Here is a 72,089-nt window from a genome sequence, read left to right on the forward strand (position 1 = left end):
TATATGTTAATTTTTAATTGTGTGCTAAGACTTTTACAATAACGCAACACAAATGAGGACTCCATTATTAATTTTTTTAATAGAAATGTAGACCTAACTAATTGTTTATGTAATTTTATTGTGTTAATTACTTTTATTACATCAAATAACCTTAATGAAAGATTTAAATCCTTAAATGGTAAACCTTGAGGAATTGGTTGAGGGAAGCAAGACAAAGTTTTGCATATAATAGGTCGCAGTTCCGAATATTCCATTTGTCTTCTTGAGATTAGATAAATGTAAGTACATATGTAATGCATTCTTTGAACCCAAAGATTCTCCTGCCTTCAACTGGGTGACCATCCTCTACCGTTAATTTTATTTTTTATATATGCTTGTAAAAAAAAAAAAAAACTTTTCTTATATGAATTGTACAAAATATTTTTAATGTATAAGTATTTATTTTGTCATAAAAACTTATAATCACATGATTAAGAAAACTGTAAGTTGCTGTAAACAAAAAGAAAGAAAGAAAGAAATTGTACCTTAATATTCAAAGTTATAGAAAGAGCCAAACCAAATCTTATATACTATTGAGCTTTTTTATTTGTTGAAATTGGAAATACCATTAAGAATATATCTTGTTGAATTTAAGAGATACGGAAAGCAAAATTTTGGTTTCAAAAAGCAATTTTTTATTTTATAATGAGAAATACAAATTTCAGCTCTTACTTGATATGATAGAATCAAAAGTGATAACACTTTACGAATAATGGTTGACACAAGTGATAGCGAATTGTGTCCCTTAACCAAGTGGTAAGTTTTGAGTCCTGGTTGACCCTTGAGTATGAAATTAAATCGTGTTGGGTGGAGAATACCCACCATAACGCCCCTGATTGTCGACTTTTTGATGCTTCTCACATTACGACACTTCAGACGGTGACACTTCACTCAACATCCTTGTTGGTCAGAACCCTCCTTAGGTAGCACTTTCTAAGACCTCGACAACTAACTCTGACACTATTCGGCTGCTCTCAAGATCATTGATTGCCCCCACAAACCAACACAATACTTTTCAGTGTGTTTTGTCCTCATTCATACGCTTTATCAGAAACTTCTAATACCATTTTTAACACCATTGATTATTGACTTCTTGATGGCCCTCATAGTATGACACTTCACACGGTAACACTTCACTCAATATCCTTATTGGTCAGAACTCTCCACAAGTGAAAATCCTCCGTAGGTAGCTCTTTCCGAGGCCTCGATAACCAACTTTGATATCGTTTGACTGCTCTCAAGATCATTTACTCTCCCCACAAATCAACATGAGACACTTTTCAACGTGTTTTGTCTTCACTCACACGCTCTCCTGGAAACTTCCCAAAAGGTCACCCATCACATAACTACTCCAAGTCACACACGCTTAACCATGGAGTTCTTAACTGATAGACTACTAAAAAGTAGATATATCTTGTTGGTATAGATAGTATCAATTAATTCCTTTAAGTTATCCTCAATTGTACAATCTCATACCAGTACAGCCTCAGGATGCCTCTCATTCTGATGTGACTCATTCGGGGTGATACACCTACCTTGTGTGCGCTCATGGCAGGGGCTATTTCATACTAATACCATGCTCAACAAAAAAAAAAAGATAACACTTTTTTATTTATTTACAATGTTTGGAACTAAATTACAACAAAATTGATCCTGTTATAAGGCTTTGTAGGAAAAGGGAAATCAATCAAATACCTTTTTTCTTATTGCATTTATGTCTATCATTGATTTTATGTATTATCATTTGCACTGGTCTTCCTAAAATTTTTGTTAAATCTTTTTTATTACCCAAAAAATGTAATCCAAAGGGCATATATATGAAATATATAAATACAATATCCAAAAAGCAACAACTAATGACACACTTAGCATAAAATTTAGATCTATGCAAGATTCTATTTACATTTTTTTAAACATTCATATAAATAACACAATTTTTTTCTCCACCTCTTTATTTTCCCTCTACTCCACAATCCCCTTCTCTTAGACTTCATCATGAAAGATTCAAAATTAACTTAAAAGTAAGCTGAAATCCATGGGAAAGGGTTATCATACCATATTAGAGGAGAAAGGGATAAGAGAGACCACCAAAGGGGGAAGAGAGCGTAGGGTATGAAGAATACTAGAATTTCTCAAATTTACTTGAAAAATTTTAGCAGTATGATCTATGGAAAGTGTTGGGGGAAAGGCTTGGGATGTCTTCATTCATCCTAGGAAAAATAAGGTAGGTAAAAATTTTGGCTTTGTAAAATTCAGGGAAGTAGTAGATCCAAAGAGACTACAAAGGCAATTAGACAATATATTTATCATAGACATGAAATTGTATTTAAACATACCAAGATTCAAGAGAAGGGGTACGATGGTGGTTGAAAAGGATGAGAAGTGGTTCAAGATAGATACATAAAAGGGCCAAATACATGTACAATAGGGTCCAAAAGTCAAGGGAAACAAGTAGGAAAAGTTCCATGCACAATCACTCATGTATTAGAGGCAAGTGGTTACAGGAAGATGGCAGAAAAAGCCTAATCAAGGAGGTACATCTACAACTTGTGGTTGGTCTGGAAGAATTATCAAGGTGGGCGAGTGTAATAGGGAGTGGCTCAGGCAGAGTAAGGTAGCAATACTAAAGAACATCCAAGACCTTTAGAATTTGTTTTAACTCTTGAAAGTGGAAGGCCTCCAATCTATTAGGGTAAGGCACTTGGGAGACAACCTTGTTCTTTTAATGATGGAGGAAGGAAAAAATATAGACAAGTTCCTAAAAAAGTCCATTTGGGTCCCTGAGCTGTTTGAATCCATGATGCAATAGTCCTCAAATGTGTGTTCTAGCCATATAATTATGTGGCTCATGATATATGGTATACCTCTTAATGTGTGGAGAAAGGAATGCTACAATAAACTCATGGTTTCTTTTAGGAATATTGTTGACATAAACAAAGCAACTTCCTCCTGCTCGAGATTGGAATATACTAGGGTTCGTGTTCGCACCTCAAGTGCAGAGTTCATCTCTATTAATCAAAAGGTGAACATCAATGGCAAGATATGCAATATTAGGTGTCGTAACCTAACCTTCGACGGGAGGGCGAGGTGAAAAGAAAAAGTGTGTTTTCTCATGAAGAAAACACGTGGAGTCGCCACCAACGTTTATTCGAGGAAAATGCTAGAAAAACCAAAAAGATGAAGGTCTGTGGATTTTGAAAATAAGGGTTCAAAATTTGTTTACGCGTGGGGAAGGTATTAGCATCCCACACGCCCGTCACAAGGGAAGGTAGCCTTTAATCGAGTGTGTGCAACATGACTTCAAAATTATTTATTTTCCCTTTTTATATTTTTTTTGGGTCAACAAGGGTATTACCCTTGCTCCTACCTAACCTCAGGTGTGACGAGAAATTCAGACCTACGTAGTTCTTTAAGTCTGTGTGTTAAAATGATTTTATGTTTTTGAAAGATTGATTTTAATTGCGAACAAAAAAAGTCATTTAAGGCGTTGGACCTTGAAACAATGTTTTAAATTTTTAAAAGCAAAGAGAATCGTTAAGGCATTGGACCTTGAAACGATCTTTTAAATTTGAAAAACGGAGAGAAATCGTTAAGGCGTTGGACCTTGAAACGATCTCGAGTGATATTTGATAAAAAAAAAAAAAAAAAGATGTTAGTTGTGTGTTGGTTTTCTCTTGGTTTCGTTTATTAACTTTCAACCTCTTTAAAGATAACTTTACAACATTAGTGATCAGTTAAGATTGAATTTTACAAAGAAAAACGAGATCGCTAATGATAGATGGAGAAGATGAATGTTCAATATAACAAGGGGGACCCCTAAGGGTACATAGATCACATTCAAAACTAAAAAATAAACTAACCGACGATCGCACGAAGAACACAAAACAAGAAACGAAGTAAGGAATGATCGTGGTTGCGATTCGGTAGCGCTTCAGCCTCATTTTCTTTTCTTCCTTCTTCTTATTTCCTTCTTCTCTCAATATCCTTCAATGCTGAACTTTGGAACCTCTTCCTCATCCCTCCTTCACACCTATTTATAGCCAAAATTGGCATTTGGTGGACCTGCAGCTCGCCCATGCGAGCTGGTTACTTAACATGGAAGTCTTTTGGTGGACCTGGAGAGCCAGAGGCTAGCCTGGGCGAGCTAGGGTCCAAGAAACTCAATAAAAGACCCTTTTGCCCCTCCTTTTTGGTATTTTTTGCATTCTTGATCAAAACACTGAATGATCATCTATTTTGCACTATAACTGGCATTTAACACCGTAAGTTGACTAGCAAGGATCAAAAGATCAATGAATGATAGTCCCCGGACGAAATTAAGGTATGACATTAGGATAACGAAAGAATTAGAAGGATTTAAAACTTATTGTGGTTACACAAAGGAAAAGCGATTGGAGTCAGATATAGGATCTTCCATGTTGGGGTGAGACATCGACATCCATTCAAGCTTCTCAAATTGCTTTGAGGGAGATGGTGATTGGGAAGGTGAGTTTGGACATGATGTGACACCCTCTACCTCACAAATAACGAATAGAAGGAAATAAAATCATGCAAAAAAAAATTTAAAACACATTGACTTTAAATTAATTTCAAAAGATAAAGGGTTCACATTCACTTAGTGAAAACATAGTAGAAATTGTTCGAATAAAAAAAATTATCTTGGTTCAAAACAAGGTCGTCCATTCTGAATAAAAAAAACTAAAATAGAAAATATAACGCAATCATATCATTCACGGAAATTATCACATGCGAAGTACAATCCTATGCCTCAATGTCACGCTTATCAGAGCATATCCCTATCACGAACTAAGTCTCTCCATCTCTAGCATGGAACTCATCATATGATGGCTCACCTGAAATAAATGGAAATCAACCCAAACACAAACACACACCGGGAATGAGTTATCACATTCATATATAATAAAACATTAGAGTATGTAAAACATATAATACTTAAAGTTGAATTTATATAAATAACACCACTTCACAAAATCACACACCTTGTTCACATCCATTCAAGTTCACAAACTCCAGAAAATAATATCAAACCATAATTAACTCAATGAAAGTCAAACACATGTGTTATGCAACAAATACTCTAGACTCAAGCCTACATGCAATGTGGTACCATTTTCCAGTGAAAAACCTCGTCGGACACCTAAGAGTACATGACAAGACACACCACACAATGAGTATGTCAGGTCACTCTTAGTAAGTAAAATCATAGAGAGACCAATCAGGGTCACGCTGTTTTGCGAGAATGCTCCAACCATATGGGATCGACACAGGCTTAAAGGAGCACTCAAACCAGGTGACCCCCAAGGCCTACACTCCGAAGAGTCCGTCAGGGCCTCTCCCTCCTGATTCAGGTCCAACCCAAAAAAAACATTTGAATACACAGACTCTACCTATGAATTATGCAATGCACACAACTACTCAATTGTTTTCAAAATCCCAATTTTTTTTTTTCAAAATTGTTTTAACTCATTGCGCCTCAAGTGATTAAACTCGTCGGGTTTCCATCATGGAACCCATCACTACTCATCGCGCATTAACTCGTCGCCCTTAAAGGGTCTTACAGTTGTGTGATTACATAATTTACAGCTCACAACTCAATACATACAACATCTCAACACTCATGTAATTCACAATTCATTACATATCAAATGATTATCACTTACACTCAATCTCAATTACAACTTCATAACACCAATAAAATAATTTATCGCATCCCATGTATCCTGCACATATCATTTAATAGTAATATTTACAAGACACAACCCAATATATACACATCGACTTGAATAATTTCCAAAATCATATCAAAGCAACACTATAACATCTTCACTGTCATTTATTTAATAAAAAGAATTCTAAGTAGTATCTACGCAGTAACCAAATCAATAATTAACTGCTAAAAAAATATTTAATTAATAGGTAAGCATATATTATAATAATGAAATATATCTAACTTTAATAAAAAGAATTCTAGGTAGTATCTACGCAGTAACCAAATCAATAATTAACTGCTAAAAAAATATTTAATTAATAGGTAAGCATATATTATAATAATGAAATATATCTAACTTTAAAGCGTATAAATATATTTATATGTGGTAAAATATGTAACACGTCACAATACAATTACATGAAATAACATATATATATATATATATATATATATATATATATATATATATATATATATATATATATATATATATGAAAAGCAAGAACCTGGACCACAAGCATGTACAGCAAATCAATTAAATTGGATATATACTTTTTCTTTGTAATTCACAAGCATGTACATACAGGAAATCAACTTTTAGAACCTAGTATAAATATATACAAATAAAAGCAAGAACCACGTGTACAAATAAAAGCAAGAACCACGTGTATGAATATTGCCAGTGCTGCACTTACAAATATAATGTCTTGAATGATTAACATATTGAGCATATATTATTGCACCTTGAAAATAATATTTTACTGCTACAATCCATTTACCAATTAAATATGCAAAATCATTAACGAATTAAACATATGTAATGCACCTTCAAAGGAAGCATCTAAGTATCAACATTTTACAAATTCACTCCAAGAAAACCTTTAACATCAATAGAATATTTTGTTTTTGCTCGTGAATAACATAAAAGGTAACATCAACAAACCATAGGTTTATTGTTAGAATTAATCCACTCCGCACAAGTCAAATTGGAACCTCACTTCCAGTTATATACATATGATTATTATTATTATATAATTCATATTGAAATCAAACATTGAAATAGGCAACAATTCACGTGAAATTAAAACTTGCAGCATATGTAAATAAATCATTTTTTTTTTTGCACAAGTGAATTTCAATCACAATGACAAACAAAAATTTAGGAAAAATAGAGTTTAATTTAAGAAAAGAAACAACCCAAAATAACCCAGAATTGATCCTCTAGGGATTCCTATACATGTTAATTCTAATCCCCAAGCGTGAGTAACTCATCTCTCACCTCGATGTAGTCGCTCAAGCGTTCTGCATTAGTAATTGTGGCGTTTATGGTGCTCTCTAGAGCTCCTCCTCTGGTTGCTCTGTTAGGGTTCTTGTGCATCAGAAGAAGAAAAAAGGAACATAAGTGTTTTGTAAAAGCTGCTCTAGGTTAAAATTTGGTTTATATAGTGGAAAATTATGACCTAATTAATTTTATTTATTTATTTAATTATTTAATTTATTTATTTATAGGAAAACTTAAAAGGCACGGTTGTTACACATGACAGGGTGATGGTCCTGACAATGGCCATTGGTGAATTAAAATTTCCAAATTCAAATTCAAAATCAGGGGAAAAAGTACTAGGAAATTACGACCCTCATTAATTGTTGTCAGGGCTAATGTGGGTCTGACAGTACCTTTTGAGGAAAGTGCGGGAAGGTCAAGAGGCTTTATAGGAGGAACAAAGGGTTCCTTGCATGAAAGAAGAAGCATATGTAATGCAAGTTAGGGAAGAGGTGCACATAGCTTGGAGGAAATAGTGAAAAGCCATGGGTCTTTCGAAAGAGATAACGACTATGATTTGGGTCAAAGGAATAGGGAATCATTGGAAAAAGGTGTAATCCTAGCTGAGGATGGTGAAGCACTTTTCAAGAATGAAAGATATGGGAAAAATGTGTTACTGATGAGGTTATCGAGTCTGGTGGATGGCAGTAGTGTGGGCCTTTTAGTCAAGCCCAGGTATTTCTTTCATATGAGAAAGAATACAAAAAGAAGTAGGTAGCATGAAAATCTTGTTGATTGGGCCCCAAGAGGAGAGGATCAATCTGGTGGCAAGCCCAAAGGGAAGTAAAAACATGGCAACCATACATGATGCTTTTAACAGAGAACCCAACAAAGTTTGTGATAAGTTGATTTTCAAAGACCCTCAAGGAATTGTTCCCTTGAGGATGCTGAGTTTGAACTTGGTGTAAATGAGGGCTGTCAAGAGTTGAGGAAATTAGAGGCAGTGGGGGAGAAAGCCAACGAATAAAAGAAAAAAAGGAATGGAGTTTGCGGACAAATGGGGATAATGGATAATTAGGGAAAAGAAGATCGTAGAAGATGGAATTCAGGGCAATGGAAAAGATAGGAAAATGCCAACTATCTTTTTCTCCAAGTAAAAAAACTCTTTTAGGGTGTGCTTGTGTAAGGTGCCTTATATTGGATAAAGCCATGGTTGCAACTTTTGAATCTTGCAGGATCTTTTCATATTTATGATATTCTAATAATGGTTGGTGTAGTATTGTATGTTGGGATATGGGATTTCTATGGTTAGTTTTAAAATATTTTATGCAAGGTATCTTTTGTTTGTTGAGTTTCAATGCCTCATTAGTGTGGCAATGTCGTACAAGTAGAGGGGGAATTATGTAGGGATCATGTGGTAGTCCAACACTGGTTTTTTGGTATATTACAACATACTATCTATACTACACTAGACACTAAGTACCTAGTCAGTCCCATCAGAGACTAAAGTGACATGCTAGATAGGTATTAGGCCACAATAGTCAAATACCCATTCGGACCCACGTGAAGCCATAATTGTAGTTACTAGTAATTGCGAGATTATACCACTTAATCTTGCATAGAGGACGAATTACCTAGATGGTAATTAGTATACACAAGCCTAAGGTCCAGGGTCCAACAAGGTTGGTATAAAAAAGGGTAGACCCCTAGGTAAAAACTATTGTTCATTGAATGCACATTTATTATCCATATTTACTACTCTAGGTCAAACATTTACTTAAGCGTTGGAGTACCTTTTGCAGGCACCCCCCCTTGGACAAAGAAGCACTCCAAATTGAGTGAATCAGCAAAGAGATCACAACCACCAAAATTGAGGACCTTTTTGTAATTTTGTAATTGGCAATTTACTTACATTCTTTCAAATTTTGTAACAAAAAGGCCTTTCATTGGAAGTGTGTTGGGAGCCTCCAATAGGTTACCAAACTTCCATTTGTGTGTAATAATTTTAGGCAATTTTCCCCTTAGGATAGTGAGTTTTTTGTTGGAAACCTTAAATGTGGTCATCCAAACAATCTTAGAATTCGCTTAGTTTACATTTCTTGCACTTTAATTTCTTGCTTACTTTCATAGCTTATTTTCCTTGCTAGTCACACCTAGTTTATCTTGTAATTACATAATACTTTCTTCTTGCTTATCATACTTATCTTGAGTTCTTTTGAACCCTAGCTTTTACCTTTTACAAACCCCCAACAAGAAAGAACCACAGCTTAGGAACCAACATGAGTTATCATTCATCTAATGTTAATGGTGAGGGTACTAGTCATAAGGACCCTCTAGCTAGAATCTTAGATGAGTTGAGTTCCCTCAAGTTATGGAAATAAAAACTAGAAAGAAAAGAAAAAGGAAAAGAGAGGGTAGAAATAAATCAAGATGAGAGAGAACAAATAAGAGAGGAAGAAAAAAGAAAAATAATGAAAGAAATTAAAAGAGAAAAACATGCCTCCTATAGTAGTCATGACTCTTGCAAGAGTTTAAGTGAAGAACTTAGCGACTATTATAGAGGGTGCCATAGTTCACATACTAAACATTCTTCCCAAAGAAGAGAAAAAGGATAAAAGGCCTCAAGAGGTTAACATTAGCCTCCCATATTTCCATGGAAAAGATAATGTTGAGGCCTACTTAGATTGAGAAATAAAGGTTGAACAACTCTTTGTTTGTCATCATATTAGCGAAGAGAGAAAAGTTCCATTGGCTACCCTTAGCTTTCAAGGGTATGCCCTCTATTGGTGGACTTCCCTTGTTAGGGAACAAAGGATTCATGGTCATCCTCCAGTAGAGTATTGGAATGATCTTAAGAGTGCCCTTAGGAAGAGGCACATTTCCTCCTACTATGAAAGAGAGCTTATGGACAAGCTCCAAAGGCTTAGACAAGGGAGTATGAGTGTTGAAGAATATAGGCAACAAATGGAAAGCTAGGTTCCTTAGTAGGCTTAATATGGAAGTGAGGGACAAGGTTGAACTCCTTCTATATAGGGACCTAGATGAGCTAGTCCAACTTTGTATAAGAGCGGAACAACAACTTAAAAGAAAGCTTTCTTCAAAATCTTATGGCTTTCACTCTTATCCAAGGAAGGACCAAGCCCAAGGAATTTTGGGGTTTGCACCTTCAAAACCAAAGGAAAATAAGGGTAAAATCATAGAGAAACTCACCCCTAAGACTAGTTCCCAAGCAAGGACTAACAACATTAAATGTTTCAAATGTCTTGGGAGAGATCACATTGCCTCTCAATGCCCCACAAAGAAAACCATGATTATGAGGGGTCAAGACATTTATAGTGGTCAAGAAACTACTTCTTCCCCTTCCTCTAGTGGAAGTGAAGAGTCTAGTAAGGATGTCTACCCTCATGAAGAAGGTGACCTCCTAATGGTTAGAAGGCTCCTTGGAGGTCAATCTTGTGATCTATCCTAATCCCAAAGTGAGAACATCTTTCATACAAGATGCAAAGTTTTAGATAAAACTTGTTCTCTCATTGTGGATAGTGGATCTTGTTGCAATTGTTGTAGCACAAGATTAGTTTCCAAATTGAACCTCACTATCATTCCTCACCCAAAACCTTATAAACTTCAATGGCTCAATGAGCAAGGGGAAATGATAGTTAACCAACAAATGAAGGTACCTTTCTCCATTGGGACATATAAGGATGAAGTTAATTGTGATATAGTTCCCATGGAGGCATAGCATATTGTCTTAGGAAGGCCATGGCAATTTGATAGGAAGATCATTTAAAATGGCCTAACTAATGAGATTACCCTCACCCATCTTGGCACTAAATTTGTGTTGCATCCTCAAACACCTTCACAAGTAGCTAAGGATCAAGTACAAATAAAACTCAAATAGGATGAGGAAAATAATAGAAAAAGAAAAGAAGAACAACCTTTAATGGTTAAGGAGGAGTGTAAGGAGGTAAGTGCCTCCTCCAAGAGGTTAGCTAAGAAGGAAAGTCATTTTGCGATAAAGACAAACATTAAAGAAACTTCCCTCCTTAGACAACCTCCACATCTTCTCCTTTGTAAAAAGACACTTGTTAGTACTGCCACATCTCTTGGGCTTGAGGTTATTCCTCAAATAAAGGAGTTGTTGGATGAGGGTTTATTTCATAAGAGCTTAAATCCTTGTGCTTTATTGGTGCCCAAAATAGGTATTATTAGGCACCAAATTCCTAAAATAGGTGATATGATGAATGTGTTGAGTGGTGCAACCCTCTTTTGTAAAATCACCCATGCATCCAGCATCTTCATGATTCACATACATAGGGACTCATTAGGTAGGTTTGTTCTTATTTTTAGTTTCAATACAAACTTAGGTGCTCATATGGGACACCTTAGGTTTGTCGTACTTTTTGATAGGAATAATCAGCATGAAAATACAGAAAAATGTATGTTTTATTGGATTACTTTCCTTAATTTTTTAAATAAAGATCAAGGGGTTCTCACGGACCCTAAGAGAATAAAGGTCATTCCTGACTGGCCCACTCCACCAAGTATAAGGAAAATTTGGGGCTTCCATGACTTATCAAACTTTTACAAAAGGTTTGTCCCATATTTTTCTATACTTGTAGCAACACTCATTGAGTTGGTGAGGAACCATGTTCCCTCATGGGAAGATGCCCAGGAAAAGGGTTTTCAGACCTTACCATACTCCAACATACCAAACACCACTAATATATATGTTTTTATTCTTTTTACCGGTGTTGAGGGAAGAAGCCTAGAGCTTCAAAAACCTCAGGATTTGAGGTCAAATCCTTTTCAAGGGGGAAGGAATGATGCAATCCTACCCTTAAGGGAATTGGATAGAAGACTCTAAGAAGATTGGGCCAGAGATGCAAAAGAAGGCCCTAGGATTCTCATGAGACTTAGGGTAGATTTTGGGCCCATGGGCTAAGTATGAGCCCACTTATCTTTTTACATAGTAGACTAAGGTTTCATTATTTTTGGGCCTTGTATTCAGGGTTCCATAGTGTAGGGAGGGTACTCTAGTAATGTAGGATTTTTCAGCCCTTGTATTTTAGGGCACCTAGACTAGTTTTTGTATTAGGGGTAGTTTTGTAATTTCACATGCATTAAATGCACTATTTGATGTGTGTGTTAGGAGATAATGATGCAATCCTACCCCGCAAGGGAATTGGATAGAAGACTCCAAGAAGATTGGGATAGAGATGCAAGAGAAGGCCTTAGGGTTCTCATGAGCCTTAGGGTAGATTTTGGGCCCAGAGGCTAAGTATGAGCCCGCTTATCTTTGTACATATTAGATTAAGGTTTCATTATTTTTGGGCCTTGTATTTAGGACTCCATAATATAGGTTAGGTACCCTAGAAATGTAGGATTTTTCAACCCTTGTATTTTAGGGCACCTAGATTAGTTTTTGTATTAGGGGTAGTTTTGTAATTTCACATGCATTAAGTGAATATTTGGTGTGTGTGGTTGGAAATAAATTTAATTGAATTGGGAGAAGCCCAATCCAATTAAATTTTAGAGGGGGAGGTGAGCATTTGCTTGCTACACCCCATTGCCACATCATATAGTCACATTTTGTGCATGTCTTTCATGCTTTACATACCTTATGATACCTAAGCACACTTAGTGGATAATCTTGGACTTGATCTTGGATTAGTGGGCTGAACCATAGCTAAAATTTACTAATCATAATTAGTGAAATTTTGGCTCCAAAATTTGGCTCCACAAATTCAATTTCAAATTCAAGTGAAATTTGAATAGAAATTCAAATTTCCCTCCAATTTTGTGTGACACTTAGGCTATAAATAGAGGCCATGTGTGCATTTTTTTCAACTTTGATCATTTGAATATTAAATTTCAAATTTCAGAGCTCTTTTAGAGCACAAAATTTCGTGCTCCTCTCTTCCTCTCCCTTCATTCATCTCCTTCTTCCTCCAAGCTCTTATCCATGGCCTCCTATGGTGGTGAGCTTCTTCTAGACTCATCTTCTAGACTCATCTTCTCCTTGAAGTGGCGTCTCCTCTCTCTCTTCCTTCTTCATTCCGCTGCCATTCATCTTCCAAGAAGCAAAGGAATCCATTGATGAAGAAGATCCTAGGTCTACAAGCTCAAATGGAGCTTACATCAGATAAATTTAATTGAATTGGGAGAAGCCCAATCCAATTAAATTTTGGACCATCTTAAGGGGGAGGTGAACATTTATTGCTACACCCCATTGCCACATCATATAGTCACACTTTGTGCATGTCCTTCATGCTTTATATTCCTCATGACATCTAAGCACACTTAGTGGAGAATCTTGAACTTGATCTTGGATTAGTGGGCTAAACCATAGCTAAAATTCACTAATAATAATTAGTTAAATTTTGACTCCAAAATTTGGCTCCACAAATTGAATTTCAAATTCAAGTGAAATTTGAATAGAAATTCAAATTTCCCTCCAATTTTGTGTGACACTTAGGCTATAAAGAGAGGCCATGTGTGTGTATTTTTTCAACTTTGATCATTTGAGAATTACACTTCAAAGTTCAGACTTCATTTAAGACACAAAATTTTGTGCTCCTTCTCCCTCCTCTCATCTTTTTCTACCTTCAAGCTCTTGTCCATGGCTTCCTATGGTGGTGAGCTTGTTCTTGACTCATCTTCTCCTTGAAGTGGTGTCTCCAATCATCTTTCTTCCTTCTCCATACCGCTGCCATTCATCTTCAAGAAACAAAGGAATCCATTGATGAAGAAGATCTAAGGCCTACAAGCTCCACATGGAGCTACATCATCTCAGGCATGAACTATATATATGTATGTATGTATGTGTGGAATGTGATTTACTAATGATATTGTTTATTGATGATATTAATTGATATGAGGTGACGTTGATGTTTATGATAATGTTGATAGAGAATGATGTTGCTATTGAAGATGATATTGATAATAATTGATACAAGACGATGTTGGTGTTTATGATAATATCGATATGAGATGATGTTGTTATTGATGATTATGTTGGTATCAGATGATGTTGTTGTTGTTGAAAATGTCATTGAGATGAAATGATGATAATGTTGAGAATGACATTGAAATGAGATGATGTTGATGTTGATAAATGTTGTTGCTGGTGAAAATGTCATTGTGATGATGCATGTTGTGTATGTACATGGGGGGTGCAATGACCATGATGGATATCCCTGGTGGAGGAAATAAAGTGGTTAAAGAGTTTTAAACATCTTTGGAGGGAGGTGGCTTAGAATCTTTAATTATCCATAGTCAGTGCATTGATGGTGCCCATGTTTCATACTTCATATTGCATGGAAATAATATACACTTTGTCAGTAAGAACTTTTAGTTTCTCATGAGGGAAAATACTTGTACTTGGGGACATGTCACTCGGTTTGGAACTCCCTTGAGACTCAAGTTGATCACCATGGGGGGGTGGGGGGAGTTGCCTGTGCATGACAGGGTGACCCCGATACTTGCTGCCTAGTTTTCCTAAGTGAGAGTGTCGTGTGGACACACTTAGGCTATTTCCTGACGAATGGTATCACATTACATTTGAGAGTTGAGGTCTGGTGCATGCATCATACTGAGCATGATTGATTGAAATTATGGAATGCTGACGACTACTTGTTGAGTGTATTATGGAAGGCTAATACACTAACAACTTGGTTTAAAACCCGATTCGCAACTAGCTGACCTCATCACTTGATCTCGGTAGCTTTGGTCAACATACGATAGGAGAAGAAAGAACCACTTTAGACTTTCATGGAACATTTTGGAAAGATAGCTTTGAATATCCAAAACCTAGACCTAGTAGTTGCCACACATTACTTGATAATGACACTTAGGCCAAGACCCTCTGTGAACAACCTATGTAAGAAGCCTGCTTTTGATATGGACGAGTTGCGACATAGAGCAACCAAGTATATGCAGATGGAAGAACTGGTTTAATACATGAACCAAATTCAAGTCGAGGCTACATCAACCAAGTAAGAGATCGACAAACCCAACTTCAACAAGACTAAGGAAGAGGGGCGAAGGGATCGACTACTCGAGAACCTCGTTACACCTATTAGCCCCCCTCAGCATAACCAGATCTTATATCTTGGATCAAGCCTTGGCTACCAAAATCCTAATCATGCCAAAAAGAGCCAACACTCCACCCAAGGTCAATTTCTCCAAACGTTGCTAGTATCCTGCAAACTGAGGACATTCAATGGAAGAGTGCATCATTCTGAAGGATAAAATAGAAAACCTCATCAAGTTGGGACACCTGAATAGGTGTATTTTTGAGAATTTGTACATTATAGTTTGCTAACTTTAAGAATTGTTATACATATTTATTAATATACATCCACTTGTTTTATAGTGGCAAGTTACATATTTGATATATTTTGTGAAATTTGTAGTCATAAATTACTAATTATTCTTCCTAAAAAATAAGTAGGTATAAGTTAACAAATCTCAATATATATATATATATTGATGATTATTCACTTTATGTATATAGGGGGAGAGAGACATACATATTTTAAATAAAAATTAAAGAAAAAAGATAAAATATTTATAAGATAAAAAATAAAAAAATAAAATTAATAAGAAATAACTAACAACATGAGAGTACCTAGTGGATAGTTATTAAAAGAGAATAGTAAAAATTTAAAAATTAAAAATGATAAAATTGTCTAAAATGTGTGGACACAAAAATATTTTTTTAGACAAATATTAACTAGTGCTCTAAGAAAATTAATTAAGAAACTTAAATAGAAATATTTTTATGAAAAAATTAAAAAATTACACTATCCATAATTTTTTATATTTTTCTATAATTTATATAATATTTTTTAATTGCTTAACCAATATTTTATGAAAAATGATCGATTAACAAGATCCTTTTCTTTATTAATAGAATTAGATGTTATCTACTTATTATTGTCCTCTGTCCTCTGTTGAAAGTAGATGCAAACCCACACCACGGAGGACGGCACACGACGACGCATCGCCAATTCTGAACGCCAAGAAGTAGGTCACGTAACCCATTTTTTATTTTTTTAAGTAAACAAATTTTAGTCAACATCAACGGATGAAATTATATTATATTCTGTGCATATACTGTTGGTGGCAGTGCAACCTGAAGTTAAGCATCCCAGGAAAGCCTATGGATGGGCAGCTAGGAATATATCTGTTGTTCTCTCTCCCTTTTTGTTCTCTAGAAGCTATGCCAAACCCATGGAAGAGAAATTATGAGAATCTATAGCTTGAAAAGCCTATCCCATTCCTATTGAATTCTGCTCCAACAAAATAAGGGGGGAATCCCACCAGCAGAACTCAGAAGAATCTCTAGCACAAGAGGCAAGTTTGTTTGCACAAGAATTGTCTTCTACATATGTGTGTGTAACCAAATGATAATTCTGAGAGGCTTGAATAGTTAACAGAGAATCGCACTCGGGCCATAAATACCTCCAACCCTTATGTTCTACCAGCTCAATAGCTAAAATAGCACCCATGATTTCTTCATAGAGAGAGTTTCTAACTCCCAAGTTGGCTGTAAAACAAGCAAGATAGGCAGCAAATTTGTTCTGAAAAAGTCCACCACAATCTGTAGCCCCGGGGTCACCTCTAGCAGATCCGTCCTGTTGCATTTGACCCATCCCCTTTTAGGCGGATACTAGATAACTAGCTCTATAGAAACATATCTCCTTGGATGACCATTGATGCCCAAGGATTTAAAGGGTTGGAATTTAGAAATAGAGGAATTCATGACATCATTGGTGTAGTTACCTGAGATTCTAGTTTTACTGATAACCAAAGAAATAGCATGCTGCAAAGAGATTATGTGATTATGAAAACGCAATTGGTTCCTGTTGTGCCAAATAGTCCAGACCATAAAGGTTGTTACAGACAAGAAGGATATCCTTCATTTGAGAGGACCAGGAAGATCTATAATAGGATAAGATTCCATGGAGGGAGAAGATCAATCAGGGAGGTGAGCCACTGCCAAAGAGAGATGGCGAAAGAGCAATTTAAAAACAAGTGCTTCGTGGTTTCGTAATGCTTACCGCACAGGTTGAAAATTGAAACATTGTTACAACCTCTTTTTCCATAAATAAATTATCGTCAGTGGGGAGCTTCCCATGTAAAATCCTCCAAACTAGGAAAAAGGACGAGGGAGTGATATGGGAATTCCAAACCCTTTGAAAGACACTACTAGTGGCTGAAGGAGGTCAAACAAAGACATAGGCTTGTTTGAGAGAGAGATGTCCTGTAACAGAATGCTCCCAAATGAGATAATCAGTGCGGGGAGTGGAGGGGATAGTGATAAGACTCATTTGATGAGAAACTTGAGGGCGATTTCTGGGATACTCCAACTGTTATCACTAATAAACAGGATGACATTAGCTTGCAAAGAAGATGGGATGCCTGTAGGGGTGCTGTCAAGTTCCCCAATGGCTTGGGCAAACCATCTATCCCGCCAGAAATTAATAGAATTGCCATTGTCCAACTCCCTTAATACTCGTCTAGATGGATGAAGAAATATATGTGCGAACTTTCCCATGTCTAAAAACTCTAGCTCTTAAAAGTTGAGCCCATTGCTCTTGGCAGGAAATAAATTCAAAAGCAAGTTTGATCATTGTTGCTCTATTGAGAGTTACCATAGAGCGGATTCCAAGGCCACCGTCCGCTTTTGGGCAACAGATTTTATGCCAAGCTACAATTATGATTTTCCTTTGCATTGCGTCCCTAGACCAAACAAAGTTTCTAATCCAAGAATCCAATTGTTTCAAGATAGAAGCTGGCCAAGCGTAGACAAAGAAGTTGTACATTAACATCCCTTGTATAACTGAGTTGACAAGCTGAACACGTCCCATGATGGATAAAATAACCCCTTTCCAAGAAGCTGTAGGGAAAACTCGGACTTTCTCGCTTCGTGAAGTTAAGATAGGCACTTAGTAATTAAAGTTAGTAATGGGATCACACGATTATAATTCTCAAATATGAAGATTCTTCCACTATACAAAATGATAGTAGGGTTACAAGGATGTGTTTACAAAATTGACTCACTCTATGGTGGTTCACTCAAGCTTGAGGATAGAGACTTCCCAAGCTATTTATCTTATCTCTCAAAGAGGCTTTTTCTCACTCTAAGAAGTGGATTTACTCTTTGTCTTGAATGGTTAGGAATGAAGACTCCTACCCTTATTTATATTACTCCACCTCCACAATGAATGGTGGAGATTACTTGTATCCTAGGGTGGATATTAATTCTCTAGAATGCTGCACACATTCTAGGAGTCTCTACACTCTTCTACTCCCTTCCATACTCTTTCATAAGGTTCCAGAAGGTTCCACACATCTCCAGAATATTTCAGAGGTTTCCACATTCTTCCACAAGCTTCTAGAGAGTTCTACACTACTCTAGAGTTCTCCAGGACGTTTTAGAAAATTCTACACTTTTCTAGAAAGCTCTAGAATTTTCTAGAACCTCTCCAATTAAGGAAGGATCCCAACAAATCTCCCCCTCCCGACTTAATTGGGGGGTAGTAGCAAACCGGCACCTTGAGAACAATCTTCAAACTTCTTTGTCGGTAGTACTTTGGTCATCATGTCTGACCAGTTCTCGTCTATGTGAATCTTGTCAAGATGTACTTTCTTTTCCTCGAGGACATCTCGGATCCAATGATACCTTATGTCAATGTGCTTTGTGCGGGAATGAAATGTTGAGTTCCTTCCCAAGTAAATTGCACTTTGATTATCACACTTCAACACATACCTATCTTGATCTATTCCCAGCTCTTGCAACATGTTCTTCATCCACAACATCTCCTTGCAAGCTTCAGTGAATGCGATGTACTCCGCCTCAGTGGTGGATAATGCAACACACTTTTGCAGCTTTGATTACCAGGAAATAGCTCCCCCTATAAAAGTAGTTAGGTATCCCGATGTTGATTTCCTTGAATCAATATCACCGGCCAAGTCTGCATCTGTGTATCCTTCTAACACAGGTTTTCCTTTTCCAAAGCATAGACATCTTTTGGAAGTTCCACGTAGATATCGAAGGATTCATTTGACAGCAACCCAATGTTCATTCCCCGGGTTGGCCAAGAAGCGACTGACAACTCCTACTGCATAGGCGATATCTAGTCTTGTGCATATCATTGCATACATGAGACTGCTTACTACAGATGAATATGGAATCTTCTTCATTTCCTCCATTTCTTTCTCACTTGTGGGACTTTGCTTCGAACTTAGCTTGAAGTGTCTAGCAAGTGGTATGCTAACCGACTTTGATTTGTGCATGTTGAATCTTTCCAACACCTTCTCAACATACCTCTCTTGGGATAGCCATAACAGTCTTTTTGTCCTATCACGGGTTATTCTCATCCCAAGGATTTGTTTAGTCGGTCCCAAATCTTTCATGGCGAAACTCTTGCTTAGATCTTTCTTCAAAGCAGCTATCTTTATGCGATCTTGTCCAACAATCAACATATCATCCACATAGAGTAGAAGTATGAGAAATTCACCACTTGCATACCTTTTTATGAAGACACAATGATCATTTTCCGTCCTTTTGAAATCATGTTCTGCCATGAAAGTGTCGAACTTCTTATACCATTGCCTCGGTGCTTGCTTAAGGCCATATAAACTCTTCGTGAGGTGACACACTAAGTTTTCCTTGCCCAGAACTTTGAATCCCTTGGGCTGCTCCATGTAGATTTCTTCCTCTAGATCATCATGAAGGAACACCATCTTGACATCGAGTTGTTCAATCTCCAAGTCTTGCACTGCTGCTAGGCCAAGGAAAACTCGGATGGATGACATCTTTACCACGGGAGAGAATATTTCTTCAAAGTCAATGCCTTTTTCTTGATCGAATCCTTTGACGACCAACAGAGCTTTAAAGTGAGGCTTTGATTTACTACCTTCGGTCTTGATTCGATACACCCACTTATTCTTCAAGGCTCTTCTCCCTTTTGGCAGCTCCACCAATTCATAGGTGTTATTCTCATGCAAGGATTGCATCTCTTCTTGCATGGCTCTTCTCCACTCTTCAATTTTGTAAACACATCCTTGAACATGTCTTCATCATGAGCGACGTTATCCTCTATCTTGAACTGCACGAGCTAATGACGGCTCCGGATGAACCTGACTCTTGATACCACTGTTGGGAAAAACTCGATGGGAGGAAATACCGAGGAGATTCCTGTGGACCACGAGCCACCACATAAGAAAACCTGATACCGCACTTTAACCCAAAACCTTAAGGCTCAAGTTTCTGAGTCTTCTCTTCACTTATATGGTGCTCAGCCTTTTCACTTCTACCCGATGTGCGACTTCACCTCACACTTGTACTCCAACACATCTCCCCCTCAAGTGTGAGTCTCTTCCACATGATAGCCTCCCCCTCGAGCGAAAGTCATCATCCACGAGTATAGCCATTAGAGCCTACATGCTCTAGCTACCTACGATACTTGCATCGTCGCTCCATCTGCGAGACACGCTGCCTGGACTCACCGCCAGGAAGACTTTCGATACAAGGGATCCCCAAGGCTGAGATCCATCACCGCCATCTTACTTGTCTGAGCCGGTCACCAAGTCGAACCATCTGGCTCTGATACCACTGTTGGGAAAACTCGGACTTTCCCGCTTCGTGAAGTTAAGATAGACACTTAGTAATTAAAGGTAGTAATGGGAGCACACGATTATAATTCTCCAATATGGAGATTCTTCCACTATACAAAATGATAGTAGGGTTACAAGGATGTGTTTACAAAATTGACTCACTCTATGGTGGCTCACTCAAGCTTGAGGATAGAGACTTTCCAAGCTATTTATCTTCTCTATCAAAGAGGCTTTTTCTTACTCTAAGAAGTGAATTCACTCTTTGTCTTGGATGGTTAGGAATGAAGACTCCTACCCTTATTTATATTACTCCACCTCCACAATGAATGATGGAGATTACTTGTATCCTAGGGTGGATATTAATTCTCTAGAATGCTCCACACATTCTAGGAGTCTCTACACTCTTCTACTCCCTTCCATACTCTTCCATAAGGTTCCAGAAGGTTCCACACATCTCCAGAATATTCCAGAGGTTTCCACATTCTTCCACAAGCTTCTAGAGAGTTCTACACTACTCTAGAGTTCTCCAGGATGTTTTAGAAAATTCTACACTTTTCTAGAAAGCTCTAGAATTTTCTAGAACCTCTCCAATTAAGGAGGGATCCCAACAAAAGCCAACTTGCTTTTGATTCTATTATCAATGCTAAGAAGATGAAATTTTTTTTGGTTTGCCTTTGAAGATAGGGACATCAAAGTAGACAAAAGGAGGAGAGCTAGGAGCACCATAGTTAAACCCCAACAAGCCTGAGATATCCCTTAATCTACAATTAGGAATAGATCCAGCAAAAAATCTGGATTTTAGAGTGTTGATCACCTGGCCCAAGGTTTCCTCATAGGCTTTAAAGAGAATTAGCAGATTATAAACATTTTTTGAGGTTTCCCTGCAAAAAACCATAATGTCGTTAGCATATAAAACATTGGAAGGGGTAGAAAAGTCGTCAGGCTGATCGTGGGCAGAAGTTTTCCCTTCGAAACTAGCATAGAAATTCCTCTACTTAAAACTTCCACCGTGATGCAGAAGAGGAAGGGAAATAGGGGGTCGTCTTACCCCGCACTTGTAAGAAAAGAACCCAACAGATTCTCCATTCATTGAAATGGATAACTTCCCAGAGTGCAAAATGGTTCGGATCCAAGAACAGAAAGTGTTGTTGAAACCAAATTTTGTCATAAGTCTATTTAGGAATTCCTAATCCAACGTGTCAAAATCCTTGACAATGTTGATCTTCAAGACCATGTTCCTACCAAAAACCCTTTTGGGTAGCATATTAATAGCTTCGGAAGTTATACAAATGCAGTCATGTATGGATCTTCCAGGAATGAAGCCTCTTTTCTGCAGGGAGACAATGAAAGGAGCAATAGTGGCTAGCCTATCTGCCATAACCTTTGTAATCACCTTGAACTGAAAGTTTGCAAGGGCTATGGGCCTAAATTGCTCAATTTTATCTGGATGAGGGACATTAGGGATTAATACAACAAGGTTGGAATTAAGGTTTGGTAAGAGCCAACCCTGCTGGAACAATTGAAGAGTGGCCCAAAGACGTTGTCAACAATAACAACCTAATATCGCTGGCAGAAGTGGGCCTCATACCCGTCAGGACCAGCTGCTCCCTTGTCATTCATGGAGAAAACAACCTTTTTAAATTCATCTTTGGAGGGAAGATTTGTAAGCATTGCATTCTATTCATCTGTGACCAGAGAGGGAATCACTTTCTCAGTTAGATCATTATCAATCGATCTATTTGGAAAAGCAAATAGGAAGGAAAAGTACTGTAGAATCAATTGTTTGGCATCTGCTTGGTTATTATAGATTTGATCATCCTTTTTCAGCAAAGAAATATGATTAGATGATCTTTGCATCTTGTTAACTAAGTGGAAGAAAGTCGGGTTTCTATCACCTCGTAAGTGCCAATTAATGCGAGATTTTCCTTGTCAGAAAACTTCTTGGTCAGTCAAAGCTTGTTGTAAAGAATTTTTGGCTTGCTGCTTGATAAACAAGAGATTCTCAAAGGCACGAACAGTGATAATATCTTTTTGAATATTATCAAGGCAGTGGAGAGCTTCTGATACTTTAATGTCAACATTTCCGAAGCAAGTTTTGTTCCAGATCTTGAGCTGAGCTTTTAGAATCTTTAACTTCTGATTGAGAATGTACATGGTTCATCCCACTATCTCTGTTTTCCACACCTCTTCAATGATCTTGCGACAGTCTTGATTGCTAGACCAAGTTTTCATAAATCTAAAAGAAGGAAATTTACCTCAACCTTTGTCGAAGAAGAAGCGAATGGTGATCTAAGTTACTCCTTGGGAGAGAGAGCATCAAGATAGATAATCTTAGAGCTGTAAAGCCTGATTATTGCAAATTGCCGGTCCAGCCGTGAATCAATACGATTAATGCCATGACGACCATTTGTCTAAGTGAACTCAGCACCTTTGGTGGGGATGTGCACCAAATGACATTTTTCAGCCCCTCCAAAAACTCTACGCAAGAAGAGCATTATGGCAAGCACCTACTGTGTTTCTCATGATTGCCAAGAATGCAATTGAAGTCCCCAATGAGGAACCAAGGACCTTGGTGTCTTTTCTGAAGATAAACTAGATCACTCCACAAAAGTTTCCAGGGAAACTGGGATGTGCTGGCATAAACCGAAGAACAAAGAACCAATTGTTGATCCCAATTAAAATAACAGGTAATGTGTTGATCAGAAATGCAAACTATAGAAGGGGAGAGATTATTGGAGCATAGACCCCACAAATTTGGGGCTGCTTGTGGTGTAGAATTGACCGCAAAGAGCTTGAGGTTTAAGCTATTCCAGAAGGAATTACAGACTTTACAGACATCAACCATAACTTCTGCTAAGAATAAGATGTCATGCGAATGTAGCTGTAAAAACTTTTTCAACATTAATTTTGAGGCTCTTATGTTCAAAAAAGAGGGCGAGCCCTGGTGCAGCGGTAAAGTTGTGCCTTGGTGACTTGTTGGTCATGGGTTCGAATCCGGAAACAGTCTCTTTGCATATGCAAGGGTAAGGCTGCGTACAACATCCCTCCCCCATACCTTCGCATAGCGAAGAGCCTCTGGGCGATGGGGTACGAAGTTTTTATGTTCAAAAAAAGAACCTTCATTAAGCATGGTATTTGGAGGAGTCCCCCACAGGGAATTTTGATGACTTACTGCTTGAACTTTTCTTTCCTGTCTTCTTCCTCTTCTTTTTTTGGGCTTTTGAGATAACTTTTGTGAAGTTGGATTGTTCCTCATTACCATTTATAGTGTCTTCATCCACCCAATCCGCCAAGATTTTGATACAACTCCCAAATCTCTCTGGATCTACAAGGGGATTGTGTGTGTTGATTGAACCTAAATCTCAACCAGGTCATGTGAGGGGGAGTTCAATTGATCCAGTGGTTGGGAAAGAGGAATAATATTTTCTGCTAGGTTTGTTCCCCTTACAGGTTGAAATTGAGCAACATGAGCAACATCTGAAGGGGGCTCCATAGCCACTTCAGTCATAACAATTGGACTTGCAAGGTCCGCAATGGGAGCTGATGAGGTATTAGGGTCCTTTGACGGGATGGGGACTGTGTTATCGTCAACAGGGGCCTTGTCCTTTTGTAAAGTAGGAACCGAGGTCGTGTTTTTCTTGTGTGATCTTGCTCAATATAAGTATCCTTTTTGACATACTATTTGGTGCTGTCTAGATTTTCCTTTCTCTTGCATTGGCTGGCCTCACGACCAATTATGCCACCACGACTCCAAAAAGAAGTAAGCTTCTCATATTTAACAAAGACAAAAAATGCAAAATTGGAGCCTTTTGTTGAGAATAATAATGTATGTTAGTTCTAAAGAACTAATACAATATTTTCCTTTAAGTTGAGATTATCATAATAATTAAAAAGTCATTTATTATGTTTTAATTTGAGACACATAATATAATAAGACACTAGTTGAATTTGAGCTCTACAATAATTAAAACCTTGGTAATATTGAATGAGAAAAAAAAAAGTTTCTTAAGTCATTTGATTAAATGTATTAGTTTATTAGGGTTTGACAATAACAATATAATATAGAATTAACATTGAGCAGCGGTAAATGATGGAAGAAAATATTATATTATTTTTTCTTTTGCAAATATTGAAATACTACATTTTTCTTAAGTTCAATACTAACCGTTATTAAATTAATCATAATTAATTTATTAATCAAGATAGGCCTCTAACAATACTTTCGGATAACATGAAGTAATATCTTTTATATCTTTAAATATATAATTAATATAAAAAAGAATATTATTTTATAAATGTAAAAATTGTCCATAAAATAAAAATAATATCACATTGCTATATGTTAGAATCAAATCATGTGATTAATTATTGTAATTTTTGATTAATTGTGAATTATCTTTATCTTATAGTAAAACATGAGATAATTTTTAGTTTTATAAAAATAAAAAAATATGAAATTATTTTAAATAATTTTTCTTCTTTTTTCTCTTTGAAAAAAAATATTCAAATACATATCTTTTTAATATTATAAATAGAATTATCTACCCAAGAGCAATGTGCCCATGCATCCGACAAATCTACCTCATATCTTGATAAGTGTTCATTTGATTTTTTTGTATAGTAGTATATGCTAAATCCAAAATAGATTCAATTTTTTTCCCGCTAAGTGTGTTTTGAACACTGATTTTTCTTCCACTTTCTACCATAACCTCACTTGGGAAAGTTCCTGCTAAATCAAAGTCTATAAGAAGACGAGCATAATGGGCAAAAGCCCTTTGTCTGGTTGATTCGTTGAGAACTATCGAGGTGCCAATTGCCACTGGGATCTCGAAGACAATCCTTCCCCTCCGATATTCTTACAGTAAGTTGTGGAACCTGTCCCAAACCTGAGCGTGGGTTTGCCTCATTCGATTGGGGTTGAAATCAGGACTCCACTGGTGAAGACGCAAGTGCCAAGCGCCGAAATGCTCCTAAGATCCTCAGCGGAAGCGAGACAAAATTCATAGAACCCCCTCCCCAAAGGTATGATTTTCCATTGCCCAATTGGACTCCACAGCTTGAACAACTTATCCCTAACTTCAGTCACCTTCGCTGGTGTAGTGCCTTTTGGCAGAATCAGCCTTCCATGAAGGTTGTTCTGGCAACTTAACAAGCCCTTTTGATACTCATCATCGGAGATCCTAATCGAGACTGCGCAGCCTTTAATGCAGGGCTTTGGCAGTTGGCTCTAAGAAATCGCAGGGGTTGGAGACAATTTGAGCAAATGACTAGCTAAGACTCGAGGGGGTTTTCTCTATCGACGGAGCAAGTTTATGAGTTTCTTCGGAGGAGTTGAGGAAGGCCCAGAGGCAGAAGGGCGCGGCAGCAGGCTCCATACCGGAAAGGTTACGGTAAGGCGACGAACCCTAGCAGAGCGACGGTGTTCAGGGACAAATTCGTAACCACTGTTAATGCACTTATCCTTCCACATTTTAAAGTAAACTCAATTTATTAGACGGTTCCTGGAGTTAAATTGAGGATGTCGTTAAACCTTACTCTAGTCCTTCAAAAAAAAAAAATTGTCATTAATTTACTCTTCCATTTAAATATTTGTGAGATTAATTTGGTGAGTTAATTTTTTTGATAAATTAAAGTGATAAAACCTTTGAAGGACTAAGAATGATGATGACTATTTTTTTTAACAAAAGAATGATGACGAAACTTTAAATCATTAAAAAAATTAAAACACATGCCAACACATGGAACTTTGAGGGATAAGTTAAGAGTTTCTTCTAAATGTATATTTAATTCCCCTATATGATAACATGGATGCCACGTGAAAATTAGTAAATGTAATTATTTAATTTCCTTTTTTCAAAATAAAACATCTATAAGACAAATATACAAGGAATATTATTTTTTATGGATAAGAATTAAAGACAAAAGATTTATAATACTCACACACTCTACTTAATCTATTAAATTAAACTTCTTAATATCATACAAGAAATATTAATATTCTCAAGAGAGCTTTGCATTATTGTAGTGTTCCCTTTACCTTGGTCAGTGGTCACTCTTTATTTTCTCGATCACCCAAAACTAATAGCAAGGTTTCAATATGTTCCCAATGTCAATCACAAATCGATATTTAACGTCAGCATTCAGGAGACGCTCCATTGCTATGTTCACATAATCCATAGGAATTACCTCAATTTGAGGTCTAACATTGTGTTCAGTGGCGAAATCAATAATTTCTTGTGTCTCTTGACTCCTCCAATGTAGCTAGCAGCTATAGTTTTTCTACCTGCCAATAATATGAAATACTCCTAAGTCCTAAGCTTTATAATTTGGTTTTAATCTTCAAAAAATGCAGCAGTGCGTTCTATACTAAAAAGTTCCTGCTTTTACTACAAAGAAAGTAGCATATGAAAATCATGGTGAAAAATCCACAAATGAATTTTCAAGATAAAATATCTCTTTCCTTGTCAGGGAATTGAGATAAAATAATGCGTGTGCTTGGTTGTTCTATCCATGTGAACTCTACCTTCAAGTGAGTGATAACTTGAACATAAATCAATGAAAATATTTTTGCATACATACCCATAATTAAAGACGGGAGTAGCAATTCCAAAGGCTTCTCAGGTGCCCCAACCATTACAAGTTTCCCATGAGACTTCAACAGATCAATCAAGGGCGTGAGAGGATGCATTGCTGAGATAGTATCAATTATACCGTCCAAGGTGCACACTGCAGCCTATATATATAGTTATCGAAGAACATTATAAGTTGTCCAATTATATTTGTTGTGTAGATGCATGTTCAGGATAAATTGTTTTAGGAAAATTATTTTTTTCAAAGATTTTGTTAATGCCAACCTTTAGGACTAATTTTAAGCAATTAAGAGTGGAAGAATTTTGAGTAAGAAAGTTTATGTATTATATTTTGTTTTCTAATAAAGGTTGGTGTTAAGAAAACCCTTTTAAAAAAAAATGTCTTAGAAAACTATTAAACAAAAGGTTTTAAATTGAGGTCACAATCACGATCATAGTTAAGGTTTTGTCACATTTCTTGATATTAAAAAAAATTATAGACAAATGCGGTCACAATTATGGTCTTGTTGAGGTCCCAGCCACTTGAAAAACTTAGATGTTGCAACTAAAATCATGGGGGTGGACCATTTTCAAAAACCAAGACGCCAAAGAAAAACAATTGTTAACAGTAATTAATAATAGGCCCTTGCATTTTTTCTTGGTCTCTACTGACCACAAAGGAATCAGCTCCAAGATGTTGTATGGCTTTTTTCTTCTTATTTGGAGAAGTACTGATGATGACACTGACCTTCAAATCAAGGGCTTTTGCAAACTTGACAGCTAGATGGCCTAATCCACCAAGGCCAACCACACCCAGATGCATGTTAGGTTTATCAAGCCCAAAATATCTCAAAGGACCATACACCGTGATGCCTGCACCAAGGAAAGGAGCAGCAACATCAAGAGGTAGGCCACTTAGAATGCTAACAACAAAGTGCTCATCTACAACCATGAAGTCAGAGAACCCCCCATACGTAATGGTGTCATCCACGTACTTGGCACCATATGCGAGAATCTTTTGTTGGCAATGATTCTCAACATTGTTGACACAGTTTTGGCACGACTTGCAAGACCTAACCTAATAGAGGTGCAATCAGCCCATCCTTTACATGGAATTGGAGGTCCTACAACAAGGTCCAAGACTAAGAGGATGAAGCAAGCATTGCAAGGCCTGATTCTAAAGATCAAAGAGAAAGAAGACCCATGCGAATTAAGGGTTGCATCTAATTGGGTCACTTTCCTACAAATTGATGAAGATGCTTTGAGACCAACTTGAAGAATCACTTTGTGAAGTCCAATTTACAAGACAATAAGCATCAATGGGCTGAGTTGATCAATTTTGACAGACTATTAATATTTGGTTGATTAGATAATAACTAAATCCAATTTTTGTCATTTTATTTGTAATTTTCGTACTATTTTTTTGGTTGAATTTTCTGGTGACTTTTCATTTTCCCTTAGCCTTAATGAATGCTTTCTAGAATGCTCCAGGTCATTTAGTGGCTAGGGGAATTTATTTTTATGTTTATTGTCATTTATTTTCATTTAGTGGCATGCAATTATCAATGCATTAGGTAAATGCATATTAGTGAGAATTTATTATATCATTTCAAGATTAGCCTATAAATAGGAAACTTTTGTACTCTCTAAAGACAAAATTTGAAGATTAATGAAATTTGAGAATTTCTCTATTGTGAGAGTTTTTCCTTTGTTCTTGGGTTAAAAACTTGATAGTGTTGGTCGTGGTTAGGATCAAGTTCCTTTTCTTTGTACTTGTTTTCAAGACGATCATAAGTTTTCTCTTATAATTTGGTATCTGAGCTTCGGTTCTTGAAATCAGGTGTTATCCATCATTTGTGTTTTCTTTCTTCTTGTGTGTTTCCTCTTTTGTTTGTTCTTTCTCTTTTGTTTGACTCTATATTATTGTTTCATCTTCCTTTGTTCTACTTCTTTGAGTGTATCTTTCTTTTTTGAATTCTATCTAATATCAATATCTTTTTGTCTTCTCTTTTTATATGTAGAAGCAAAGGCACTTTGTGACATCCTGGAAATTTCTACCCGGAATTTTTGTAAACGGTGTATTTTGAATGATTATATATATATATAAGTATTATTCAGTGTATATGCATATATGTTCTTGGTAGAAGTAGGAATAGTGGGGGCTAGATACGCGGGTTAGGCTAATTAAGGAAGAGAAATCCATAACTGGGAGGTTATAGGTTAATTCTTAATTAATTAGTCTAAAAATCATCGTTTTGCGTGTGACTTAAAATTTAACAAAACCAACCTCTGAACCACGCTTGGGGTTTCACTCTGAGCATTTTGATATATATATTGCTTACTTTCGAAAACTGGCCCCGACGGGCACAGAGAAATGCGAGGAACTGGAACCAGAGAAACGGCACGCAAACCGAGGAAGGATTTTAGTGTTTCAAAAGGGTCAGATTTTTCTCACTTTCTGTGGCTGTGTATGGGTCACATCAAAAGAGAAAGTGGGCCCTTTTTGCTCCACTCAAATGGAGACATGTGGCATAGTTTATAATAAAATAATAGAAAAGAGAAAAAGCCTTTCTTTTAAACTAAAAAGCTGTATTCTCTCTCCTCACTCAGCCCCAAAATTTTAGAAGCCTTTTCCTCTCTCTCTCACGTTGCCATTCTCTTCTTCTTCCTCCACCATTGAAGCTCCAACAAAGCTCCAACCTTTGGTCATCATTTCTGCTCCAAATCGTGAAAGGAAGGCATTTTCGGAGTCGTGAAGTGCATCTCTACGTGTGGGACCTCGAAATTTCAGGTTTGGGTAGACTTCTTTCTCATTTGATTTTCGTGGGTATTGGGTTTTGGGAGATATGATGGGTAGTTTTGCTAGGTTTCTGCTTCATGATAGTTATTTGTGAAGAAATTTGTTGAAAGCATGTTGAACTTGCCATGTTTGGATGAGTTAAGCTTACCCATTCAGTTTTAGGGTTTTTATGATGATGCTTGTGATGTTTATGTGTTGAAATTGCTTATGAAAAGCTGTTAGAGATGAAGGGTAGAGTTAACCTAGGGTTAGAAAGTGAGAATATGGTGTTATGAGTGGAAAAAGAGTGAGTTTTGAGAGTTGGAAGGCCAAATCTGGATTTAGTGGCATTTGGAGGTTAAAGTGAGTTAATCCTAGCTTGAAATGTCATTTAGGACTTATGAGAAAGTTTGGGCTGTGCTAGAGAGAAAAACAAATGACCAAAGTGAACAAAGAGCCATTTCTAGGGTAAAATTGGGTGTTGAGGAGTCAAATTTTGATTCGGTGGAATTTTAGGTGTAAATCCAGTTTGAGCAAGTTTAAATTGATGTTATAGACTTGTGTGAGGTGAGAGTTTGCTCCAAATTTACCTCATTCTCAATTTCACTTCTCAAACCTTGAAAATCCATTAAATTGAGGGGTTTTGGATACCTAGATTTTGAGTTGCTTTGGTCTGAAGCTTGTCCTTGGTTTAGACATGATTGGTACATGATTTGGGACTTGTAGGATTCAATTTGGGCAAAATTGGATGAGGGAAAGAGTGGTTTTCGAAATCTGCACTTTATGCAGAATTTTGCTGTTGAAATGTGCAGCAGAATTTTGCTTGAGTGCAGAAAAATGCTATGTATTTGCAGGTTGTGGAAAGAGTAGTACAGAATGAGTTCTGGATGTTTGCTAGTAGATCCCAACGGTCAAAATGTAGACTTATGTAATAGAGACTTCCAGTAAAATTTTCGAGTCGATCCAACGGTTAACGAATTGGAACAAAGGAAATGTTACTGGGGTCTTTAAGTGAGAAAAAGCTGTGATTTTGGTTTGAGTTTTGGGCAGAGTTTTCTGCCTTTGCCCTGTTTTGCTTGGTTTGTTAGTTTGTGATGATTTGGATGTTGAATTACCTGGATGTTGGGGAAGCTTGGGAGGATTGATGAGGACCCGGTGTTGGGAGAAACGAGGATATGGGCTACGTGGGAGTACGTGAGCTCAGTTGGAGGTGGGCAACAGGGGATGGTGGGTTTATACGTGATTTGTGGATGTGGAAAAACTTGTTTTGCACCATCGCCCGACCGCCACCTAGTACCACATGTGATGGATACCCCATAATCCTACAAGCTTGAAACGAGGAAGTGTAGAAGGGTGAAACTTCCTGCTTTTATTCGTTGACCACAGAGTGGTACCTGGAGATATGTCGCGGGGGTTAGGAGACCTTGGGGACGTCAGGTGGGGTGCTATTGCCCACAACCAAGCTTGATCAATCCCGACCCAACCCGAGCATAGTTAGTCAGTGAGAACCTGTGATGTACCTAAACAGGCGAGCTCCTAGCAGTCAACAGATAAAAGGAACAAAGACCACAAAACAAGGAGGCTTGTGTGGTGGCTGGCCAGCTGTGAATCTTGTGTGATATATGGGTTATGGCCTCTAGTAATCGATTACCAAGGGTGGGTAATCGATTACAAGGCTCAAAAGTGAAGGCAGGGAGCTAAGATGACCTCTGGTAATCGATTACCAAGGGGTGTAATCGATTACCAGGCTTGAAAACGAGGTCAGGAAGCTAGGAGAGCCTCTGGTAATCGATTACCAAGGGGTGTAATCGACTACCAGGCTTGAAAACGAGGTCAGGAAGCTAGGAGAGCTTTTGGTAATCGATTACCAAGGGATGTAATCGATTACCAGGCTTAAAGAGGGAACTGGAAGATTGTGGAGGCCTTTGGTAATCGATTACCAGTATGTGTAATCGATTACACAAAGGAATAGGTCACTGGTAATCGATTACCAAGTATGTGTAATCGATTACACAGTGCCTTTTTCAGGTTTTCATGTCCTGAAGCTGTGTGATTCGAGTGTGGCCTCTGGTAATCGATTACCAAGGCTGTGTAATCGATTACCAGAGATGAAAAGCCTAGAGATACCCTTTTTACTTGCATGTAGTGTTATGGGACGCATCGTGTTGCTACGTAGTTAGATATCACGTGAAAGAGTCTACCCCTTTCTTTTCTTTCTTGTAGATCGTGATGGTGGCGCAGCTAATCCATGATCGAGTGGAGATGGAGTGCCTAGAGGGAGCTTGGGAGACCCTCGAAGGCAACACGAGGTGCCGATTTCGGGGCACGATTCGATTTCCGGCTACTTCATTGGTGCATCCAGATGAACCCGCGCGCACGCTTCAGCGCACTGTGGAGTGGATACTATCCACGCCTACACCATATCGTCTAGTGAAGTCAGTCCAAGTGATCGAGGTAACGTCATCCGAGGAAGACCCTGAGGAGGATCTTGAGGAACTACCTCCTGAGCCTGCTGTGGATGCTCTTGACTTTCTAGAGGGTGATGAGGACCCACTTCCTGAGATGGATTCTCCCGAGGAAGTCATGTCGGCATCTCAGGCAGACTCTACGGAGGATAGTGGCCCGGGAGAGATGGCGATCAGTGGAGGCTCTTCATCATAGTAGACAGCTCTTCGGACTAGTTTTATATACTTTTTTAGGGTGGGTGTATCTAGGACTGACTGTTAGGTTTACTCTTTTGTTTTTGTATGGGTAGACTTATTGTATAGGAATTTGATGATTGTATACATGTGGCTGAAGCCACCACTGTGGACACCTTTGCTCTGGATGACACTATGTATTTTGTAAAACTCTCATATTTTGGACAACTATTAAATGATGAATGTACTTACGTTTAACCTTGTTATTTGAAAAGAAAGCATTAGCAAACTTTATTTACAAAAGAGTTTACCGACCGTATTTTATTTTATTATTTTCACGTGACGACCTAAAGTAATGGCTGGTATACTCTTCCTTTGAAACAACAAAATGGTTTAGAGATTATGAGTGGTAAGAAAGAAATGACTCCGAATAGAGTTGTGAACTGGCCATTCAGGACTCTATAGTGAGGATTTTCCTTCTGAACCTAATTATTGTGAAGAGAGAAAGAAATGAAAAAGAAAAAGAAGAAAAAAAAAAGAAGAAAAAAAAATTTACCATGGTTTTTGATATTTAAATTATTACTATTAAACCAGTCATTATTTTGGGGACGCCACACACTTTGATGTTTTGATGATGCCAAAGGATCATGCGCTTCTCAACTTCAATTCAAGACAAGAATCCAAGAAATTTAAGATATATGATCAAGATAATCTTTAGAGATTTAGGAAGGGAATTCCAAGTTGAAACAACAAGAGGTTTGGCCACTGAATTTAAGCTAAAATGATTTTACAAGAGATTTACTCTCTGGTAATCGATTACATCCTCTGGTAATCGATTACCAGTGGCCAAAACACTTCCTAAAATGCTTTTAAAATGATTTTGAATACTTTTGAAAGCATGTAATCGATTACATGAGCATTGTAATCGATTACCAACAGTTGAAAATATTTACAACAGTCATTAAAAATTTGAATTCAAATTTTACAATGTGTAATCGATTACACTTGGATGATAATCGATTACCAGCAGTTATTGAATATTTTAATTCAAATTTTAAAGCTTGTAATCGATTACACAAGTCTTGTAATCGATTACCAGAGGAGATTTTCAGAAAATAATTTCCAAGAGTCACATCTGTTCAAATGGTTTTTGAATGACCATCAAGGGTCTATTTATATGTGACTTGGAACACGAATTTGCTTAGAGTTTTTCAAAACAAAAAGGTCTTATCCTCTCAAAATAAAAATTGTTTTATCCTCTTAAAAAATTCCTTGGCCTATACACTTGCAATTCAATAAGGAATTATTTGAGTGCTCCATTGTTCAATCTATCTCTTTCAAGAGAGATTTCTTCTTCTCTTCATCTTATTTCTGAAAAGGGATTAAGAGACCGAGGGTCTCTTGTTGTAAAGCAATCTGAACACAAAGGAAGGGTTGTCCTTGTGTGGTTCAAAACTTGTAAAGGGTTTTTGCAAGTTAGTGAAACTCTCAAGCGGGTTGCTTAGGGACTGGACATAGGCACAAGGGTGTGACCGAACCAGTATAAAACTGAGTTTGCACTTTCTCTTCCCTTAAACTCTTTTATTTATTATTGCTTTTATTCAGTAAGTTTAATTTGAATAATTATTTAGGAATTCATTTTAAAAGGAATCTTGGGATTTGGGTTAAAATTAAATCAGAACTTTTAATTAGGGAATAGTTTGTGATATCTTAATTCAACCCCCCCTTCTTAAGATATCTAAGGCCACTTGTCTAACAAGTGGTATCAGAGCTTCATTCTTGTACAAAGTTTAGAAGCTTCAAGAATTAATGGCCCCATCAAACTACTTGTCCCCCGAAGGCAATTCAATTAATAGGCCTCCCATTTTTAATGGAGTGGGTTACCACTATTGGAAAACCCGCATACAAATCTTCATAGAGGCTATAGATTTAAACATTTGGGAAGCCATAGAAATAGGGCCTTATATTCCCACCATGGTTGCTGGAAATGCTACAATAGAAAAGCCTATGGAAGATTGGAGTGAGGAAGAAAGAAGACTAGTAAAATTAACTTAAAAGCCAAAAACATAATTACATCTACCCTTGGAATGGATGAATACTTTAGGGTATCAAACTGTAAAAGTGCAAAGGATATGTGGGATACCCTACAAGTAACACATGAAGGCACAACAGATGTTAAAAGATCTAGGATAAACACATTAACTCATGAATATGAACTATTTAGGATGAATGCAAATGAAAGTATACAAGGCATGCAAAAGAGGTTCACACACATAGTAAATCATCTTGCATCTTTAGGGAAAAATTTTCCAAATGAAGATCTCATAAATAAAGTATTGAGATGTTTAAGCAGAGAATGGCAACCTAAGGTAACAGCCATTACTGAATCACGAGATTTATCTAACATGTCTCTTGCTACACTATTTGGAAAGTTATAGGAACACGAAATGGAACTACTGAGATTAAATCAACACGAAGAAAATGATAAGAAAAAGAGGGAATTGCTCTTAAAGCTTCATCTTTATTCCATGAAGAAAGTGATAAGGAAGACTTAATTGATTTGAATGAAGATGATGATCTTAGCCTTTTTGTAAAAAGGTTCAACAAGTTCCTGAAAATCAGAGGAAATTAAAGGAGACCAAATTTTAAATCTAAAAGAAGGACAGAAGATTCATCCTCTACTCCAAAATTCTTTGAATGCAATCAACCTGGACATCTGAGGGTTGATTGCCCGATCTTCAAGAAAAGAATGGAGAAATCTGAAAAGAAAAATTTTAGTGAAAAGAAGATGAAGGCCTACATCACATGGGATGACAATGATATGGAATCACCCGAGGATTCAGAAAATGAAGAGATAAACCTGTGTCTAATGGCTAAAAGTTATGAAAGTGATGAAGAGGTAACATCTTCAAATAACAACTTATCCATTTCTTTTGATGAATTACAAGATGCATTTGCTGATTTGTGTAGAGAATCAATCAAACTTGCAAAATTAGTTTCATCTTCTAAGAAAACAATTTCAGATTTAGAAAAAGAAATTTCAAAACTAAATAAAGAATTAGATCATCTTAAAACTGAAGTTTCAATTTCTAAATCAAATGATAAAGTTTATGTTTCTACTATTCCTGATGAAAAAGTAATATCTAATTCATGTAACTGTTGTAGCAAGTATGAAAAAGAAATTAAAGATTTGAAAAACTCACTTGCTAAATTTTCCATTGGTAAAAATAACTTAGATGTCATATTAGGAAAACAAAGATATGTCTTTGGTAAGGCAGGAATAGGATATAAACCTGAAAAATAACAAAAATTTTACAAAAATTTCTTTGCTTCCACACAAAAATATAATTCTCCTTTCATCACTTGTTTTTACTGTGGAAGAAAAGGGCATGGCACATCTACATGTTATTTTAAGAAAAATTACAACAATATTAAAATGATATGGGTCCCAAAAGGATCTTCAGTTAACACTAACACACAAGGACCCAATAAAGTTTAGGTACCTAAGTCTCAAACTTGATCATGTAGGTATCTTTGAAGAAGAAATGGTACATAGATAGCGGATGTTCAAAACATATGACGGGATATGCATCAAAGTTCACACATATTTCTCCCAAGAAAAGAGGGCATGTAACTTATGGTGACAACAACAAAGGTAGAATTCTTGGAGTTGGAAAAATAGGTACTAATTCTTCAAACTCCATTCAGAATGTTCTACTTGTTGAAGGCCTAAAGCATAGTTTGCTTAGTGTTAGTCAATTATGTGATAAAGGCTATCTAGTATCATTTGATTCTCAAAAATGTCTCATTGAACATAAACATGATACTAATATAAAGCATATAGGGTATAGAGTCAACAATGTTTATATGATAGACTTAAGCCAAAAACTAGATAATAATCAATGTTTTCTTAGCAAAGATGATGATCCATGGCTATGGCATAAACGAATTGCTCACATAAACATGGAACACTTAAATAAATTAATTTCAAAAGATTTAGTTGTTGGTTTGCCTAAATTGAAATTTGAAAAAGATAGACTGTGTGATGCATGTCTAAAGGGAAAACAAACTAGAGTCTCATTCAAATCCAAAAACATTGTTTCAACTACTCAACCATTACAATTATTACATATGAATTTGTTTGGTCCTTCTAGAATTATGAGTTTTGGTGGAAGCTATTATGCACTTTTCATTGTTGATGATTACTCTAGATATACTTGGACACTATTTATCACTCATAAGAATGATACATTTCAAGCATTTAAGAAACTTGCAAAAGTTATTCAAAATAAGAAAAATCTCAAAATTATATCTATTAGAAGTGATCATGGGGGTGAGTTTGAAAATAAAGAATTTGATTTATTTTGTGATAAGCATGGCATTGAACATAACATTTTTGCACCTAAAACCCCTCAACAAAATGGAGTTGTTGAAAGGAAAAATAGGTCTTAGGAAGAAATTGCTAGAACCTTATTAAATGATACTCCTCTTCCAAAATATTTTTGGGCTGAAGCCGTCAATATTGCATGCTATATCATGAATAGCGCTTTAATAAGACCCTTTTTAAAGAAAACTCCATATGAACTGTTCAATGGTAGGAAACCAAACATCTTACACCTTCATGTTTTTGGTTGCAAATGTTTTGTATTAAACAATGGAAAAGAAAACTTAGGAAAGTTTGATGCTAAGTCAAATGAAGGAATTTTCCTTGGATATTCTTTGCATAGTAAAGCTTATATAATTTATAATAAGAGAACAATGACAATTGAAGAATCAATTCATGTTTCCTTTGATGAGTCTAATGTTATTTCTCCAAGAAAGGATATTTTAGATGATATTGCAGAATATTTAGAATAAATGCACATTCATGGACAAGATTCTAAAGGAAAAGGAGAAGGAAGCAATGAAGATCCTCCAGTAGAAGTCAAAGCAAATAATGATCTTCCAAGAGAGTGGAAAGCTTTAAGAGATCATCCCATTGACAACATTATTGGTGATATCTCAAAAGGGGTAACAACTAGACACTCTCTCAAAGATTTATGCAATAACATGGCTTTTGTATCTATGATTGAACCTAAAAATTTAAATGAAGCCATAATAGATGAAAATTGGATAATAGCTATACAAGAAGAACTAAACCAATTTGAAAGAAATAATGTTTGGGAGTTAGTTGAGAAACCTGAAAACTACCCAATCATTGGAACAAAATGGGTGTTTAGAAATAAATTAGATGAAAATGGCATAGTTATTAGAAATAAGGCTAGGTTAGTCGCCAAAGGATATAATCAAGAAGAGGGGATAGATTATGAGGAAACATATGCTCCAGTTGCTAGATTAGAAGCCATCAGAATGTTATTAGCCTATGCATCCATAATGAACTTTAAGCTTCTTCAAATGGATGTAAAAAGTGCATTCTTAAATGGCTTTATTCAAGAGGAAGTATATGTAGATCAACCCCCTGGATTTGAAAACTTAGACAAGCCCAATCATGTTTTTAGATTAAAAAAGGCGCTATATGGCTTAAAGCAAGCCCCTAGGGCTTGGTATGATCGTCTGAGTAAGTTTCTTTTAGAAAAGGATTTCTCTAGAGGCAAAGTAGATACTACTCTTTTCATAAAGAGAAAATTACATGATATTTTATTGGTTCAAATTTATGTTGATGATATTATTTTTGGATCTACTAATGAATTATTGTGCAAGGAATTCTCTCATGACATGCAAAATGAGTTTGAAATGTCAATGATGGGAGAACTCAATTTCTTTCTTGGATTACAAATTAAACAAACCAAGACTTGAATATTTGTCAATCAATCCAAGTATTGCAAAGAGTTAATTCACAGATTCGGGATGAAAAATGCTAAGCACATGGCTACACCAATGAGCACTTCTTGCTATTTAGATAAAGATGAAACCGGTCAGTCAATAGATGTTAAGCAATATCGAGGTATGATCGGATCCCTTCTTTATTTATCCACTAGCAGACCTGATATTATGTTTAGTGTGTGTATGTGTGCTAGATTTCAATCAAACCCTAAAAAGTCACATCTTAGTGTCGTTAAAAGAATCATAAGATATTTGTTAGGCACTATGAATATAGGTTTATGGTATCCTAGGAATTCCACATGTACCTTAATAGGATACTCTGATTTAGACTTTGCCGGTTCTAAAACAGATAGAAAGAGTACAAGTGGAACTTGTCAATTCATTGGATTTGCTCTAGTCTATTGGCATAGTAAGAAACAAAATAGTGTTGTTTTATCCACTGCAAAAGTAGAATATATTTCTACCGGCAATTGTTGTGCACAGATTCTATGGATGAAGCAACAACTCTCTAACTATGGAATCCTTCTTGATCATATACCTATTAGGTGTTATAATACAAGTGCAATTAATCTTTCCAAAAATCCAGTTCAACATTCTAGAACCAAGCATATATAAATTAGGCACCATTTATAAGAGATCATGTTCTAAAGGGAGATTGTATGCTAGAATTTGTTGATACAAAGAATCAGCTTGTTGATATCTTCATAAAACCTCTCCCCAAAGAAACATTATTTTCCATTAGAAGAGAATTAGGCCTCTTAGATATTAGTGATTTGGATAGATAAGGATTGATTGGTTGATTGAAATATTTATGGTTAATGATTGATTGATTGTATTTGATTATAAGATTTTGATTGTGTTTGATTGGTGTATTATTATGTGATTAATGCTTGTTTGATTGAATTAAATGAGTATCAGTATTAATGATTGGTATAGTTAGATGTTTTTAGCATAGACATAGATAATTTTTAGAGGAAAAAGCCTAGTTCATGTTCTGGTAATCGATTACCATTACGTGTAATCAATTACACAAGAACAAATAGCCTGTAATCGATTACCGCATCCTGTAATCGATTACCAGAAGGCTAAGTACTCCTGTAATCGATTACCAAACCTTGTAATCCATTACATAATGTCATCTTCTACAAATAGCCACGTTTCAGAAGTTGCAGTGATGAAAATCACGAGTTGCGGCGCCCCCTTTCTCCCAAAACTTCCAAACATCATATCCCACTCGTTTCTCAACCAAATCACTTCCCACAAAGCCCATTTTTCATCATTTTTTTATTCTCTTTCATTTGAACCGATCGAAATCTTCAATAACTTCACCAAATGGCCGAATCATCCAAGAAGCGCAAGGGTTCATCCACCTCCGCTGCGACAACTAGAACACCACGTCCCGGAGCCACCGGAGCATCCCCGGCACCAATTCCACCATCCTTGTCATCCTCTACACTATTTTCATCTGATGAACAACCTATCCGGTATTCCTCTCTCTTTCAATCTCGTCAAATTCTTGATCCCAAATATCTTGACCTTGAATTTTTTGATGGGGAAAAATTTGATTGCTATCAAGTGTTTCAAAACACTGGTCTGGTTCCTTTTATGTCATTAAAATTACCATATTATCATGAGTTAGTACGAGTCTTTTACTCAAACTTCAAAATTTAGGATGAAACTTTAATTTTTGTGGTGCATGGTATCCCTATGATTATTGATGAGTCTCTTTTCTTTTCTCTGACATAACTACCTAGTCAGGGTGCACCTTTTGAGGGTACTCTTGTTGACGACTGGAAGTTTGATTACTCTAGTCTTGATGTCTGCCGCATGGTCTGCATTGACCAGGCGGTATGACCGACAGACTGCTTGCCTGGTCATTGACATTTGATTGTTGCATTATGCATTATAATATTGTTAGAATTCTGATGCCTCGTTCTTCTAATCTCGCTCAAGCCTCTGAGGAGGACTTGATTCTGATGTGGGCTTTCTTGACCGGTCGTCCAATCGACTGGGCCCATTTGATTTGTTACTGCATGCATAAGGCATTGTGGTCTGGTGCACCTCTCCCTTACCCTCAGCTTGTGACTTTATTTCTTCGACATTTTGAAATTCCTTTGGATTTGGAGCCTTTTCTGCTAGTTAAACGCTCCTTTGCTATTGGTGCCGGTGCAGTAACCTCCTTTGGCTACCGTAAGGACATGGATGGGCAATGGTTGAAGAAGGACGCGCAACCTCCGCAAGACGAATGTACTCCCTCTCCTCCGCCTCAACGAGATGATTCCTCAGCCCTCATGAATGAAGTTCTTTCGGAATTACGAGGCCTTCACACCTATGTTGGTGAACGTTTTGATTCCTTGGATGGTCGAATAGATCTATTAATGCTCGCTTTGAAGGAATGGATACCTGCATCACTCAGCTTGAAGAGGATGTGAGTTATCTTCGTCGGTGCTTCGACCTTCCACCACCTTCCTAGATTTAGATTATTATTATCTTTTATTTTAAGCTGTGTATTTGGCTACGTTTTAAGTCATTATTCTCTAAACTTTAGTTATATTTCAGTATTTGGCACTTAGTATTTTATGACTGAATTATATTTGATTTTGACTTGTGAATGGCTATGTGAACTTTAGTTATATTTGATTCTTCTTTTCTGCCTTATGTTGATTACCACGTACTTTGGCTTTTTGATGTTGTCAAAGGGGGAGAGAAACAGGGCTTAGAAGCTTAGAAATTAGAAGCTTAGAAATCAAGAGATCATAAATTCCAAAACATAGGGGGAGTATGGAATGAGTGAACGATCTATCTTGTATATATTCTATCTTGTATCTTGATTTCAGGAATTAAATTGTCATCATAAAAAAGGGGGAGATTGTAGAAGCAAAGGCATTTTGATGTTTTGATGATGCCAAAGGATCATGCGCTTCACAAGTTTAATTCAAGACAAGAGTCCAAGAAATTCAAGATATATGATCAAGATAATCTTTAGAGATTTAGGAAGGGAATTCCAAGTTGAAACAATAAGAGGTTTGGCCAATGAATTTAAGCTAAAATGATTTTACAAGAGATTTACTCTCTGGTAATCGATTACCAGACGATGTAATCGATTACCAGTGGCCAAAACACTTCCTGCAATGCTTTTAAAATGATTTTGAATACTTTTGAAAGCATGTAATATATTACATGAGCATTGTAATCGATTACCAGTAGCTGAAAATATTTACAACAGCCATTAGAAATTTGAATTCAAATTTTACAATGTGTAATCGATTACACTTGGATGGTAATCGATTACCAGTAGTTATTGAACGTTTTAATTCAAATTTTAAAGCCTGTAATTGATTACACAAGTCTTGTAATCGATTACCAGAGGAGATTTTCAGAAAATAATTTTCAAGAGTCACATATGTTCAAATGGTTTTTGAATGACCATCAAGGGTCTATTTATATGTGACTTGGAACACGAATTTGCTTAGAATTTTTCAGAACAAAAAGGTCTTATCCTCTCAAAAGAAAAATTGTCTTATCCTCTTAAAAAATTCCTTGGCCTATACACTTGCAATTCAATAAGGAATTATTTGAGTGCTCCATTGTTCAATCTATCTCTTTCAAGAGAGATTTCTTCTTCTCTTCATCTTATTTCTAAAAAGGGATTAAGAGACCGAGGGTCTCTTGTTGTAAAGCAATCTGAACACAAAGGAAGTGTTGTCCTTGTGTGGTTTAGAACTTGTAAAGGGTTTTTGCAAGTTAGTGGAACTCTCAAGCGGGTTGCTTGGGGACTGGACGTAGGCACAAGGGTGTGGCCGAACTAGTATAAAACTGAGTTTTCACTTTCTCTTCCCTTAAACTCTTTTATTTATTATTGCTTATTGCTTCTATTCAGTAAGTTTAATTTGAATAATTATTTAGGAATTCATTTTAAAAGGAATCTTGGGATTTGGGTTAAAATTAAATTAGAATTTTTAATTAGGGAATAGTTTGTGATATCTTAATTCAACCCCCCCTTCTTAAGATATCTGAGGCCACTTGTCTAACATTATATATATTATAACAAAAATTCATGCATACAGAAAAAAAAAGTGAAAAAAACATGAGAAAAATGAAAACGAAATCCAAAAAAAAGTGTGACTATTGTTCTTATTTTCTTCTTATTCTATCAATCTTCCTTTGGTTTTATTCTCCTTAGAAAAACACTTTTCGTAAATTCCTTGTGCTTTGTTTGTTCTTATTCACTAAAGTTCTCATTGATAATTTTTTGTGTATTGTCGTGCATAATCAACCCCAAAGGGTTCTTACGTAAGAGTTCATAAGGAGGAGTTGAGTGGTAAAAGGCAAGAGTGGTGAGATTATTTGAGGGAAAGAGCCAAAAGGAGTGAAACACAAGTGAAAAAAAATTATTGAGTGTAAACATGTGAGAGAGTGTTTGTGTGAGGATGTTTATTTGTCCATTTATGATCATTTCTTACACAATTCTTGCAACAATTTTAATCATGAGTGGAGACGAAGGAGTGGATCTCAAGTTGTTTGTTAAAGTTATTAATGAATAATTTCAAGCTTTAAACTTGAGATTGGATAGTTTACAATCTCCATTCAGATCTAAAAGTCGTAGACAGTCAACTTCTAAAGAAGAAGAGGAGGAGAAGGAGTATTCAGATGCAAGAAGTCATGGAAGAAGGTGAAGAGGTGAACCAAGAAGAGATAATCATTTGGGGAGCATTAAGATGACAATCCCTACGTTTCAAGGTAACAACGATCTTGAGTTGTATTTGGAGTGGGAGATAAAGGTTGAACATGTGTTTGATTGCCATAATTATTCTGAGGAAAAGTGTTAAGGACTACTACAAGGAGATGGAAATAGCCATGATTAGAGCCAATGTTGAAGAAGACCGTGGGGAAACTATGCCCAAATTCATTGGAGGTCTAAAGAAGGAGATAACCGATGTGGTAGAATTGCATCATTATATGGAGATGGAGGACTTGTTGCACAAATCTATTCAAGTGGTGAGACATTTTCAACTAAGAGTACTTCTAAATTTTCTTTCACTTCTTCATGGAAGTCAAACTGGCAAAACAACAAATCTGTGACAAAGTTAAAAGATGAAGCTAAGTCCAAAAATTCATTTGTTGCACCTAAAGGTAAAATGGAAATGAATTAATCTTCTAGATCTTGTGATATCAAATGTTTCAGGTGTCAAGGAGTTGGACATATTGCTTCTCAATGTCCAAATAAAAGAGTCATGATACTTTTGGGCAATGGAGACACAGAGACTGAGAGCTCAAGTGATGATGAAATGCCACCATTGAAGGATTGCAGTGATGTTGATGTTGTTGAACATGTAAATGGAGATATGCTTGTTACTAGGCATGCAACGGTGATTCGGAGCAACATGAGCTTATTTTTCATATAAGATGCCACACAAAAGACAAGGTATGCAATTTGATCGTTGATAGTGAAAGTTGTATTAATGTTGTTAGCCCTTGTTGGTTGAGAAATTGGGTTTGCCCACATTAAAGCACCCTATCCATATAGACTTATGGAGACATAAGGGTGACTAAGCAAGTGTTGGTTTCTTTTTCCATTGGTAATTACAAGGATGAAGTTCTTTGCAACGTGGTACCTATGCACGCTGGGCATATATACTTCTAGGGCTGGCAATTTGATAGAAAGGTAACCCATGATGGTTACAAAAATATATATGCTCTTGTTTTGAACAATGGTATCATTGTGTTAACACCTCTCCGCCCTACTAAGGCCTATGCCGATCAAATTAGAATTATAAGAGAGTGTAACTTGATAGAAGAACAATTAAGCATTCAAGAAAAAAAGAGAAAAGAAAAGAAAAATGAGAGTGAGAAAAAGAAAGAAAAGAATAAAAAAAAAGACAAAGAAGACAAAAACAAGAAAGTGAGTGTATTTGCAAAGAAAAGAGAGGTTGAGAGTGCTCTGATGGCTAGAGAGCAACTACTTGTACTCATGTACAAGGATGTTTATTTTACTAACGATCTTAACTCTTCTTTGCCTTGTGAGATTGTTTCCTTGTTACAGGAATTTGTTGATGTTTTTCTAGAAGAAATTCCATATGGATTTCCTCCTTTAAGAGGTATTGAGCATCGAATTGACTTCATTCTTAGTGCTTCACTTCCAAACTGACCAGTCTATATAGGTCAAGTCCAAAAGAAGCAAAGGAGATTCAAATTCAAGTTGATAAGTTGTTGCAAAAGGGATTTATAAGGGAAAGTCTTAACCCTTCTTCTGTTCCTATGATCTTGGTTCCAAAGAAAGATAGGACATGGCGAATGTGTACAGATTGCCGAGTCATAGATAAAATCACTATAAAGTATAGATACCATATCCCTAGATTGGATGATATGCTCGATGAATTGTATGGTTCGCCTGTGTTTTCTAAAATGGATTTGAAGAGTGAATACTATCAAATCTGCATGAAAGAAGGTGATGAATGGAAAAAAAATTTAAAACAAAATATGGTTTATATGAGTGGTTGGTGATACTATTTGGTTTAATTAAGTACCTTCATGAGATTAATGAACCATGTTTTGCATGTTTTCATTGGAAAATTTGTTGTGGTGTATTTTGATGATATTTTGATCTATAGCAAAACATTAGAGGAACATTTTGATCATTTACATGTTGTTTTTAATGTTTTGAGAGAAAATAAATTGCATGCCAATCTTAAAAAGTGTTCTTTTTGCCTTGAATTTGTTGTGTTCTTGGGTTTAGTCATTAGCTCAAAAGGAATAAGAGTGGATGAAGAAAAGGTAAAGGCAATTAGGGAATGGCCTATACCTGAGAATGCTAATAAGGTAAGAAGTTTTCATAGTTTAACAAGTTTTTATAGAAGATTTCTGAAGAACTTTAGTTCACTAGTTGCACCTTTAAATGAACTTGTAAAAAAGAATGTGGTGTTCAAGTGAATCGATGCACATGAGAAAGCTTTTAATTTATTGAAAGATAAGTTGACCAATGCACCTTTGCTTTGTTTACCTAATTTTGATAAAGCGTTTGAAATTGAACGTGATGCTTTTGGTGTTGGAATAAAGGTTGTAATGATGCAGGACTCTAAACCAGTTGCATACTTTAGTGAAAAGCTTCATGGGGCAGCATTGAATTATTCCATGTATGACAAAGAGTTGTATGCTTTGGTAAGAGCTTTGTAGACATGATAGCACTATTTGTGGCCAAGGGAATTCATAATTCATTCTAACCATCAAAGTTTGAAGTTTCTAAAATACCAAGGTAAGCTTCAAAAGAGACATGCCAAGTGGTTGGAATTCATTGAGATGTTTCCTTATGTGATCAAGTACAAGAATGGTAAGGAAAACATAGTGGTTGTTGCATTGTCTAGAAAGTATGCTTTGCTTACTTTTTTGCAAATTGAATTGTTTGGTTTTGAGTTTATGAAGGAATTGTATACTAATGATTCTGACTTTGGCAAAGTATGGGATTCTTATTCTAAACATGTTTTTGGGAACTATTATAGACATAATGGTTTCTTGTTTCAGAAAAATAAATTGTGTGTGCATGTGTGCTCCTTGCATGAAATGTTAGTTAGAGAAAGTCATGGTGGTAAAATGATGGAACATTTTGGTGTGAAAAAGACTTTAGAAATTATGCATGAGCAATTTTATTTCCCTAGCATGAAGCATGATGTGCAATTTGTTTATGACAAGTGCATATCATGTAAACAAGCAAAATCTAAAGTCATGACCCATGGCTTCTATACACCTTTTCCTGTGCCTAATCACCCATGGACTGATGTTTCAATAGATTTTGTGTTAGGACTACCTTGGTCTCAAGGTGATAAAGACAATATATTTTTTGTTGTTGATAGGTTTAGTAAAATGATGAGAATCCTAAAACTGCCCAAATACAGGGACCTATGACCAGGAGTAGGACCAAACAGCCAATGGGTATCGTCCAACAAATGGTAGCAGACATACTTAACAAGGCCCAATTGGCTAAGGATATTAATTCTTGCTGAAGGCCCAGACTAATTTGAAAGCCCAGAGGCAGAGGCACTACTAAGAATATTAATTGTTGCTGAAGGCCCAAACTAATTTGAAGGCCCATACCAAATATGTTTTTTTTTTATATTTCTATTTTTTCTTTGTCATTTTGGCCCAAACTGATTTGAAGGCCCATGCCTATTTCTATTTTTTGTTCAGATACACTATATGTATTGATTTCGTTTTCAATAGATGAACTTTTGGCATTTTGCGAATATTTTGTGAGAGCTTCTCTCTGTGTTCCTTGTTGAACTAATCTCAGACTTATCAAGGTAATCCTTGTGGTGTCTACCCTGACTTATCTTCCCTCTCTGGAAGTGGCATCATCCAAACTCTATGACTGGCATCAAGCGATCCACTCCTAGTAAGGATTGTAGAAGCAAGCTTCATGATGATGAATCAAGTTGATTCAAGAAGTTTTGATAATGACAAAGATGTTGACAAAGAGCCCAAAGAATGATTTCAAGATTAAATCAGGAACAAATTCAAGAATCAAGAGAAGTTTGATGTCAAGATTCAAGAAAAGATGAATTCAAGTTCCAAGAGAAGAAATCAAGAAGACTTCACAAGGGAAGTATTGAAAAGATTTTTCAAAAAACAAACATAGCACAGTTTTTTTTTTCAAAAGAGTTTTCACAAAATTTTCTAAGTTACCCGAGTTTTTACTCTCTAGTAATCGATTACCAGTTTCCTGTAATCGATTACCAGTGGCAAAGTTTTGATTTCAAAAGCTTTTAACTGAATTTACAATGTTCCAATTGATTTCAAAATGGTGTAATCGATTACAAGATATTGGTAATCGATTACCAGTGCATCTGAACGTCGGAATTTAAATTCAATTGTGAAGAGTCACATCCTTTCATAAAAATCTTTGTGTAATCGATTACAAGGATTTGGTAATCGATTACCAGTGACAAGTTTTGAAGAAAAATCAAAAGATGTAACTCTTCCAATGGTTTTCAGTTTTTTTTAAAGGTTATAACTCTTCTAATGGTTTTCTTGACCAGACTTGAAGAGTCTATAAAAGCAAGACCTTGACTTGCATTTTAAAAATATTCATTACAATCTTTGACAACCTTTACAAACAACTTTTCCACATATTCTTTGAATCTCTTTAAACATCTTCTTGAACTTCTTCTTCTTCTTTCTTCTTCCTTTACCAAAAGCTTTCAAAAGTTTTTTGGTTTTCCAAACCTTGAAAACAAAAGTGTGTTATTCATCTTTTTCATTCTCTTCTCCCTTTGCCAAAAAGAATTCTCCAAGGACTAACTGCCTGAATTCTTTTTGTGTCTCTCTTCTCCCTTTTCCAAAAGAACGAAGGACTAACCGCCTGAATTCTTTTGTGTCTCCCTTCTCCCTTGTCAAAGAATTCAAAATGACACAGTCTGAGAATTCTTTTGATTCTTCCCTTTCCCTAAAACAAAAGATTTCAAAGGACTAACTGCTTGAGAATTCTTTTGTTTTCCCTTTACAAAGTTTCGAAGGATTAAGCGCTTGAGAACTTTGTCTTAACACATTGGAGGGTACATCCTTTGTGGTACAAGTAGAGGGTACATCTACTTGGGTTGTTGTGACTGAGAACAAGAGAGGGTACATCTCCTGTGGATCAGTTCTAGTGGAGGGTACATCCACTAGGTTGTCCAAAGAGAACAAGGGAGGGTACATCCCTTGTGGATCTTTGCTTGTAAAGGCTTTTTTACAAGGTTGAAAAGAAATCTTAAGGACCTCAGGTCGCTTGGGGACTAGATGTAGGCACGGGTTGTTGCCGAACCAGTATAAAACTCTTGTGTTTGTCTTCTTCTTCCCTACACTCTTTATTTTCCGCTGTGCACTTTAATTATCGCTTTTACTTTTGGTTAAGTTTTTATTTCTATTCTTTACTATCTTAACAACATAGTAAAAGCCTAAGAAGGATAGATTTTTAATTAGTAAAGGTTCAGTAATAATTAATTCAACCCCCCCTTCTTAATTATTCCGAGGCCACTTGATCCAAAAAGGATCACATTATAAAATGACGCATTTCATTGCATGTTCCAAAACCAATGATGCAACACATATTGCTTATCTTTTCTTTAAAGAAGTAATGTGTTTGCATGGACTACCAAAAACAATAGTAAGTGATAGAGATGTGAAGTTCCTAACTCATTTTTGGAGAACTTTGTGGAATAAGCTGGGAACAAAACTCTTGTTTTCCATTGTTACACATCCTTAAACAGATGGACAAACTGAAGTGGTAAATAGGACACTTACCACCTTGTTGTGTGCTATCATTCAAAATAATTTCAAAAACTGGGAGAAATGCTTGCCATATGTTGAGTTTGCTTATAATAGGTCTTGTTTATTCTACTACTTCATATTCTCCATTTGAAGTTGTGTATGGCTTTAATCCTTTGAATCCTTTGGATATCTTACCTTTGCCTTCTAATAAGTATGCTAATTTTGATGGTAAGAAAAAAAAAGATTATATCAAGGAGTTGTATGCAAAAGTTCGAGCCAACATTGAGAAGAAGAATGAACAATATGCAAAGAAAGCAATAAGGGTCACGTTAGAGTTATTTTGGAACTAGGAGATTGGGTTTGGGTTCATATGAGGAAGGAAAGGTTTCCTGTTCAAAGAAAATCCAAGTTGCAACCAAGAGGAGATGGGCCTTTTCAAGTTCTGGAAAAGATAAATGACTATGCTTACAAGCTGGACTTGCCAAGAGAATATGGTAACATAAGTGCTACATCTAATGTGGCCGGTCTATCTTTATATGATGTAGGTAACATATCAGATTCGAGGATAAATCCTATTGAAGAGGGAGGGAATGATAGAGGTGCAACCATCTAATGATCCTTTACAAGGGATTGGAGGTTCTATGACAAGGTTCAAGACTAAGAGGATGAAGCAAGCATTGCAAGGCCTAATTCTAAAGATCAAAGAGAAAGAAAACCAATTTGAATTAAGGGTTGCACATAATTGGATCACTTTCCTACAAAATGATGAAGATGCTTTAAGGCCAACTTGAAGAATCACTTTGGGAAGCCCAATTTACAAAACAAGTAGCATCCATGGGCCAAGTTGATCAATTTTGGTGGACTATTAATATTGGGTTGATTAGATAATAACTAAGTCCAATTTTTGTCATTTTATTTGTAGTTTTCATACTATTTTTTGGTTGAATTTTCTGGTGACTTTTCATTTTCTCTTAGCCTTAATAAATATTTTCTAGAATGTTCTAGGTCATTTAGTGGCTAGTGGAAATTTATTTTCATTTAGTGACATGCAATTATCAATGCATTTGGTAAATGCATATTAGTGGGAATTTATTATAGCATGCAACTATCAATGCATTTGAAGATTAATGAAATTTGAGAGTTTCTCTATTGTGAGAGTTTTTCCTTTGTTCTTGGGTTAAGAACTTCATAGTGTTGGTTCTATCGGAAAGCCGTGGTTAGGGTCAATTTCCTTTTCTTTATACTTTCTTTCAAGACAATCCTAAGTGTTCTCTTATCACAACCAAGCATCCCACAACCATCTTGTCTCCAGCCTTGAACTTTTCTACTTTGCTTCCTACCTATATTGCATCTCCAACAATCCCACAATTGTAATTTGTTCATCCAATATCATGAACTCAATTAGGCACTTCAAGCTTCTTACACTGGATTAATAAAAAAACATTATTGTAACAAACACAAATATTGTCAAAAAGTAGAAATCATACCAAGTGACAAGTGGATAGATGGAATCACTCTGATCATTCTTCAATTTGTGAAAATCTGAGTGGCATATTCCACAGTACAACACTTTGAATGTCACATGTTTCTCTCCTGTTTGTCTGCGGTTTGAAAATACCATTTTAGACACCCTTGTTTTGTTTAAATTAAGGAAAAAATATTTTAAGTCCCTATATTTTTCTCCAAATGTGTTCAAGATCCTTCTACTTTAATATCAATGAATTTGATCTCCAAACTTTTAAAAACATGTGGATTACCCTCATGTCTAAGACTTCATCTTTTTCTTTCTTTTTTGTTAAATTAAAACAGACTAAATTCACATTCATTTAAATTAATTTTGAAGATTAAATTCATCAATATGAAATTATAAGAACATTGATTACGTTTGACTGAAAGTATAAAGATTAAAAACACATTTTTCATTTAAATTAATTATCGATTCATATCATAATAATAAACAATAACTTTACAACACATAAAAGTATTTGATGATAAGGTTTGATCTATATCATCATTTAAATTAATATCACTTTGCTCCTATTTATAATATCTTTTTTTTAAATTATCTTTGTCATTAATATTTCTCTCCTTTTTAATTATTTATCATTCAATTAATTTTAAGTGTATTTGTAATAAAAATAATTAATATAAAAGAGATATTTATTGATTGTGTCTTATAAAAAAAAATACTACTTCTAATTTGGGTAAGATAATAGTTATATTTATGTTTATTTAAACCATAAAGTAAAATAATAAATAAATAATACACTCCTGAAACTGTAAAACATATAGCTCCTAGAACTATGAAATTGCTAAATTGGGAGTTAAACTCAATGGAGAATTCCTAATATAAGATGAGTAATATCTTAAAAATGAAACTTTTGGTATTAAATTTAAAAATTTTCCTTAGTTACGTGCGAATGTTTTTTTTTTCAATTTCAATCTAGCACCCATTTTGATAGTTTCATAATTCAACCAAGTTCAAGAAATTTTTGTGCTCCCAACATGAAAATGAACTAAACTTTCATTACATAAAGTATAATTTATTAATGATTAAAAAATGTTAAGCATTAGAAACGTCTCTATTAATATATAACCTTTGTGTAACATAAATCAAACTATTAATATAGATATTGTAAGTATCTTTTGTCCCTATTTATTAGAATTTATCGACTAATTTAAGTTTATATTAAAAAATTAGTTAAACTTAGATATTAATATGAAATTTTTCTATAATTATAATATTTTTCAAATGGGTCATGCCAACCAGTGTTCTTTGATTCAACAAAAATAAAATATAGTATTCTTAAAACATCGGTTAAAATCTAAAATAAGAGAACATTTATTTTAGAGATAATTAGCAGATATCCGTGCATACGTACGGGTTGCTCCACTATTTTTTTTTTTGTCTTAATACTGAAATTGTGCTTAAATTAAAAAGTAAAATACTCCAAAAAGTATGAAAATTGTAAGAAAAAAATATAAAAAATCATCTTTATTTTTTTTTCAAACTATTTTTTGGTGAATAAAAGGATTTGGATCTTCTCCATTACTAAAAAAAATGGACATCTCCATTTTTACTATCCTTCACAGAACACGTGGCACTACAAATCAAAGGTTAAGATAGTTGGACAAGTGGCCTCAATAATTTAAGAGAGGGGGTGAATTAAGTTTTAAAAATTCTTCGACTAACAAGTTTTAATCTCTTTTTTAAATGATATATAATCGATTCAGAATGCAGAAGAAGAAACAACAATCAATTTAATAATGCTCTTTTAAAACGTGCAAGATAAAATTAGTTGCAATAAAATAAATGAGATAAGGGATGAGAGAATTGTAAACTTGATTTATATTGGTTCGACCACTTCCCGTGCCTACCTCCAGTCCTCAAGCAACCTACTTGAGATTTTTCACTACCTTTGTAAATTCTTTACAACTTTTGAACACACCTTGCGATCCCTCACCCTTATGTTCAAGATCCTCACAAGCCAAGAGACGAACAATCTCTTGATTACAATTGAGTTTTTGAAATGTATAGAAAAATTTCTCTCTTTTAGAGTAGATGATACAAATTAAAGATCCTAGAAAAATTCTCAATAGATTTACAAGTGTTTGGCCAATAATTGTTTTGAGAGAATTTTGACAATTAAGTTTTCTTTTTTGAAAATCTTTGAATGTTTTTCGAAGTAAAGACATATATATAGGCTCTATTGTGCCTGTTAAAAACAACTTGAAGAAATGTGTCTTTTCAAAAATATTTTTTGAAATTTTTCCACTGGTAATTGATTACAGGATTCTAGTAATCAATTGCATAGTTATATTTTTGAAGAGTCATGACTTTTCAAAGTTTTTCTGAAATCTCTTCACTAGTAATCGATTACAGAATCTTTGATAATTGATTACACAGTTTTCGAATTCAAATAAATTCAAAATTTCAAAATTTCAAAAAGGCATGTGCATTCTGTCTTTGGTAATCGATTATAGAACCCGGTAATCGATTACCAGCTCAAAAATATTTTATTTTGATCTAATCAACTTTTGATAAAAACATTTTAAAACAAACTTTGAGGCCAAAAACTTATAGCAATCAATATGAGATTCTTTTAACAAATTGACTAAGGCCTTATCTTTTCTTGATATTGTTTGTTTGACTTTGAATCAATCTGAGCTCATCAAGTGAATACTTTGGCATCATCAAAACTTGTATATATACATTCACAAAGATCCTTCCCTCACCTGTTGGTTGCTACGTGTACGCAGTACGCTCTGTCCCATGCATTTCTCCTATTGTTCTCTTCCTCTTTCCAGTTTTTACATTCAATAGTAATTTTTTTTTCAAAATTCTCATTTTGCCCCAATTTATGCTACATGACAACAATATAGGATATCCATTTTGGACTTTTTGACGGTCTTTTCTTTTATATAGTTTTATAGGTAGATAGATATAGATTACTCGTGCATACGCACGGATTGCTCCACTTCACTCGGGTTTTTATATTCAATAGTAATTTTTTTCAAAATTCCCACTTTGTTCTTGTTTAAGCGACGTGTCAATAATATATGATGTCCATTTTGGACTTTTTGATAGCCTATTTTACAAAATTCTCATTTTGCCCTTATTCAAGCGACGTGTCAACAATATAGGATTCCATTTTGGGCTTTTTGACGACCTATTCTTTTATATAGTTTTACATAGATAAAAGAGTGTACAAAAAATCATTATAATTTTGCGTTTCCCAATAAAAATATTTATCATTTTAGTTTCTTAATCAATACCTCAAGAAGACTAGTTAGTATTTGTCTTTCCAAATTTGTTCTTAACATTATTCATCTTCTCTGATAGAGATCTCTATCAAAGAGAGAAAGAGACAATTCAAATATATTTTAGTCAAAAAATAATTAATACACAAGACAATTAAAATGAAATCTTATAAAAAATGCGAAAAGAAATTCAAAAAGATGTCTTAGACGAATGAAATATCTTTCTGACATTTAATGCATTGATAGTATTTTTCAATTTTTTATACCAATAAAGTTGTTAGTATTACTATATGTATAAATTTTCGAAGTGTATACTAATAATTTAATTTCTATTAGATAAAAGACTGTATAAAAAAGGGCCATACATATTAAAACTTTTTATTGTGCGACATTTCTTTCTGTAGCATTTATAATTTTACCTTGTTTTGGGTAGTTTGTAGTATTCATGGTGGTGTTTTTTTACTGTTAGAGAGTGTTATATTTGGATAGTTTATACCTTTTATATTGGATAGTTTATATGATTTTTTTTATTGGTAGGAATTAAACTTATATATCAAAAGATTTATAGTAATCAATTGAATTAGATTCACTTTGATGATAATTTGTAGGTAGCCTTACGTTCAAACATTGTCACTATTAAAAGAAATTACCTATTTTAAGTAAGGCATATATATAGATTTGGAGGAGAATGAATAACCAACCTATATAAAATTTATTGGTGTGTTGCTTAAGAGCTTTGGGTGCCAACCTAGTTGGGATCATTGGTGCTTAGGGAAGGCTAGCAAACCTTGATTTATTAAAAAAAAATCTTTATTTAACTAGTAAAACGACCTTTTATGTAAACATTTTTTAAAGTGAAATTATTTAACTAGTAAAATGACCTTTTATAATAGTTTTGTAAAATGTCTATTATTTGTTCTCCAATGTGATCATACTCAAATAAGCTCTCAAATCTTATGGAATCAAATGTTTATATGTTTGGAATATTCATGATGAATATTTTCAAAGTGCAATATGAAGACTTGTCGCATTATTGTTGTTGGAATACTCTATACCTCAAATGTATATCTTTTAAATGTTTCCTTAGCTATTTTCTAAGGGTGTTTAACTGTTTATACATCAAGATTTAATCTAATAATAAAAATTAAAAAATCAATTAAAAAATTGAAACTTAAAATAAATGAAAATTAAGTAAATTGAAAATTTTTAAAAAAATCATTTTTTATTCTATTGAATCGGGTTTAAACCAATCATATTCAATTCAAATCAAACTTGTATGTGCATGTACATATATTTTTATAAATTTATTAAATTGTGTAATTAAATTTTTAATAGAATATAATTATATCAAACAGTGAAAATCAAAATTCATATTTACAATTAAGATTTTTTACAATAACAAGTTCTTAAACTTTGTATGACAATATAAATAAAATATTAACAAATCCTTACAATTGGTAGATAATTAAGATTTTTTATTGTGTGTTTGAAAAAGTCTTTCCTAAAGTAAACTAAATTAGTTTTGGTGATTTCTACTCTAAAAAAATAACTAGTATCTAATTATTGATTATGAATTATAGTACATACAAAATAAATGTACAAAACAACTATTTTTCTAAAAAAAAATCAAATAAACATCTACTTCAATTCTTAAAAGAATTATTCAACTTTGTTTTTTGTACAATAGTCGTACACAGATTAGAACCTTAAAATATAACTACCAAATGTAGTCTATCAAGATTAAATTTGTAAAACTCAATTTCCATCCATATAAGTTGCTTTCTAGATTCTAAAATAAATGTCATTTTAAGTTATTTTACAATGATAAAAAACTAATAAATAAATAAAAGATAATAATTTTATAAAATTAATCTTATAAATAGATAAAAAAGGATAATATTAGTATTATATTCAAAAACTAAAGTGATAAATATTAGAAGTATTAATAGAAAAAGAAATTAATATTACATTAAAAGTTAATATGACACTTATTTTAGGATAATTTTTTTTTAAATACGATACCTATTTTAGGACGGAGGAGGTAATATTTTTAATCTTGTACACAAAGTAAAGGAAAAGTATCCAAACATTAACGCTTTCTAAAATATTGAATTAGTACACAATTTTTCCTTTAAATATTTTAAGCAATTACAAATTTAAAACTTAATTTTGAGGTCATTGATTAAGTTATAATAACCTCTATGAATTGATGATCCATAGGTGCTTGATGGTTAAGAATTTAATAACTTCAAATGTAAATTAATTCATGAATTTTTAAGAATATGATTGTGTTGATTAAAAAATTGTACATGCCTTTTAGTCATAAGCTAATAAACTAATAAAGTAATAATTAAAATAACAAAAAATTTTGATATAGACTACAAATATTTTTTACTAGAAGCAATTTTATTTGAGTCGAATAATACTATTATGGTGATAAAACTTTGCCTTTGAGTATTGAACACATATGCATGCATATGGCTATTGATATTTATACCTCTTTTTTTTTTAGATAATCATCAATTATGGTATTTCTTTGGAATAATCAGGAGGTTTAATACCCCTCCCATCGAGTCGGTCCATGAATTCAAAAACAGTAAGAGCTTAGCGCTTAGCGCATCCTACGGCTAAGCCCAGCTTGAAAGCTCAAATTCCAGAATGGATCTAGGGCTTAGCGCAGGACAACGTGCTTAGTGCTCCAACAATGACATTTTCCAGAGGAGAAGTGGCGCTTAACGCATCATCCACACTAGGCCCACTGATTAAGGTTCAATTACAGTAAAAATGTTGGGCTTAGCACAATGATGTGCGCTTAGCTGAATTATTCAGCCAACCAATCAGGGGTCTGTGCGCTTAGCGCGAGCAAGCTCAGGCTTAGTGCGTGAAGACATGGCACTTTGCGTAAGGGTCGTGCTTAGCGGATAGACAATTGCAAAAAAATTTCCAAGTCTTTTCTGTCTATCTCTTCACACGAGCTTAAAAACCCCTTTCTTTACTAAACAAGCTGAAAAATTAATCACAATCACAAGCAATTATCCTAAACTAAATGCAAAAGATAAGAATGAAAAAGAGAAAAGGGAAAGAAAAGCTGGGCTGTCTCCCAGTAAGTGCTCTTTTAACGTCATTAGCTTGATGCATCTTCCTGTTATCCAAGACCGAACAAGGTTCCTACTTCAAGGACCTTCTTCTGAGGTCTCTTTTCTTCCATCACATGCACTTTCATACAGACATTTTGACTAGGTGGATCTTTGTCCTCATGGAAAAAATCAAAGCTAATCTTCTGATCTTCTATGCCCATCTGCAGCATTTTCTTTCCCATGTCTACCACGTAGCTCGCAATAGACATGAATGGGTGTCCAAGAATGAGAGGAATGCCAACATCCTCTTCTATATCTATGACAATGAAATCAGCTGGAAATATAAGGTGCTTAACCTTCACCCAAAACATCTTCAATCCTTATGATGGAGCGGTCAGCTAACTGGAGGGTCATGCATATGGGCATTATTTCTAGCTCTCCAAGTCGCCGATACATGGAGAGAGGCATTAAATTGATACTAGCTACCAGATCTATGAGAGCCTTGCCTACAACAACCTCACCGATAGAACACGGTATCGTGACAACTCCAGGATCTTTGTGCTTGGGTGGAAGGATGCGTTGAATGACAACACTACAATTACCTTCCACAACTATTGTGTCACTATGTATGTATCGATTCTTCTTTGTTAGCACATCCTTCAAAAATTTGGCATAGAGGGGCATTTGCTGAAGTGCTTCTCCAAAAGGAAAAGTAATTTCCAATTTCTTGAAGATATCAAGAAATTTGGCCAAATGACGCTCTTTATCTTTCCGGGAGGGTACCAATGGATAAGGTACCTCCTTGCCTTCAATAGGAGTAGCCTCTTTCTTCTTTTCTATGTTGGCCTCACTCTTGCCCTTCTTCCTCTCAATCTCAACAACCTTCTCTTTTTGTTTTTCATTTTTCAACTTTTTTTCTTTTTCTTCTTCTTCTTCTTTTATTTCTTTTTCCTTTTCTTTTTCTTCCTTCTTCTTTATTCTTTCTTGATAGTCTCTTATTGGTGTCTTTTCTTCTTCATCACTTTATGCTTACTCAACAATTTCTTCAAGTTCAACTAAATCATCAATTGGTTCCAGTGTCGGTTGATCAACCAGCTATTTCTTAAATCCCTCCACCTTCTGATCAGCTCTTCCTTCCTCAGCTTGAATCGTCGTTCTGCTTCTAGTCATCACAACTTTACACTCTTCCTTAGGATTTTTCTCCATGTTTTTTGTAAAGCTATTGGATGGTCTTTCAGCTAACTGCTTTGCAAGCTGGCCCACCTGAACTTCCAGATTCTTAATTGCAGACTCCATGCTCTCTTGGTTAGACATTGACACTTGCATGAATTGAGCTAGAGTCTCTTCCAGCTTCGTGGTTCGGTCATAGAGACTTGGCATCTACTGTTGAGTTGGTTACCAGGGTGATTTTGCCACTGTCTTTGCTGTTGATACTGTTGGTTGTTCTGAAATCCTGGAAATCCACTTGTATTGAAATTGCCTTTGGGCTAATTCCCCATATAATTAACCTCATGTGCAATTTTCTCTTCATTAGGGATACGACATCCAAATTCATGAGCTCCACCATAAATTGTACATCCTGCAACCTGCAAAATAGAAGAATGTGAAGTTTGTGCTGAATGAAGCTGAGTTGACAACTTATTAAGTGTTTCTGTTAATGCCTCTAGTTGCTTGGATAACAACTTGTTTTGTGCCAACAGAGCGTTCTGTGAGGTTAGCTCCAATAAGCTCTTCTTAGTAGGAATGTGGGCCCGGTCTCTCAGAATGACAATGTCACTAGCAGCCATGCTTTCAATTAAGTCCATTGCTTCCTCGGGGGTCTTCATTTTGATCTTACCCCCAACTGAAGCATCCAAGAGTTGCTTAGATTGTGGTCTTAACCCATCTATGAATATGTTGAGCTGTATTGGTTCTGAAAAATTGTGAGTGGGAGTCTTCCGCAATAAACCTCTGAATCTTTCAAGTGCCTCACTTAACGATTCATCTGGAAACTGGTGGAAGGAAGAGATGGCAGCTTTGCCTTCTGCAGTCTTTGATTTAGGGAAGTACTTCTTCAAGAACTTTTCCACTACTTCATCCCATGACTTCAGACTATTTCCTTTAAAAGAATGAAGCCATCTCTTAGCTTCTCCAGCTAAAGAAAATGAGAACAGACTCAACCTGATTGCATCTGCAGGCACACCCGCCAGCCTAATAGTATTGCATATCTCTATGTAGGTGGCCAAGTGAGCTTAAGGGTCTTCATTAGGTAGACCATGGAACAAATTGTTTTGAATCAGCTGTATCAAAGAGGGAGGATAAGTAATTGTCTGAGCTTGAACTTCTGGTTGTGCGATACTGGTGAAAAATTGTGGCACAATAGAACTTGAATAATCTTCCAGGGTTACTCTTCTTGGCTCCTCAACCATGATTGGGTCTTTAACAGGTTCTATATGAGAATGCCCTGCAATAGGAAAACTAGAAGATGCCTCGGAAGATCGAGGTTCTTCTTCTTGAGTTGCTGCCGCTTCCAAGTCCTGCAGAAATTTTCTGATTCTCTCTGAATTACACCTTCTACAAGTGGCGTTAATCTCCAAATCATTGGGGATCAAATCACCTACAATAGATCTTCTTTGCATACAAGAAAATAGAACAACAATTATGCAGTTCAAAGAACAATGAATTTATCGTATACACAAAAGAATCAATAAATCAAACAGAAAATGATAAAAAGCAATGCCGTAAAAATGAACTAAACTCTTCTAATAAATCTAGTTCCCCGACAATGGTGTTATAAATACTTTGTTGGATTTCTCCTGCAGTTACTTTTTGGTTCAATTTTTCCTTTATACAAATATGTTCAATTATGTTCAAGTATTTAAAATTAAAATGGATGAATCCGAGTATCAAACTCAGGGAACTAGCATTGGACAAGGTTAAATTAAGAAATAAGGCATTGTTGAAAGAAACATTGATAATTGATGGTTTAGAACAGAATTAAACTAAGTCTGGACTAAAATAGTAAAAATGCAAGTAAGTAAGATTGACAACAGTAGGTAAAAGTGTTGGGTCTTTCTAACAAACAAGCTAATGCATATAAGGATATTTCTCTAATCAATCATGCTTTTGTGTTCTATGCTGTAGTCTAAAGTACTAAACCTCGATCCCTCTTTAGGCTAGCTTAACTCAAGCTTTGTCGTCAGATCCCTCTTGTTGGACTAGGCTTAACTTAAGCAGCCCTTGTAGGTTTAGACTAATTTAAACTAAGCTTCATCCGCAGATCCCTCATTTAAGACTAGGCTCAGCTTAAACAACTTACGTAAGTTTAGACTAATTTAACCTAAGCTTCATCCGTAGATCCCTCATTTAAGACTAGGCTTAGATTAAACAACATTATCATCACAACATATTAAGAAAACTCAAACTTAATCCACAGATCCCTCATTTAAGACTAAGTTTCAATCCTGCTTCTATCAAGTTCTAAGGAAACAATACATTTCTCAATGCTAACGTCACCTAACTAAACATACAAATGGGTGATCAGATCAAGAGCATGTAGAAATTAAGCATTGAAAGAAGCATTGAACACAGAAAACACAATCAATTAGATATTAAAGTAATTACATCAGTTGTTCCTTAGAAATTCCCAACAAGAGTGTTTAGCCAGCCATACAGAAAAACCCTAGCACAATTGAGATTAAGAGTAGAGAATAATTGTTCCTTACACAAGAAGGGGGATCCCTCCTCCTCTTCTCAGCATTTCACAATCACTCTACAACTCACTAATCCCTCTCTAATTATAAAACCTAGGTCTCTCTACAAAAGCTGCTCGTCTTGTTGCTTCCAGAGCTCTCTTCTCAAAATAGGCACTGTGGTGTGCTCTGGAATTCTCAAAAATAGTGTCTGTACACCTTATACCCTAATTCTGTACAAGATAAGCTTTAAATAGGCTCTGAATCCATGAAGTTGCACTTAGCGCCACCCTTGCGCTTAGCGCGAGTAAGTGGATTTGAGCTTAGCGCCAGTCATGCGCTTAGTCTGGTTGAAGACAACCGCTGCGCTTAGCGCACTGATCTCGCGCTTAGTGCGCGGCCTTGAAATTGATGCTCTTCCAGATTCTTCTGTCGCGCTAAGCGTGATGAAGCTGCACTTAGCGATGGATGTGCACTGAGCCCAAATGGTGAGCTAAGCACAACTACCACTTATAGCACTTCAAGATTTAGCCTTATTTAACCTGAAATTGAACAGATTTCATCATTAAATCCAATGGAAAATATTCTAGAGACAACTATAATAATAAAACAAGATTTATTTACAAATCCCTACAAAATAAATATAAATTGGGGGAAACTATACAAGTTTTGGAAAATGTTTTCTGTACAAAAGTTAGTCGTATAAGACGACTAACAATATGCATAAAGTGTAATTTAGGTAGCAAAAATACTTGAGTAATGCATAAAGTGTAATTTAGGTAGCAAAAATACTTGAATAAGCATAAAATGCAATTTAGGTAGCAAAAATACTTGAATACACATAAAATGTAATTTAGGTAGCAAAAATACCTTGAATATGCATAAAATGTAATTTTTGGTAGCAAAATACCTTGGATATACATGTATGTAATTCTTAGGTAGCCAAAATACCTTGAGTATGCATGTACGTGAATTTAGCCAAAATGCTTTGAAAATGCATATATGTGAAGGTAGGCAACAAAAATACTTTGAATGCGCCTGTATGTTGGTATAGGTAGCAAAATATCTTGCACGCATGTATCTTCTCAAGGAAATGTGTGTAAATATATGTACGTCCCAGAAAAACACGTGCATCGGTGTATGAGTTTGCTCCAAATTTACAATGATATTTGTGTTTTGTTGGAAGGAGTTGTATGCCGTTTTTGCTTGATTTTGCTTTAAAATGGTATTTCCTTGTGAACTGACTTTACAAATGTGTTTTTTCAAGAGATGGCCTCGTAAAAGCTTCCCACAAAGAGGTCCAGGAAGGACGCCACCAGAGAAGGCTCCAGCGCTGCCCCACAAGCTGACACGGACTTCGATAGGCACCGATTCCGGAGTGCAGAGCATTAGCAGCATTTTGAGACCATCAAGGGATGGTCATTCCTTAGAGAAAGGCGGGTCTAGCTGAGGGACGATGAGTTCCTTGACTTTCAGGAGGAGATAGCCCATAGGCACTGGGCATTACTTGTGACACCCATGGCTAAATTCGATCCAGAGATAGTCATGGAGTTCTATGCTAATGTCTGGCCTACTGAGGAGGGGGTCCATGATATGCACTCCTGGGTGAGGGGCCAATGGATTCCTTTTGACACAAATGCCCTCAGTCAGTTCCTGGGGCACCCACTGATCTTGGCAGAGGGCCAACAGTGTGAGTACAGCCAGAGGAGGAGATAGGTCTCTGACTTTGATGAGGAGGCCATTTTTAACACCCTGATATATATTTATATATTATTAGTAATTATGTTTGATGTTTGATTATATTCGTTGTGTTATTTTTATCCGTAATTATTTTCAAGGAGGTTAATTTAGTTAATAGAGGGGTGTGGGTAGATAAGGATCTAGCTTCTCAAAGAAGCCTCTTGAGAAAACTTTTCAAAGAAGCCACGAGGAAGCTTCTTGAGGAAGCCTCTTAATGAAGCTTCTTGAGGAAGCTACATAAAGCTGTCTCGATAAAAATGCTTCCCAGCCTTCGTTAACCGTTGAATCTTCTCAAAATTTGGTCTGCAGCTTTACAAGACACTTTTACACGATCTGACCGTTGGGATCTTTGAGAAGATGTATGGAGTGTGCGCGAAACTTCCATTCCCGAGAGCATTTCTCATTTGAGCGTTTCAGCCTTTGCTTTCGTGTAGCTTAGGAAAAACGCCATTTCTTCTCCTTTTTTTCTTCCAAAACCATTTCTAACGTCCCAAGCACTTTCTCCATCACCCACAGCCACCATTAGCCACCACAAACCGTCGTTGTTCTCCGTTGAAACCCCACACCGAGAGGAACCCTTCAACCGAAGCGGAATCTTCCAACTTGCCTTGCGGTTTCGGTAGAGAACGAAACCTTAATTTGACCTTTCATTTTCCTTCGAGGTAACCATCGTTCTACGCTTGTTTCTTGTTACATCTTTTCTGACTTTGGAACCACCATTGCATGTTTTACGTTCCCTCTGAAAAACCCTAGAGCAAAGAGACTTTGTAAAAGTTATCCTTTCATGAAATTCATGTTATTTTCGAAACCTACACTGAACCTCGGTCACATTGGTGTGGTCGGAATTTCCAAATGATATCCCTTTGTAAAACCCGAAATGCTCTCAGCGCTCTTATGTAGTGACGTGGGTGTTTGACCCAAAGCATTGTTGTTAGCTTTGTTTCTGAAAATCCATATTAAGTCTCCTTCGTTTTGACATGGTAGAGGCTTGCGTGGAACCAATGAGCGGAGAAGAAAAAGGAATCTCCAAGTGACGCGACGAGGAACCCGCGGGTAGCTCACAATAGGTGAGGGGAGTTTATTATGAAATTTACCATTTTAACACCATAGTTAGGGTTAGGGAACCTAGCTATGAGGATATCTGCCTGTCCCTGTTGCATGCTGATTTTTCTTTCAAGAAAATTATGTTTTAACTAATGGGATGCGATAAAATTGTTATTGATATGCATGCTGGTTTTTCAGGAGAACTTATGTTTTGACGAATGGGATGCGATATATATATATATATATATATATATATATATATATATATATATATATATATATATATATATATATGTGTGTGTGTGTGTGTGTGTGTGTGTGTGTGTGTGTGTGTGTGTGTGTGTGTGCGCGAAATGCAATTTTTTGTAGATGTCGCTATTGAGGATTTTTAATTGATATGTGATGATAATGATAATTATGATTATATTGATTTGAGATGACGTTGTTAATAAAGACCATGTCAACATGATTATTATTATTGATGAATATATGAATATGAAATGAGGTTGCTGTTGTTGTTGATAACATCATTGAGATAAGATGATATTTATGTTGAGAATGACATGGAAATGGAATGTTGATTGATGTTGGAAATGCATTGGCATGTGCATGTTGTGTATGTTCGAGGGGGGCACTGTGCACTGACCTTCCAGGGTCTTTGGCACTAGCTTTTGGCCACGTTCATACGTTGGATGTTGTGTATGTTCGTGGGGGGCACTGTGCACTGACCTTCCAGGGTCTTTGGCACTAGCTTTTGGCCACGTTCATACGTCGTATGGAGTGTATGTCATGGGGGTAGAGTGCATTGATCTTGTCGGATGGCCCAGACGTGGGTAACTAGCACGGTTAGAGAATCTAAGCATTTCTGAGGGGATGCTTAGGTGCTTTAATTGGTCCATGGTCTTTGGCACTTACTTTTGGCCGTGATCATAGCTCATACGACACAGGAAATAGAGTAACTGTGGCCATGTGTACTTTGTGCTGAGGGGGCTTGTCACCTGGTAGGGAACACCTTTGGGCTCCCAGGCTGATCACCTATGGGAGGGGGGCTGTTACGTGCACAATCGGGTGGTCCTGACGAACTCAGCACAGTTCCCTAAGTGAGAGTGTCGTGTGGACACGCTTAGGCTATTTCCTGAGATTTGGTTGTTGTTGGTACGTACCACATTGCATCTGAGTGTTGAGTTAGGTGCATGCATCATTCTGTGCAGTCTTGATTGGATTCATGGATGGATGATGAGTAATTGTTGGATGTGGATGATGAATAATTGTTGGAATGTGAGTTTTGAATAATGAATGTTGTGTATGCTCATCATGTTTGCCTATGTTCCTTGCTAATTATGGTTATTTGGATTTGGTATTGGTTCTTTTTATAATGAACTCACCCTTGCAATTTTGTATCGTGTGGTTGATACCTGTGATGATCGCGAACATTGTTCGTGGGAGCAGAATGACAGTGGCAGGGTGCAGGGAGTAAGATTCTGGTGAGGAGCCGCCGAGCCGATGTGATGACGTTGGAGTTATTTTGGGAGAGAGTTGTGTTTTGTAATCAACTCCTCCGTAGTTGGTTTTTAAGTTTTATTTTGTTGAGTTAAAGATGTAAAACTGGGATTTTAATTATATCTATGAACAAATTTAATTTTCGTTTATGTGTGTGACGTGTACCAAGTTACTGTTTCTATTTAATTATGTATATTCACTTAAGTAATGGCGTGTTGTTGGATGAATGTATGTTGGGACAAAAAATTACTTCTATTTTCATAAGTAAATTAAGGGAGTTCTTTTTATAAAAATTAAAATTATCGCATATTAGAGTGTTAATATCGTAGCGACGAGGCAGGTCGTTACACCATTGCCCAGCTATTATGTATACCGGGACATGATTTCACCAGGACCGCTGCAGGAAGATGGGTGCGGATCATGCGCACCAGCATGACCACCCTTACACAGATATGGATGACGTTGCTACTTAGCAACATTCTGCCCAATGACCACAACTCTGACCTCCCCCTGCCGAAGTGTCAGTTGGTTTATGCCATTCTGACACAGATGAGTGTGCACGTGGCTCAGCTAATTTCTGACGCCATTTATCAGTTTGCAGGTGTTGCACCCATGAGACACCCTGTGGACCCAGAGAAGTCCAATCGGGCCCTGGGGTTTCCCGCTCTGATCATGGGCCTCTGCCAGTTCTACGGAATGCCCTTCACCCCCAGGAAGGTCATCCGGCCGCCTATTACCAGAGCCTTCATCAAGAAGTACTGCACTCCAAGGCAGGCGCAGGGCGAGGCACCACTATAGCCTGGGGAAGGCCAGCAGCAGGCAACAGATGCACCGCCACCACCTCAAGAGTCCACCTTTGCTCACCTGCAGAGTTTGGAACGCTATATGTGACATGTGGCTAGCCAGCAGGCAGCCAACCACAGGGGTCAGGTGTGGCTAAATGAGAGTTTTTATCAGTACACTCTACACCAGCAGGGCCAGGATTCTAGCCCTTACACATGGCCTACGCTAGAGCAGTTTGAGGCTACAGTAGCATGGCCTGAAGATTGGCCCAATTTTCAGACAAAGGCGAGGCCCGCCGGGACCTTTGGAGGTGGGGATGATGCCCAGGAGGAAGAGGACATGGCCGACCTGATAGACTTCCTCCTGTGAGGAGATAGGGATGTACTGCCAAATTGCCAAACTTGTGATTTGTCTTCTTTCGACATTATTGCTTTCGGTTATTTTGTTATTTCCATTGTGATTTGACATTATTTCTTTTGGTTATTTTGTTATTCTTGTTGTGATTTGACATTATTGCTTTCGGCTTATTTTGTTATTTCTGTTGTGATTTGACATTATATGCTTCCAGTTATTATGTCCGTTATGATTGAACTGAACATGCCGTTGTTGCTTTCAGTTATCTGTTACTCATTGTGAGTAATTTTATCATGTCTAGCATATTGTTGTATGAACTTTGCGATGGTTTATCTGAAACGCCCCTTTTTGATGATAAATTGTAATCTCAGATACCAACCATGCCTGGATTGCAAGTTGTTTTTAATCTTTTCTTTGCTTAAGGAAAATTGGTTGAAAGAAATAGCTAAAAAGAAAAACAAAATAATTAATAAATTAACCAAAAGAAAAAGAAAGGCCAACATGCTTCTGAAAAGAAATAACCGTTAGTTTTTCTTTGAAAAAAATTCACCGGTCAGAACACAAGTGGATTTTGAAAAAAAATGTGTGTACACGAGAAGGGTGAATGCTGTGAAAGTTTTCCCGAATGCCTAAATGCACTCGGATGTGTGCATAAATTGATAAAGAAGCATCTTTTGGAAACACTGGGTTGATTTTAAATAGGGAAAATGAACCCTAAGCCTTAGTGTTACATGGCCATAAAACTTGATGCTTGAGTGTCCAAATAGGCGCATGCATGATCAATTTTGCATAATTTTCTAAATCATCATTGTTATATGCATGTCATGGAAATAATACGGGGTATCCCCTTATCCCTGAACCACTTGCCAAGAAAATACCTTGACATACGCCATGTCTTGCCTTCTGCTAGCCTTTTTAGCCAAAACCTCAACCCTTCGACCATAAACCTTGTCCCAGGATAGGAATTTTTACCCTTACCCTCGGTAGAAAGAACGGAAGGATCTCCCAAAAAAAAAGTTTCATTTACTGTTAAGTTGTGAATGTGCTTCAAAAAGCAAAAGAAAAAGAGAAAATCCCCAATCAAAGATTGGAGGAAAGTAAAAGAAAAACAAAAATTCCGAATCAAAGATTGGAAGAAAGCAAAAGCAAAATATGCAGAAAGGTCGTTGGACCAGACAATGTCTAAATAATGTACAGAATGGTCACCAACATGAAAGAAAAGAAAAACAACCATGACTTTGGATGCGTGAAGTAATCACCTTCTTGATTACCAACCAAATCTTTATGCCTGCGTTTCTTTTGCGCCACACCAAAGAGAAAATAGAAAAAGAAAAGGCTGAAACACCCAAAGCCAAATTTCCCACCAAATTCCAGCTTCCTAAATGTCCTATTGATCCATGATTACACATGTTATCTTTGATTTGATAGGAAATGATTTGCAAAGTCAAGTCATGACATATCTATGGTTCAAAATTAGGATGAAACACTTGCCTGTGTGAGATTTGTACACTTTGAGTATTTTCCCTCTATTTTCAGTTGGACCCAGTGTTTCTTCTAAATGATCGTTTAGAAACGAAATACCAATATCCTAAATCTTATTTGTGGTTATGAGAAAATTTTATCAGCATGCTATCCTTCCCCAATAGACACGTTGTTTTTCTTCATAAATATATGTTGCTCTAATAGGCTAGAAGATTGTTTCTTTGCTAAGCGCATTCGCATTTTAGTGAAAGAATACCGAGACTACAAAAATCTCCCCCTTCGTCATCCAGAGACAATCAAGTCCGATGACACGCAGAGACCACTATGGTCATCTGCACCCTTTGTCAAAGACTCAATATCTATCGATCGAGACTACTAAAGCATCCCCCTTCGTCATCCAGAGACAATCAAGTCTGATGACACACAGAGACCACTATGGTCGTCTACACCCTTTGTCGAAGACTCAATGTCTATCGACCGAGACTACTAAAGTCTCCCCCTTCATCAACCAAAGGCAAGCGAGCCCGTTGACACATGGAGAGAAATTATGGTCATTCCTTGCCTTTGCTGTCCAGAGACAATCAAGTCTGATAGCACGCAGAGACTGATATGGTTGTCTACACCGTTTGTTGAAGACTCGGTGTCTATCGACCGAGACTACTTTAGTCTCTCTTTTGTTATCCAGAGACAATCCCGTCTGATAGCATGTAGAGACCGATATGGTCGTCTGCACCCTTTGTTGAAGACTCAATGTCTATCGACCGAGACTACTAAAGTCTCCCCCTTTGCCAACCAGAGGCAAGCGAGCCCGTTGGCACGCGGAGACAAATTGTGGTCATCCTCCGCTTTTGCTATCTAGAGACAATCGAGTCCGATAGCACGCAGAGACTGATATGGTTGTCTGCACCCTTTCTCGAAGACTCAGTGTCTATCAACCGAGACTACTTTAGTCACTCCTTTGCTATCCAAAGATAATCAAGTCCGATAGCACGCAGAGACCGATATGGTCGTCTGCACCCTTTTTTCGAAGACTCAGTGTCTATCAACCGAGACTACTTTAGTCACTCCTTTGCTATCCAAAGATAATCAAGTCCGATAGCACGCAGAGACCGATATGGTCGTCTGCACCCTTTTTTCGAAGACTCAATGTCTATCGACCGAGACTACTAAAGTCTCCCCCTTCGCCAACCAGAGGCAATCGAGCCCATTGACACGCAGAGACAAATTGTGGTCCTCCGCCGCCTTTGCTATCCAGAGACAATCAAGTCTGATAGCATGCAAAGACCGATATGGTAGTCTGCAGCCTTTGTCGAAGACTCAGTGTCTATCGACCGAGACTACTTTAGTCTCTCCTTTTCGTCATCCAAAGAAAATCAAGTCTGATGACACGTAGAGACCGATATGGTCATCTGCACCCTTTGTCGAAGACTCAATGTCTATCGACCGAGACTACTTTAGTCTCCCCCTTTCGTCAACCAGAGGCAAGCGAGCCCGTTGACATGCAGAGACCAAATAAAGTCATCTTTTCCTTTTTCAGAGACCTCAGTGTCTTTCAACTGAGACTATTGCAGTCTCCATTACGTCATCCAGAGACATTCAAGTTCGATGGCATGCAAAGACAGTGATGATCACTCTCTTTCGTTGCTCTGAGACCATCAAAAGTCCCCTTATCATCCAGGGACAAGCAAGTCCGATGGTATGCGGGGACGATGATGGTCATCCATTTCTAATTGTTTGTTGAGATTGTTGCAGTTCCCTTTGCTATCCGTAGACTATCAAGTCTGATGGCATCCAGAGACAAACATAGTCATCTGCTTCCCTTGTCAAGAGACTCAATGTTTATTGACCAAAGCTACTGAAGTCTCCCCTACTATCCCGATACAAGCAAGTTCGATAGCATGCGAAGACCATCACGGTTATCCATTTTTATCATTTTCAAGGCACCAAGGCTTTTGCTGATGCACCTGATGTCTTTTATGCTATTTCTTTTGACAGGCTTTGCTGATTGAGCAAATGGTCGGTCGGGTAGAAATTCAGCTCGAACGAAATTAGTGTCTTATCTTTACTTCCCTTTTATCTCCAATAAAAGATAAGTAAAGAGGGGCAATTGTCATACCCTAATTTCATCAGGGGACAATTTTTTGTCGACATGCGGATTTTTGCTGGTCACATTGAGCTGCTTAAAGCCAATTTCCACACGATCCGTAAGGTTTCACGATGTTTCGGAAGGAAATAAGCCAAAAAACTCAAAATGGGGGTGAACTGATCAATTTAGGGGGTGTTCTTTAGCCCTGGGCCCATCTAGGCCCATCTGGAAGCTTTTGGAGGAAGCAAGCTGAGCACGCCTGGGCGAGCATGTTACTTCAAGCTTAAGCCGCCAACTCACTTGGGCGAGCTGAGCTAGCCTGGGCGAGCTGGGCGGCAAGCTCCTCCTCTATTTTTTCTATAAATGGATGTTGGAGGCTAAGGGGAAAGGGTTTAGCACCCTTGGTATTCAGATTTCACTTAAAATTAGTGAGGAAAAGAAGAAAGAAGAAGAAAATCAAGGCCGAGGCGCTTCCATGATGTTTCCATGATCAATTTTGTGAATGTTCTTTGTTGTTCTTTGTTCGTTCTTCGTCGTTCGTCGATCTTCAACCGGTTAGTTTTCGATTTTGAAGCTTTGAATTCATTCTATTTACCCTTAGGGGTCCATTCTTGCTTTGTATGTTTTCATCTTCATCTCGTCTACTTTCGGTATACTTTTTCTTTGTTTTAAACAAGTTTCGATCGATAGTTTAAGTCATAACCTCACTTAATCAATGTTAAAATGAATTCCGACCGATCGTTTGCATTGTAATCTCATTTAATCACCTTTAAAATAAAATTCAACCAATCGTTTATGTTGTAACCTCAGTTAATCATCGAAAAGGCAAGTTTCAACCGGACATTTACTTTGAAAGTTCTCTTTAAATGAATTGAGAAATAACCAAGTGAAACTAAGGCTAAAATCAAATCACAAATCAAGCTTTTGCCCACCAAAAGGTCATTTGAAATCGTTTCAAGGTCCAACACCTTAACGGTCTTTTTTACTTTTATCATTAAAACAAACCGTTTAAAAGTCTGAAATCAACACCCCGCATAACTTTCTTGCTTTCCGAAGAACTACGTAGCTCTGAGTTCTTCATCACAATTGAGGATACATAGGAGCAGAAGCCCCGCTTTTATCGACCCCAAAAGATAAAAAAAACATAAAAAAAGGAAAATAAAATAAATTAAAGTCATGATTTTGCACATTTGATTAAAGGATGCCGTCTCGTGTGATGGACGCGTGGGGTGCTAATACCTTCCCTGTGCGTAAAATCAACTCCATAACCTTTGTGCTTAAAGTTCATAGACCCGCTTTTGGTTTTTTCTAACGTTTTTCTCGAATAAACATTGGTGGCAACTCCGCGTATTCTCCTTCCTTAGAAGATGCACCCATGAGCCTCGCATCGCCCTCCTGCCGAAGGGTAGGTTGCGACAGTACCCAGGTCGGACAATTCCCAGGTCAATCCTCCAAAGGGCTCACAAAACTCAAGGTCTACCCTTGGTGAGTCTTACAGGTTTACGCACCACGTCTCTAATATGTGCCACTCCATGAAGTGACACATATACAAGTGCATGGGACGTGCGCTTCATACATAAAGCTTATTAAACCTAAGGTCCAACCTTGGTGAGTCTCATAGGTTTACAAAACACAAGGCTAGTCCTTGGTAAGCCTCGACGCAACTTTATAGGCTTGTCAAAACCCAGGGAAAACACATCCCTAGTCCAAGGCTCATTAAACCCAAGGTTCACCCTTGGTGAGCCCTTCTTTTGCTAAGTTCCATCTCCACGAGAACTCAAGGTACACAAGGTCTACCCTTGACAGTATTTTCTATTCCTAACTTTTATTTGTGCAGGAATATCAAAAACCCAAGGTCTGCCCTTGGTACCAAAACCCCAAGGTTCTCCCTCGATACCAAAAACCCAAGGTCTACCCTTGGTACACACTTTTACAAAACCCAAGGTCACCCTGTTGGTTTGCTCACACACAGCAACTATGACGACCCTAGTCCAAGGTCCAGGCTCCACATGTCAAAATGACCTACCCCTAGACTGGTTGGCAAAAGCTTTAACTAGGGGCAAGTCAAACACACTCCCCATAATCATCAGGGGAGAAAGCTCCATAGGCCAAGATGACCTATCATCAGACTGGTTGACAAGACCTTCAACCAAGTGCCAATCACACTAACTCCTCACAAGCATTAGAGAAGAAGCTTTGCAAAGTGAAAGGAAACACCATCACATGGGCAACAAGACCTTTAATCAGGTTGGAATTAAACCTAAGATGACTTCATGTTATCCACTTTCATGTTTCACAAGACCACCAAAGTCTTGCCTCCACACTGACAAGGTCTTGTTTCCTATGCAGTCAAAGATTTCACCTTCATTATGGTGGCCCAATCATACTACCACAAGTAATGGAGCATTGCATAGACAAATACAAACACACAAGAAATACATAACATACACACAAGACAAAATTCATCAACGAAGGAAAAGCATGTGCATTGAAGAAAAATAAAAAATTGTCATAATTACAAGGCCTACGCAGCCAAAATCCAACAAGGAAGAAAAGAAGAAAAAAATAGAAAGTATCCTAAACTTAGGCATCATCGCCATACTCCTCAGCTTCTTGTTCCTCATCAGCAGCCTCCTCCTTTGCAGCAAGTTCGTTTTCGTCAAGCAAAATACCATCCTTCACATCCTTGAAAGGATCAGAAAGACTCAAGTCAAGATCCTTGGCAAAGAACCCGACCTGCCTGACGACCTTTTGAAACCCTTTTTCATGCTTCCCCACAGCCTCCTTCTTGTACAATATCAGTTCCTCTTCAAGCTCCATACTAGTCTCCTTTCCTTGGTGGCCCTCAACTTAGACTCTTCTAGCCTGAACTTCGACTGCTTTAG

The 72,089-nt window shown here is 36.4% G+C and overlaps 1 protein-coding gene, 1 long non-coding RNA gene and 1 pseudogene across 2 annotated transcripts; 1 reads left to right on the forward strand and 2 right to left on the reverse strand.

Annotated features, from left to right (window-relative positions):
• The first annotated feature begins 25,292 nt into the window (after window positions 1-25,292).
• LOC114417703 lies at window positions 25,293-26,150 on the forward strand. Its single transcript, XR_003667889.1, has 2 exons — window positions 25,293-25,679; window positions 25,856-26,150. It is a non-coding gene; the product is annotated as an uncharacterized LOC114417703 (long non-coding RNA).
• A 540-nt stretch (window positions 26,151-26,690) lies between these two features.
• Window positions 26,691-50,327, reverse strand: LOC114420612 (annotated as a pseudogene).
• A 6,568-nt stretch (window positions 50,328-56,895) lies between these two features.
• LOC114420613 lies at window positions 56,896-57,924 on the reverse strand. Its single transcript, XM_028386464.1, has 2 exons — window positions 57,661-57,924; window positions 56,896-57,426 (listed from the first exon to the last, which is right to left on the reverse strand). Exons 1-2 carry the CDS (start codon window positions 57,922-57,924, stop codon window positions 56,896-56,898), a joined length of 795 nt encoding a protein of 264 aa, XP_028242265.1.
• Between the last annotated feature and the right edge of the window lie 14,165 nt (window positions 57,925-72,089).

The sequence above is a fragment of the Glycine soja genome, chromosome 7 (genome assembly GCF_004193775.1).
Source record: "Glycine soja cultivar W05 chromosome 7, ASM419377v2, whole genome shotgun sequence".
NCBI lineage: Eukaryota > Viridiplantae > Streptophyta > Magnoliopsida > Fabales > Fabaceae > Glycine > Glycine soja.

Coding starts and splice junctions, on each gene's coding strand:
- LOC114420613 (XM_028386464.1), bottom strand. CDS start 57,924: ATGCCAAGTCTCTATGACCGAACCACGAAGCTGGAAGAGACTCTAGCT. Junction 57,427..57,660: donor AAGGAAGAGCTGATCAGAAG/GTGGAGGGATTT, acceptor CAAAAAGAGAAG/GTTGTTGAGATTGAGAGGAA.